At 32.9% G+C, this 72,089-nt stretch overlaps 1 protein-coding gene across 1 annotated transcript; it reads right to left on the bottom strand.

The window, feature by feature from the left end:
• Positions 1–24,044: 24,044 nt before the first annotated feature.
• On the bottom strand, positions 24,045–55,397 carry LOC129219028 (annexin A4-like). Its single transcript, XM_054853348.1, has 8 exons — positions 55,389–55,397; positions 52,835–52,910; positions 48,517–48,611; positions 44,093–44,206; positions 40,356–40,412; positions 32,159–32,339; positions 30,067–30,179; positions 24,045–24,167 (listed from the first exon to the last, which is right to left on the bottom strand). The coding sequence occupies exons 1-8, from the start codon at positions 55,395–55,397 to the stop codon at positions 24,045–24,047; spliced, it is 768 nt and encodes a 255-aa protein (XP_054709323.1).
• Positions 55,398–72,089: the final 16,692 nt, after the last annotated feature.

The following is a 72,089-nucleotide window of genomic DNA, read 5'->3' as shown; positions in this document are numbered from 1 at the left end:
AGGGCGCACCCTCTAAGTACCCGAAAGACCCCCAAACCGGGAGCCAAAAAAGAGAATACCCTGAGAAACACCCCTATAAATTTCAATGGCGCAGTCTGTGCCATGACTCCCTCCCCCCCCCCTCCATTGGTGGGCATCCCTGTCAATCCTAGTATTTTAACAAATAAATAGTGTAGAATTTACGACCAATATCCTTACAGAAGATTCTGTTTGATGCGCTAGTGTACAAAACTAATATTTACGATTTGCCGTCAGTAGCGTAACTAGGGGTTGGCAGGAGTGGCCCTCACCAGGGGCGGCATTTCAACTCATTTAAAAAAAAATTAAGAGTTTTTTTTTTTTTTTTTTTTTGATGCTTTAAAAAATGAAAAAAAAAAAAAAAAAAACTCGCAAGAAAAATAGCTAGAGTTATATACATAACATCTACTGAAAAGGAACATTGGGCATCATTGAAAACAATTCTAAAAATGAAAATAAGAAAAAAATTACAATGCTGCCTCCTATTTGTCGAATCAACTAATCCAAATGTTCCAAAAAAAAATTTTTTTTGGAGGTCATAATGACCCTGGTGACTTCCCATGCGGGCGACCCTAGGGGGGGGGGGGGCACAATTTCTTTAGTTTGCCAGGGGCGCTAGATCCCATAGTTACGCTACTGTTTGCCGTACAGTATATTTTAGGCAAGTTGAAGACAATATGGCGCAGGCGTAATTGATGTCAATTCAAGCAGACGAAGAAAAAATCTTTTCATAGTATCGTATTTTTTTTAATTTAACATACGTTAAAATTCAGAAAAAAATTGCGTAGGAGGCATGTTTTTGTATTTCTCGAAAATAATTCCAGGCCTGGAATACAGTACGCTAAAGTGTCAACCATTTCTTACTTACTAGTTTCAACTGCGTTATCTCCGGAACGGAGCCCGATATTTTGTTCGATTTTTCCCCCCTTTTTCTTGAAATATATAAAAAAAAAATCTCTTTAAAACTATATGCATCATTTGAAAATATGAGTTCAATTTTTCTTGCGACACCTTTTTGAGAAAGAAATTAAATCAATTTTTTATTTGTTTTCAAAACTGCCAATTTCAAAATTTTTGATTTATTTTTTTATTGTTGATCTATAAAAGCTTGTGACATAAGTGAAAGCTCTCCTTTCAGTACGTAGTATTCAGTGATACTGATTAACAGTGACAAAAGTCAAAATTTTTAAAGTTAGCAGTTTTTATTTCCTTTTTAAAAACTTTTGCAGGAAATATTGAACGCATATTTCTAAATGGTGCATATAGATTTAAAGAGAAAATCATTATCTTTAAAATTTAAAAAGCTCAGCAAAACATTCGGAGATAACGCAGTTTTAAAAAATTGTAGAAAATCTCAAGTGAGAAATAACGCTCGGTTGCTGTCTTTGGCGGGTTGTATCTCGAGCCAGAATTTTTTATTATTATTGTTGGTAAAACGAAATATGCTTTTACTTCTATTTTTTAGAACTATTAACATAAGTTAAATATAAAAAAACTTCCGAAACTACGAGGTTAACCTCTCTACCTGGATTGACAGTGATAGTATTTATTTTCTCCCCCCCCCCCCCTACCATTTATCTAAAATCCTTTGATTTGACTTCGACGTAATCGTAAATTCACTGAAAGGTTCTAATTCGGCGCAAGTGCAGAAATACACATCCGTTGGTGAAAGTGGTTGATCAAAAGCGCACAGTGTTTTAGCCAAAGTTAGTACTTAGAGTTTGTTTCTTGCGTTAGTATAAGTAATTCTCTTTCTCTTCTCTTTTTGATGATTCCTTCATAGTCATTCATATGTTTATGCGTTCAGCTATTGAAGAAAATGAAAAAAAGTTATAGCAACGCATGCTTACGTTTACAGTTCTAGAACATGGATATTTTCTGAAGTAAATATTGACTTTTATTACGTTTGTCGAATTGTGTTGATCTGCGATGAAAAGGGTTCATTGCACAGAATCACCATTGTAAATTTTAGACCGGGGGGGGGGGGTGATTTTAGAGACTTTTAGTCTCATTTTGGGGGGTTCCCTAGAGTTTGAAGTGCTATTGTCCTTGTGTTTGATAGGCACCTCTGCGTTTTTAACATCAATTTTTAAAATAGCGCTGAGTATTGTTTTCTTTCTATTACCTGCTTTCAATGTAGATTATTGCATATAAATGTCCATCAAACATAACTAAATATGTGAACACAGTATTTCTCTGAAACACATAATTGTGTAAAACCTATGTGAATTGTGAATTGAGTACCGTTCTAATATGCAATGCCATCTGCTGATTTAAAATTCAATTTTTTAGTGTATGATTTAAATGTATATTGAATCTGGAGCTCAGACATTATTATTTTACAATCGTTTCTTTACAACGCCGTATCATATTAATCATGTTTTCCCTTTGAACGGAGTATTCTATTTTTTAAGATGTGCCTTAGTGCGTCACCAGAGGACAAGGTACAGATGCGTAGATTGTACCTTTAAAAACAAAACAAAAAAAAATGTATTGTCCCAAGTTAGTAATGCCCCTCCCTAACTTGAGACACTTAACATTTTGATCTTCTTTATAGCAATAGATAATAGTTGGGACACTATCTATCATTTTAAAGAAGTTTATTTTACAACTCAATAAAGAAAACTTTTTCATTAGATAGAAATAATATCTTGTGAAAGTTCAAAGACTTTCAGAATGTATACTTGCCCCTGAAAGTATTGAATGTCTCCCAAGCCATCTTAATTCTTTTGAATGTAATGTTTCCGCGTTCCCCTCTAAATTTGGAAACATAAAAATAATTAATTGGTGAACCCAAATAATTCTTAATGCAGCTGATTTTTATCTTTCCATGTTCCCCATTTCACACCTTTTCACGTTCAATTTTTCCCTTCATAATATGTGAAATTCACAACAAATAAATTAGTCTCATCTATACGTTTGAGTTTCATTTTCATTAGTAGAACTAATATGTGATATTTTGACAAAACGTCATTTGCTCATCAATAGATTCCGATTTTTTTTAGCAATACGGTATCACACATTTGTTGTCATTAGAATAGTCATCATTTTTTTTTTTTTCATTTTGAATCTATACTTTTTGCTTCCTTTTACAAAAAAGGAAGTATTGTATTCGCTAAAAAATTTTCACTCAAAAATCGACCTTAATTTCCATTTTGCTCACCCCCGAATGAATGTTGAATTTTTTTTCGACTCGACCACACGTGAATAAGTGCCTAAGAACGTATAGACAAGCGAAATAACCATTTTGAGGATTCCCGAAAAAGAAACAACGAGTTTTCTCGAGACGTCTGTATGTACGTATGTATGTGCGAATGTATGTTACATAACTCAAGAACGGAATGTCCTAGAAAGTTGAAATTTGGTACGTAGAGTCCTAGTGGGGTCTAGTTGCGCACCTCCCTTTTTGGTTGCATTCGAATGCTCCAAAGGGGGTCTTTTGCCCCTTTTTGGGGGGAAATCATTGTTAATTTCGATGTAGACTCAAGTGGTGTTATAATTTGGCGGACACTTGGCGATATATCGCCAGTCTTTTGGTCGCCAAGTTTTGTCACCAACTTGGCGACAAATTTGGCATTTTTTTTTTAATTTATTTTTTTTCCTTTTTTTTAAAATCTGGTTTCAATTTGGCCACTGTTGTTTATATTTAGAGAGTAAACTATTGAATCACATTAAAACTGCCAATAATGAGAAAATGACATTAAATTGGACTAAAAGGAAGTCATCAGCTCGTTTTTAATACAACTATACACTTTACTCCTCAACATTCCGTATCGACACTTTTTATGACTTAGTACCCAAACTTGGAGCAGTGTAAAAAATTCGGAGCGCATTTGCAATTTCTCAAATTTATGAATAAATTAGTTAAATTGAATTACTCATGTAAAAATGAATTGGCCCAAATAAGGGCACAGGTACATAGCCGAGATGAAGTGTGAAACAAATTCAAATTAACACTGCTCAGTTAGCGCAAGTAACCAAAATTATTTCCATATTTAAAACACATATTTTTTCGAAATTTTCAAAATCATTAAACTACCCAATTGAGCAAAAACATCATTGTTTAGCTCACATAGCCTCAAAAGATAACTATTCCTTTATTATGTAACTGAATTTATTTCTTACTGGTGAAATACTGACACGTGTACTAGCCCTCGAAACTGAATTCTGCAAAATGTCCCAAGTATGGGGACTTGACTGTACCAATTAACGGTTGCAGTTCATTTTCCTAAAATTATATGTTCTAATGATACAAGCATTTTTTTTATGAGGAACAAATGTATTTATTGGATAATTCAAGAAACTTTAGCGAAAAATAGTATCATAATAATATCGCATAGTTTTTACAGGTTTATTTGAAACCTAGTGGTTAAACTTCCTAAAACCTACCAAATTTTCGGAATTTAAACTTATTACAATTTTTGTACTTAGAACATTTTAAAGTTTCTTTTATTTTAGGTATTATTAGAATTCATCTGAATTCATAAAAAATGAAAAAAAAGCTGATTTTAACGCAATCTTAAAGTCAAAAAGAATTTTCTGAGTTAAGTTTCAACATATAATTAGGCTCTTCAATTTTGCACTGATCTGTTCTTCGTAGGTAGTTAATAAATCAAATCTTAGCATCTACTCGGAGGAAAAAAAGATTACACACACACACACACACATATATATATATATATATATATATATATATATATATATATATATATATATATATATATATATAGAGAGAGAGAGAGAGAGGGGGGGGGGGCGGATTTTTGTGTGTTTATATGTTCGAGGTAATCTCTTGAACCCTTGCATGTTCCGTACTGATCTATTACGGGACCGGGGGCTTCCCGCCGGCAAGGAAACCAAACGTCAGCAGCCAACAAAAGCAAATCCGCCGCCAAAGACGAAAGAAAATAAAAGCGACCAAGAAACCAAGAATAGTTTACACGACAGAACAAGTTGGGAGTTTTCTGGGGTTTTCACACTTCTGTATCTCAGCCTCATGAAGACCTCCGGAGTTGATTTTTGGTACACTCAATCTCTAGTGGCCCCTGATGACCTAAACCAAAGTACAATCCCCTGAACCATCAGAGGGAGGAGGAATTTAAGTTATAAAATCGCTGTTTAAAAAAGTTTTCGCTTTCTTTGACAGGGCTACAGCCCAGACGAAAAAAGGAATCAAACTGAAATTTCGCACACACATTCCTTGTGCCCTACTGATGTGCCTTTTGTGCCATTTGACCCCCTCCCCTCCCCCCCCCTCGTTTTTACCCCACAAATCGTACCTTCCCGGGGTTCTGCAGCAGCCCCCCACGGGGCTATGGTAATGATTTTTTGTGTACATATTCTTGGGGGGCCATTGAGGACATATACAAAAATTTCAAACCCCAGGGCATCATGGACCGGAGTAATTAAAGTTTGAAAATTACTAATTTTCCCTAAATTTATATGTACTTATTCTTAGCTTATAGGGTTTGTTAATCTCTGACTGCAATTGCAAGGCTAGAACAGATCTAAGATCTAACGATTATTCAAAAGCTGTCTTTGGAAATGAAATTTAATCAAGACTAATAAAACAGATCCAACAGTTGTAACTAGACGTTAAAGCGCGGACATCACAAATTTGCCACAGCGACTGCGCATGCGCGCGGACTAGCTCATTGGGCTTTCTGTTTTAAAAATATATGTCGTTTGTTTATATTTAAGCAGAGAAACATTAATGAATAAGATTAGAATACACCCCCCCCCCCCCCCCCCGAGTTTCGCCGATACGAAATTTCTTCCTGTTTTTCAGTTTTGATATATTTAAGGGGGAAGGAATTTTAAATGTCGGCGAAACAGGGGTTAAACCATGAAAATATTTTGCTTCATGAAAATGTTGAATAATCCATCAAATAAAGAAACTGTAATAGAATTTATTGCGAACTTGTAAAATACTTGAAAGCAATATAATTTAAAATATAGTATTTTGTTATCCATGCAGTTTTCTTTGCAACAGAGAGGATACAAGGATTGCAATAAAATTTAAACGGCCCAATTCTCACCAAACGAACATAGAGTCTTACTGGTCAGAAAATAACATGACGTAAAGTTAAGCTTGCCATTATTGTTCCTTAAAAACACAAAACAACGTTGTTTCAATTGAATATTTATGACTTGAAATTCTCAATTCTAGAAATACAAACTAAGTAATAATATCAATCCTAAAAGATGTGATATCTCAGCAAAAACAACCCTGTTGTAAAAATTTCCCCGCCAAGAAAACCTTTAACTCTTCCCCACAAAAAAGAAAGCCTTCATCCTAAACCAAAAAAACCTCAGCCTTAAAAGGTCATGATATCTAGTTTGTCCGCCAAGTATATGCCAAACTTTCATCCTCCGTGTTATCCTCTTTCATCACACCTACTTCGGTTAGGTCCTCCTCCCACCTTCAACTCCTCGAAATATGTTGTATATCTCTTTAAATTGTTTATGTAGTTTGGCAGGAAGCCTTTTGCTCACCAAGCAACCACCTCAACTAGAAAAGCTTCCCGCCAAACAAGATAAACAATTTAAAGGATCTATCCATATTTCTGAGGAGTTGAAGGTGGGAGGAGGATCTAACGGAAGTAGGTGTGATGAAAGAGGAGAACAGGGAGGATGATAGTTTGGCAGATACTTGGCGGACAAACTAGATATCATGACTTTTTAAGGCTGAGGTTCTTTTTGGTTTAGGATGAAGGCTTTCTTTTTTCTGGAGAAGAGTTAAAGGTTTTCTTGGTGGGGAAATTTTCGCAACAGGGTTGTTTTTGCTGAGATTGTTATATACGTAAACAAAAGCGCTGATTGTCTCACACTTGCATTGGTAAAATAGTTCAAGGTTCCCTATGATCTGAATGCTATAGAATAAAAACAAGTAAAAAAAACGATGATGGCATAAGAACAAGAACCGCGATAACCCGCCATGTGTTTGAGGTTGCGGAGGATAAGGTACGTAGAATTCTAGCCTTGGATATTGCGAAACATTTAGACTCGCAGAATGTTAATGTATCAAAATTTATTCAATTGACTTATAACTAACTGGGATTCGCTTCAAGTAAATTAATTTTTGAATTTAAGTAGTGCAGATACAGGATATTAATCCGTGATTCTAAAAAATGTAATTCTGCATGCATTTCGGGCTACCCTGTGAGGTTTTTATCTATACTAATATTATAAAGAAAAATGTTTATTTTGCATGTTTATATGTTCCGGACAAGATTAATACATGATTGCAACCTACTGAATGAGTGTGTTTCCAATCAAGCAATTAAATTAGTAACCGATCAGCGACTTACTTATGATACCAGAACGCAAATTAATGTTTATCGGCATGCCCGGTGGAGTTGAAAAAAAAGTTTAATCGATCTAACCAAATTCAACAGGCAGACTGAGGATATGTTTGTAGTTATTTTTTTTTTACTTAGTTGCAGCAATTTTCCTTAGTGGTCGAAAAACTGACCACTACAGGTATAAACTACTTTGAATGGCGCCCTTCAGAAAGACTCCATACGTTTCATAAGAAAAGAAAAAAATGGGATAGCGTCTTTAAAAGGTCTGCCGCATAATGTATTACGGATGTTCGATGAGCCACTGTTTATATATAGAAGCCGCGGATTCTAAACGAACTAAAAGATTAAGACAACATTGAGAGAGGTGTCATCTTTATATTTGCTAGTGACACTTAAGAAATTATTTTTGTGGTTCCCTTGATAAACAGTGCAGATATACAGTAAGCCTGTTTAAAGTCGTCTCCTTTTAGGAACTCTGTACGATCTCTGTATCTTAAGAATACTTTTAAGAGTCCATATTCATTCTATTAAAAATAAGGGCGGTATTCCAATAATTTCGTTGCGAAACTTTAATTTGTCTTATGTATGCAATGGAACTGGACCCCCAGTAAAATCAATATGGACTAATATGATTTACCGTATTATTCTAACTGGATCAGCAGCAGGTCAGTCAGGAATATTTCCCGAAATAATATGGTCCTTGCATTTCCGCTTCTAATACAAGTAATTGAAATTTCCAATGAAAATTTTTTATGCCATCACCATCATCAAAACTGAAGGTCTTACGTACAACATTACAGGGTAAGTGCTCCAGTAGTTGGCCACAAGGACATAAAACTGCTTATAAATATTAAGTGTATGACTCAACATCAGATATGATGCATTCCCCCATTCCTTTACCTATCCCCAATTATCATCCTATATTAGTGAAATTGGATACTTTTTATTAAGTAGTAACGAGTCATTTTATTTTAAATGGTGTGACCATGCATCATCCTAGTTTACGGCTCTGTTTATTTATTTTTTTTTTTTTTTTGTTCTACTGTAAATTTGCTTTTATGTTTTAATGGATTGTATAACATAACGTTTCAATTAAAAAATAAGCTCTACCTTCGACTCAATTATTTTTAGAGGGGTGGGCGACCATTCGGTACTGAATTCTTCTGCATTTCCAATAGTCGGCCATGGCAGTTTGACAACAGGTTCTATATCAACTATACTGTTTGATTGATCTACACAGTAGTCAACTGCGTATTTACTATGGATCTTCTAATGTTCATCAAATAATAATAATAATAAAGTATTGACACAGCGGTTTTGAGTAAAAATTCCCTTTATGACGTTATTTCCTCAAAAGAAAATGTTTAAACTTTCTGCCTTAACTTTTTTTGACAAAAAAAAAAAAGAAAAATCATTTCGTCATTTTATTGCTTCTACTGTTGATTTGAATTTAGAATTCTCGAAAACAGGTGTTGTAAATACAGTCCATCGTTGTGTTTAGAATAAAAGTTCTATTACTCAACATGTCATTACCAAATGGTGATTAATCGTTTTCTTATCAAACCATCTAACGTTGGTGATTTGATTTTACTAAGGCTAATTATTTCAAATGTTGGTACCACTTCTTATTACTGCTTCTATAACCAAATATATAATTCCTTGGGCTTTATTTCTCTAGGAAATTAAAATTTATTTCCTGTTTAAAATAATGCTGACTTTGCTTCAAAATTTCATTACGTAGCTACAAATTCCATTTTAGTTTATTCATCGTTTACTAATATTCCTGTTGAAAGCTGTGTGATTATCTGCCTGACACCACTCCTCTTTCTCAATTTACCTACATACAAGCCTGTCATTTGGGCAATCAAGGGGGGGAGGCAATTGACCCCTCTGGATTTTCAAAACATCATGCAATTATGCATTTTGCTATTTTCCTTTAAAATTCATTGAATTCATACCCTGTGCCACCCCCCCCCTCCCTTTCCCCTGAAAAACTTTGAAAATACGGACGAGCCTATATAAATCATCTTACTCCAGTTCGTTCACAGAGAAGTGCCATTGTTTTTTATGATAAATTTTCTTTTAGATGTGACTTTGATTGCTAATCTTTTACGCAAACGGATTTTTACTTGCATTGTTTTGAGGTGAAATTAATTCAAAAACTGCAATTTTAATTTTATGTTCGGTAAGTTGAAGGCACGTTCTAATGAACATGGACCAGTCATGTGTCAATCATATCGATCAATAATTCGCTCTTTATCGGTCATGAATTCTATCAACTCTTTTGTTCAGTCTTTATATTAACATAGACAGTTAATACAGAAACATTTTTCGCTATGGGGGGGGGGGGGAGTATCCAAGATGAAAAGGATTAAATACAATTTTTTTGATGTAATTTGTGATCCAGTTGAGGTGGCGTGCACAATAGTTACTTTCACATCATTAAACAGAGAGGTGACACTGTTACTTTATATTCCCACGTGACCATAAAACCGAATGTCATTTTTTGTTTGAATTTGAATTTTATCTGATAGAACCTCACGCTCCCTTTGTTTCGCGACCCCATAGAGTCCTTCTCTGCCTCTCTCCTAGGTTCAGAACCGCTGATGTAGAAGATAAATAATAAACAAAATTATTACATGTTGCATTTGATGCATATCCAAATTGGTTGCAGTTTGGAAGATAATATAAATATAAACTTTAGGAAGACATCAAGAGGGTAGAATGCTTTTCTAATTACTGGAATAATTAGTTTTGTAAGTGCACTGCTGTGCTATAAGTTTTGCATTGAATTTTGTTTAAATTTATTCACTCACACCCCATAAGAGTAATGAAAATGAAACGGCCGACTACTGGGTGATGCATGACCGAGCAATGGATTTCCATATGGCCGACTACTGGAGAATTTACTCGTATTAGCAATAGCTTTGTTTTTAAAGTAAAAATGTTTTTATTCCAGAAATAAATTTGTGAATCATTATCAGAAAGGTATATCCTCAAGTCTTACAATGTTTTTATTGTTGTATTAATTGCTGAAACCTTTAGGTTAACAAAAACTTACAACCGATCTCAAATGGCCGACTACTGGAGCATTTACTCTATATGGGAGGATTATATTGTTCACGGGGAAGTAAAGGGGTCTCTCTTGATTAGGAAATGAAGAGAATCAATTTCTTTCGAAACCTCATAAAAACGAAACAAATAGCGTGTGTACGAGTATACCATGATAACATGTATACCATATTTTAAAACAAAAAAAATCTGAAGAATGGACAGATAATTTTTTCAACCCGAACAAGTTCGGGACGGGCCCCTAGTTTATTTATAATTTGCTATAGTCTTCATGATTTTTGCTGAATAATGCCTTTGCTAAAAATATTTAGCACTGAGTTATAAATTGAGTACCTTAGTTTTTCGGATGTCTTAGCAGCGGATGTTTTTTTTACTATTGGGCGGGGGTGGGAGTTAAAAGATAGATTTGGAAAAACAAGTGAAGAAGTGTTCTTTTGCTTGGTTTTGGATGAATGGTGCAAATGTTCTTGAAACCTTAAAATTTTTTAATTTTGTTTGCGCCCGCTCAAGTCCCGTTTTTTTATTTTTTCTGCAATATTTACTTTATTTTTTCTAAATGTAAAGAAATACAGCAGCTTCGTGAAATATTTCACTACTTTAGTTAATCTCAAGAAACCGAGGCCTATCGCCAAAGACTCTTTGGTACAGATGTCATCCCCCCCCCCCTTGACGAGATTTGAATTTTAGCACGTTACAAAAATCGCCAACGAGGCGATGATTTTTTTAAACATATAGGCAAATCTGGCAATACTAACCTACGTTTTGCAACATAGATCTGTTCAAACTTGTTAATCGTGTGAACATTTTTGAGTGGTTATTGTTATTTTTGTTTTGTGCAATGTACCTCATAGGAAAGTTTAATTTGTGTTCTACTCAGTAGTTGTGTTTTGATGTGTCAACATTAAAAAATGTCAGTTTCTTCAAACTAGATCGTGAATTAAACGGAGAATCAAACATGGGTGTATGTCTCTGTAAAGCGCCATTGCTCGATTGCATTATGTTGTGTTTTTGTTCTTGACATTAGTTCCTTATTCATTAGTTGTTTGAGGCTGATTGTGTGAATTTAGACAGTGAAAAGAGAAGTTCTTTTTTTTTTTAGAATTCAAAATAATAATAATAATAATCTCATTTTCGAAATTCTTGATATTTTTACAAAATCAATATAATTACAAAATCTTGAGGGTTTTTTGTAGTTTTTAACTTTATTTTAAGTGCAGAAAAATTTGTTTTACAAAAATACTATGACTGTTTTATTCTAAAAGTTAATACTGATCGATGTCAAGAATTATTCAGGAAAATTTCTCAAGTTTTTGCGATTGATTTAAGCATTTCAATGCATATTTTTAGAATGTAGTTTTAACGCATTTAATGGGAGTTAATACCCAAAAACTTTCTAAAATTAATTTTTCTTTTTTTATTTTCAAAATATTTAAATTAAGAGCTTTGAAACGACACCGAACTTATGTTTCTACATAAAAGTAGCTAAATTTAAATGTTACAAAAAATCAGATATCGTCACCTCAGAGCAACAGTGTTTCTTAATATAATTTCTGGGATTAGATATTATACTGTTGCTCTGGAGGCGAAGATATACGATCGGCGGATTAACAACAACATTTCAAACGCGGTTTTCTCAAAATGTCAAATTTAAAATCATTCATTTTTCTAGAAAACTACTTAACATAATGCTCCGATGTTTTCACCACATTTAATTTATATATTCATAATTGAACTGAAGTAAAAGTTCTACTTTAGGACTTTTTTTTTCTAAACAGCTGTTTTTATGGTAAAAACCATTCCTCTTTTCATTTAAAAATTGAATATTAATATAAAAAAAACTTAATAAACTTTAAAATAAGCAGAGTTCCCTTAAAATTTCACGTCAGTCAACTCTTACAGTGGCCCCAAAAGTGTTCGTACACCTACAACTTTCACTGAAATAGAACCCTCTCCCATTGGTTAGAATTGATATTTCGAAACAGGTATTTAATTATAAGATCTATGATCAATTTTCAACAAAACTACATGGTTTTTTTTAAAAAGATATTGAAAATTAATTTTTTAAAAACCAAAAAGTGCCGGAAATTTTATCTCACAAAAGTAGTCGTACACTTTAAAAAATGTCTATATATTATTGAATGATATAATTTTTTATTAAGTTATTATTTAGTAGAATATCATGCAGTATCAACAACACTTTTTAAACGTTTGGGAATAGATTTCCTTCTTTTTTTTGCGTAATTTCTTAGTAAGTGTTCAACCACACTTCGAGAGTCTTACTGTTTCTAGTTTTATTTTCGTTTCAAAGCCGTATTTTCTTAATCTAGCCTCCAGATATCTCTAAATATGTTACATTAAGTTCAAATCTGGAGATTAAGGAGTATTTTCTAAAATTTAGGACAATGTTTGAAGCACTAGTTGCAACCGTTGAAAACAGTGTGCTTCTTACCGCTATCTTGATTTAAAAAAAAAAAAGTTTCCGATTACCAAATTTTTGACTGAGAGTTTAAAATTGTGGTGTTTTAAATATTTAAATGAACTGCATGATTCATTATTTCATCAAATAATTCCAAAATAGCAAGTCCTGATGCTGATACACACCCTCATACAAGAGTACCTTGTCCTGATTAACTGGTCCAACTAAGCTCTTAAGATTAAGTTAAGTAATTTTTTCTCCTACTTACAATTATACAACAATTTAACCAAAACTGTTAAATTCATTTTTATCTCTAAGTAAGACGTAATTTCAAAACGTTTTGATCTTATTTATCATTGATTTTGCGACGAAAAGCGTAAGCTTTCTGTTTTTCGCATGGCCAAGAAAATTTCTGCGGGAAAAGGACCCATTTAATCCAGCTAATCAGAGAACTTAGCGAACAATTTTAGATGAAAATTAAATATAAAAATTTTCATTTAATTCTGCTGAAACATTTACAGCACTCAAATGTATATTTTTCATAAATTTTTTAACTGTAAATCTCTGATCACGCTTTGTCAACTTTGCCGGTTGACCATTTCTTACCTTGTTTTCGGTCTGAGTCTTTTCTTTAAAGCATTTTATCAAGCACTTTACTATAGAATGGAATAAATTAACTAATTTAGAGACATTTCAAACCAATTTACTGCTACTGTGAGGAAAAAAGTCAAATTTCAAATGGTGTTTGTGGTTTTTTACACGAAATACCAGCCATTTTAAAGTAATAAGCACAATATTAAGGATTAAATAAACAAAAAAATAAAGCCAAATGACTTTTAAGGGTCAACACAATGCAAAAGTAATAAAAAAAATATAATTTTAATCATGAATTTATTCGAAAATATTTGAGTGTACGATAACTTTTGTGGCATATTATTTCTCTGTCTCTTCGTTTTTTGATCCATTTCAAAAAGAAGATCCGTCAATATTTTGAAAAAAACAACAGGGTTTTATTTAGAATGACATATGAATCATGTTAAAAAAATATTGGACTTCATATTCGAATTCAGTTTCGCGTTATTTTGGTTTTACTAAAAAATTTCAAAGTGTACGAACACTTTTGGGAGCCACTGCATCTATTTCTTGAAACTTTGTAAAAATTGTAAGTTTCTGTCTTTAAACTTTTTGAGAAAAACGTACATGAATTATAGCAATTAATATTACGTGTATATAAGGAACTGACTCTCCTTAAGTCTAACATGACAATGAAAGGTAAGGCGCTTAAGTATATGATATCAGCTTCAGTGATTGAAACCAGCTCACATTAATGAGACTCAGCTGTTTGATGATGATGATCCAAATGATAAGCTTAAAATCGAATAGATATACAATCAGAAATATGCTCTTTTGCAGACCATTTGGGATACATAACAAAACGTGGTTTCGCTCTATTCCATATGTGGTTCAATGTGTAGAAAATGATTTTATAAAAACTCATGCATAGGTCATACACATGTGCAGATGTAATAACAACCCGCACAACTACCCTACGAGTACATATGGCTTTTATCGTACTTAAATAGTGTATCTAAACTTGAGCGCAATTACCCTATCAATGTCTGGCATCATCGCTCACTGTACGGTGTAACTAAATAAACGATTAAGAAAGTTCCGAAAACTTTTCTGCAAATCAGTTGATTGCAAATTGTTCCTTAAGCTTTGGAGTTATACTTTGTTGTAAAGATTTTTTGTGCTAATTAGACTAATTATTTATATTTTACTTTAAGTGAGCGTCAATACTCTACTTTACCCTAAAGTATTCAAATGTTTCTACAGTATCCGACGAAATTTCATGATTTTGATGAGTATATCAACCGTTAGAGTAATAGTAGGGGAGCCCAATGGATTTGCGGGGATTTACTCGAGCGTGTCAGATGAACATATTGGAGATACCTTACACCCTGTCGAGTACTTACACCAAATGTTGGCCCTTTTTTTTTGGTGGATGCGTATAGGACAGTCGGTTACATTGATAAAAAAAATGATCATCAGATTTACTGAAAATAGTCAGATCAAGATAAGGTGGGTTAATTTCTGGCTAAGATGTGTATATTTAGAAAATCTGACGATTTGAGCGTGACGTAAAGGTGTGGGAGGGTTAATTAGTTGCAAAAAAAAAAATGTTGTCTTGACACATTATCGATCGCAGTTTTTTTTTTTTTTTTAAAGAAAAAATACAATAATCGCGAAAAAAAATATAGTCTGTGGATTTGTACAAGCCGAAGTAATAAAAGTTCAGAGCGTGCACATGCGCAGTAAGCGACTACAGCTATTAACAAAGCTTCGGTGCTGTTAAAGCTTGGATCACGGAGAGGAGTACTTCATTGGTTAGCAGGTATGACGCGTGATATTTTTTTTCTTGCGGTTCAATCAATAATATCTCTCTAAATAATCGTCAGATTTTAAGTTACCATGACTGAAACATCAAGGTGAACTTTCTGTATAAAAATCTGATACGCTCGAGTATTTCAGTATGACTTTTTCTTTTTGCATTTGACGATTTCAAAATTCACTACGAACCTGCGTCACTTTCAAAACGTCAGTCTTTTGAATGGTGGAATTTTTAAAGTTCATTTAACATCTCCTCTGAATGTCTGACGGGCTCAAAAAATTTTTTTTTTCTATTTTCTACTCCTTCAGATAGCCACCCCTCCACCACGCAAATCGGCAAATTAACATACCTTAGGTTCACAGGCAAGTTGGAGCATCAAAACTATCAATATCTGGCACGCCCGAGTATGTCCATGCAACTTTTTACATTTATGAATATCAGTAGACACTTTCCCTACCACTAAAGGTGTACATTATATAACATTTTCTTCTTCTTTTAACCTAAGCTACAAAATCTAATAGGTCCCCACGAGGCTGGAATAAATCCTGGTTTAGCGTCTTGGGGCTTCCATACTGTAAAGAAAGCGGATAACGAATTTTGAACTTGAGGAAGGATTTTCTTGTAACTAGCATAATGGATTACATTGTTACAGGAAAATTTTCCGGTTGTAAAATGTTTTCCAGAAAATGAAAAGTGAAGCTTAATTATTATTATCCTTAATTATTAACTACGTGAAAAATAATGACAAACAAATCTACTTCAAAATAAATTGCAATATTTATTACAAAACGTACAATGTATCAATTCAAAAATAATTTTCTAACGGCAGAATTAGTGGACGTAATGCCACATTTTTACACACAAACATTAAAAGATAAAACATGTGAGATTTGAGCAATGTAGTCAGTGCAGATATTCCAGCATAGACAACTGCGAATTTCTTGGCGTTTCTTGTAAAAAACATATGATAAGTGAACCTGTGATCAGCCAATACTCTGAAATCAGTCACGATGGCATAAAACTACGTAAAAATAATACAAGGTGTTTATCAAATGGATGGTCTTATGCCAAAGTAAACTATGTGGTTTTTAAGTTCCGACTTTATTATGTAAACATACTGCAAATGTTGTTTTTTGTCTCAAATTAATTGAAAATAAACATGTCAAGTATAACTTAGTAGCACTGCTTTCCTAGTTTATGAAATACAAATATGCCATATGTTTTATGTGTATTTCTCTATATTTTTCGAACTTTGAATTTTCGCATTGAAAAATAAACATCATTGATGATGTTTCACTCTGGCATAAGACCATTCAAATCATACACTGTTTTAATTTAAAAAAAAAAAAACATTTTTAAAAAAAGATTTCAGATTCTTACATAATCTCGTTTATTTTACTTTGATCCTTACCTCAAAAAGTTTTTTATCGCCTAGTTTTACCTGTGAGCACAGTCTTAGCACATTGGTCCTCAATTATGAAGCATTAAAGTTAAAAAAAAAATGGATGCGATATTATCGAAAACAAATTTAGTAATACCTGTCGCCAGAAGCGCAGCGATGGTGTTTTGGGGGTCAATCCCGAGATCTATTGATTTAACACATATTGTAACTTAATTAATACAGCAGTTTATATACATGCAAAGACTTGACCGAACACCCATCCTCCAGAAGATAAATTCTGGTTGTTCTAGTGCCTGTCGTAAAGTGAATGTCATCTAGATTTTCTCAACAGGATATCATACGATAGCGCAATAAAGAGAAAAAAAATTTAATTATTGCATTTGAAAGATCATAGCAAAACATATTTCTGAATGCATAAGTTATTGGTCCCCGTTTTATAAAAGTCTTAAGTCTGACGAAATTTTAAGAAAAATCATCAAATTTAGCGGGTGGGTAATGGAACCCATCTTTCACACGTTTTTGCAGATAGAGGTCCTACCAAATGCAGACGGTAAAACGGTCAGCCAGCAATTGGTATTTTCAGCTTCACGGGAAATCCTTGAATTTAGCCCTTTTCTTAAATTTTCTGCGGAATTGAAGACCTTATATTTCAATAAAGGGGGCACGAGGGCAAAAACTTTTTTTTTTTTGCTAAAAAATGTCTCAATGTGCTTTTTGGTTGCTACCTATTTCAACTTTTTTTCCGTATTACGCTATTCCTGTTGTGCTTAGGTCAGAACTACAAAACGTGCACATGTAGAAATGTTTTAACTCTGTGGAAAAAAGCTTTCAGATAAGGATCAGCATTAAAAAAAAAAACACTATAATGCTGAATTCTTTTTTTTTTTAATTTCGTAATCTATGTAAGACTGGATGAACACCTTTGTAGATCTAGTTTAAAATGTAACAACACGCATTTGTGTGGTCACTTAGCTTCGCATCATCTACCACTTAAAGCAAGATATACAGGGTGTTCCGTTTTAACCTGCAAGACCTTTATTTTCGCAACCGTTAATTCTAGATGTATACTTCCAATTACAAAATGTTCAAAATCAGATGCAGAGTTAAAATATTAAAAGTTTGAAGTGAAAATAAAAATAAGTCAAAAAATAGAAAATTTAACTTTTTATACGGGCCCCAGGTCCCCTAACTTATATTTAGGGAAAGAATCTCCAGAAAGCGTAAGTGGCAGAACAGTAAACAATGAAAGCGCACTGGTTGAAGTATTTTCTTAAACATTAAACTTAAACAAATTATTTAAAAAATGATCAGAACATATGTTTTTAAGCATGCTCTTTCAGAAAAAAAAATACTTTTAAAATTTTGGAAACGACCCCATTATGTACACAGGGATAAAATTACAAAAAATGTCTAAATTAGTATTTGCGGGTTCGATAAACTGATCCTTGACAGCATTTGGGGAGAGGGGGAGTTCTTTTTTTTTTTTTCTGAAAATGCATCTGCCTACTTTTCTAGACCAGATACATTCTGCTGATCCTTAAATTTTATTTCAAGCAATTTTTTACTTTTGGCTCTTATTTTTTCTGCACATTTCTTTTTTATAAATATCCATACAGCACATCTAAAATAGCATCTTTATCATATTTCAAAGAAAAAAAAAAGAAATATTTTATTCAACAGTGCTGAAGTGATTTTTTGAACAAAGCACACCATGATAAATGCAATTGGTTAGCTTAAAGAAGCAGTAAATAATCTAGACAGTTTAAATATTATCTGTATTTCGGCATTTTGAGACATTATTTAAAAGCACTGAATCCGAAGTTTTCGTTGGTTAAGACCCAGTTTTTTTAAGGATCAGGCAAGCTGGATAGTTGGCATTTTTGATTTTGCTGAAATTTTCAGGATATGTCCCTCATTTAAAACAATTAAACAAGTTTTTTTTTATTTTTACAAAAAAAAAAAAAAAATCTTTAAGTTTTTAGAGGTCAAAGTTATACTTAGTTCGATTTTTCAAGAAAAACATGCCAATTTACATAGGCCAATACTTTTTACTTTAATAGTGAACCGTGACACTGGCAATTATTTTGTGCTCTACTCTATCCTTGATATCTGTTAGTACTTATTTAATTGTGGTTGACTCCTTACGCAAAGGTCAGGGGTCACACAAAATTGTACGAAAAATATTTTTTTTTTCTGCAACTTTGACCGTCGAAATCTCCTTGCGCCAACAATGAGCCACAGTAGTATATATTCCAGTAAATACATTCCAACGAGTAGTATCCAAAAAGAGAAAGATTTGTGTGGCTGACATTTGGCGTACTGAAATATTTGACTCTGAAATTGCAGAAATCACAAAATTGTATGACTTCTAAGGTCATTAATTTCTTGCGCCAAGAGTCAGCAGATATGAAACTACTTGGAGAAGAAGTCTTTCATGTCATAGAAACACAATCAGTTAACAAACCTATGGCTATTGTTTCAACTTTTACATAATTTGGCTTCAAACTTTGCTCAACGAGTTTTTTTTGGCGCTTGTAAAAAATGCCAATTACCTGCTTTTAAGTATTTATTACTATTATTTGCAACAATAATTGTCATAACCTAACTAAAATGGTAGCAAAAGACAGCATATACTTGGAATCAGATTAAAAATTGTCTCAAAACAAATCTTCACTTATTCAATTGTGCTCTCTAACTCAATGTCGTTAACGTCATCAAAAATTTCCAGGCATGCAAAAAAAAAAAAAAAAAAAAACATGGAGGCTTTAATGTACCGTCCTTTTTTGTATCTGTAAAGAGGCTTCTGATTTGTGAAGAAATCAATTAGGAAAGTTGAAATATTTTTTTCCATTATGATCTATCTGTTCTCTCATGTCTTTTGATGTGCTTTCAGGAGATGAATTTACACCAGTTTCCTCACCTTTCCTGAAAGTATTATAATCGTGCGTCTTTTATTTACATGAGAAGCGCGTTTTTTGCGCGCGCACCTCTTTGAAATACGTTAAAATTCGTGGCACATTTTAAAAGGGTTTTGGTTCAATTTGTAATTTCCTGAACCTGAACAAGTTACCGATAGAAAAGGGAAGACGAGGTATTACAAGGTATTACGAGATAATACCTCGTCTGGAGTAAGCAATGAAACACTAAATATTTTCACCCCTAGTTTCTTGCGAACCGAAGCAAAAAAACGTTTGACACAGATTTATTTCCCCATTATTGGTAATTTTAAAGTGATTTAGTGGTTAACTCTTTAAATACCACCAACATTTTCCAAATTAAAACCAGATTTTAAATTTAAAAAAAAACGCCATATTTTTCGCCAAGCTGGTGACAAAACTTGGCAGCCAAAAAATTGGCGATATATCGCTAAGTGTTTGACAACTTATAACACCACTTGAGTTAGCATTGAAATTAGCTATGATTTCCCCCCAAAAAGGTGCAAAAGACCCCTTTAGGAACATCCGAATGCAACCAAAAGGGAAGGTGCACAACTAAAACCCACTGGGAGTTACGTACCAAATATCAACTTTCTAGGGCTACAGTTTTTGAGTTATGAAAGATACATACGTACATACACACATACGCACATACGTACATACAGACGTCACGAGAAAACTCGTTGTAATTAACTCGTTAATCGTCAAAATGTGTATTTCGGGTGTCTGTACGTTCCTAGGCATATATCCAAGTGTGATCGGGTCGAAAAAAAAACTCAACATTCATTCGTATACAATACTTCCTTTTTTGTAAAAGGAAGTAAAAACGAACTAAGTCCAACTTTGACCTCCAAAAACTTATTTTTATTTTTTTTTTGCAAAAATAAAAAAACACATGTTTAATTGTTTTAAATAAGGGACATATCCTGAAAATTTCAGCAAAATCAAAAACGTGAAATCTCCAGCCTGCCTGATTCTTTAGAAAACTGGCTCTTAATAGTATGTATAGTTTTATGAGAATAAATCATAAAACTTGGCATTTGCGTGGACACATTTTTTTTTCTGCATCTTCATTCCGAGCGTGAGTCTAAATCATAGTATTACCGAAAAGTTCAAAAGAGACAAATCGACCCATTATCTTCTAAAAAGAACGTGATTTGGAGATTTTTCAAATAAAAATTCATGGATTTCTTAAAGCAATCCAACCGTCAGTGCATTAAGAAAGTATTCAATGCAATTGATTGTAAGAACTTCAAATAAATCTAATTTTGGAAATAATTTTTTCTTTTCTGTTTCTCTTATTTTAACGCATCAAGCTCAATTGAAACACAAAAAAAAAAAAAAGTTCAACAATAAACAACGAATCAAAATAAATCCAATGAAATTCAAAAGACGAGAAAAGCAAGCAAAGTCTGAGTGTTCACTCCAAGCACACTTCATATTTCTGCATACAGCCAGTGTGCTGTAGGCATAAAAGAAAAGCTAGTGCATTGATGTCGTAATAACTCAGTTTCATTCTAATATACAGCCTACAATAATCTCTTGAGTTATCAAACTAATATTTATTTCCATCAAGAACTGTTCCAGAGGCGAGAGATCCAGAGAAATTACAAATATCTCACACAAATACATCACTACATTTTATTGCAATGAGCTTAACTGTTCTGTTACGCACACACATCGATACATTAAAGTAAAAACTATTCACTGGAAGAAAATAAAATCCAAACACCAACAAAGAATGCTTGGTGATTGACACAAAGGAAGTTGCACATTTGAAAAAAAGACAGCTATTCAAATTTCGCGATTAACGAACAATGGTCACTTTTGGTTATGAGCAAATTCATATCATATTTGCTTTAAATACTGATGGTGTTAACTTCTTAAATGCCTTTTATTTTCCGTATTTGTCGTTGTAATTTAGATTTCATTCAAGAATGCATTGAAACAGACAAAAGAAGACATAATCACTAACTTGCGTTTTTTGAACGAAGCCGTGTAAAGCCTCACTACGGAAATATGGTTGGTGAATGGGAAGCGAAAACGGACCGCTTCATTTTGTAATAGGTAGAATCCGTGAGAACGTCAGATCTTGCGTTTTCGCAGTTCCTATAGATTACAAACTGAAGTGGTCCGTCTTCTCTTCGAGTTCATGCGCCATCTCTTCGTGGTCAAGCTTAAATAGTGCTAGAAGGAGGGAGATTTTCTGATTGGCAGCATGGATGATGGAAAGATGTTTCAAAAAAAAAAAAAAAAAACAGTCAGTTCACCCAGGGCACTTCTTAAAGCAACAGAAGAAAACACTTATTCACCAAATAATGTTGTGCTACGTCACATAGTTCTGTATTTTTGTCTGAGAGTAGAGCTTATCTTTGCACTAGAACGAACTGAAACAAATATCTTTTTTTATACCACTAACTCCAATCCTTGTCTTATGCAAATTTAGTGCTGTCGAACCAGAGCTCACTAAAAGGCGAAATAGGTCGGTGACCTATTGCTTTCTCGGACGAGAGGTTCCTATCTTGTGTTGATAAGGGAACTTATGTCCTGGGGCTAAATTAGCTTAGGTCTGAAGGGGGGAGGGGGTATGGGCAGAGTTATGGTTTGGAGAGCTGTTTCTGATGACAACCGAAGAACTCTCGCAACTATTTCATGAAATTTGACAGAAAATTGGTTAATTAGATTGGCAATTAGAGCGATTGTGATGCCATTCTTGATCCGTAATTCAGTGAAATTTTTCAACAGGATAGTGTCTCTGTACTGCAGCTGTTAACCCTTAGTGTTCTCTGACATGTTTCCTGGATATGCGATACCACTAGATGATCTTTCGATGGAGGAGGACAAATTCATCATCATTTACAGCTTGCGGGATCGTTGTGGTTTGTCTGACCAAGTACAACAGGTATGAAACTCCTTTTCTCAAAATGTCTTATGGTATTTGTAGTACACAATGCATGCAGATTTGCATGCTTTCATTCATAATGACGGTTATAGAGCGGTTATTAATGTACCACCATTTCATAATCGGGAGACTTCTTGTGCATCTTTTAATTCGTGACTTCAAAACTTAAATCAATTGTGCTATCTAGATAAATGCTTCCACTTAATCTCATTTTTTCGAAACATTTGTTTTCTTGGTGTTAGTGTTCAACTTTTTAGTAAGTAATGTATAGGAAATATAGAATTTTTTTGAGGCTAAATAATACTCATAAAAATGTAAGAGAGATGACAGATTTTTTTAGTTGTATTATCGTCATGTATTATTGAAATTCCATAAGAATGTATGGTTACGAATTTCACTTAAGTAAAATGTTTTCCCTTGTGAAGAAAAAATACTAATAACTAAAGCTGCATTTTAGTTAGCATATTAACCATTAAATTCCTTCATAGATTGCTCGTGCAAATCAAGTGCGAAAGTGCCAAAAAATCCTCCTGGTGTATTATTAGACAGTAATCCACAACGTACAAATAACGAAGCTTTTCTTTATATTTGAATAGAAACATTTTTCTCAGTAGAGATTTACTCAAAGGTTCACACACAGGCCATTTTTGCACCTTTTAAGGGGCTGTTAGTTATTCGAGTTTCGACTATTTCCTACTCAGTCAAATTTATCGCTTCATAAATGTAAACATCGAAATTTTCAACGAGACGCTGTTCTCTCAAGCAACTTCAATGATACACAAGTTAACAAAGTAAATATGTTATCCTGTAAAGATTGAAACAAGCGCATTTTCAAAATGCAAACCTTTAGTAAAATTGTGTACGAAAGCTAGAAATGTATTTTTTCATTATTTTGCAGTCAACAGATAATGTGCTTCTAATTTCATTCAGAAAAACATAATGTAGTAAAAACATCTTTTAGACCAATTTTTCCATGAAGAAAAGCTACCACTATGGAAGCATCTAAGTCGAGTTTGTTCTCTTGCACCTTATGATCAGTAGCTATACACTGGGCGGTCATTCCAAGCTCGTCAGCTTGCGAGATCGAGATTCTCGCTCACGTCATTAGTAGTGACGTAGACATGTCGCAAAGTAGTATTATAATCTACTCGAACCTAGCCGCAAGCTACGTTCGAGTAGATTAAAATGCTACTTGTGACGTTTCTACGTCACAACCAATCACGTGAGCGAAAATCTCGATCTCGCAAGCTGACGAACTTAAAATGACCGCCCTGGTTTGGACTGCAAATCGAAACTAGATGACTACTAACGTAATAGTGCATTGGAACATAAGTAAATGTTATTTTAGCTTACATTGTGTACATAGTAATGTTTACTCACGATTGTCATCGCCAAAATCTCATACTGTTTTGATGCCGATTCATTCAGCGCTTTCGTTTGTATGTTTACGTACTATAAATGCGTCCTTAACATTTGTTTCATAATGTAAATGGGTATAAAAAAGTTTCTTTTTTGCAATGAACTGTGAAAATTTTTTTGTTTCCGTACTTTAAACAGTGCAGAGTCATGTTTGTTGAACAAATACTTTCTATAAATACAAAATTATGGATTCAAAATTTTCATAAGAATTTTCCTGTAGTCTCCGCTGGTATCGGCATAAATTGCTTCACTCAAATCCACATCGTACTTCATATGATACCATTCATAAATATCGGCTAGATCTACCTGTTTAAAGGCACAAACAATGATTAATATCGAGTGTTAAAAATTACTTAAAAGTCAAAGAAACAATGAAAAACGCAGATAAATATTTCTGTACAATAACAACCAAGGTCAAAAATATCAGTTTTGTTAAAAGTAATCGTATTGCTGCAAAAATATCAAACATGATGTAAAAACACCCGATGTAAACATTCATAATTTGTTAGGTAGAAAATTACTGGACTCGATAACTCACGAACTACAGTCAGTTGATGAAAACAAATGAAAACATCTTATGTGGACGCTCACCGCACTAACCACTGATGTTAGTGCGCCGCGGTAAATTCGGAGATAGAAAAAGGAAAAATTACTTTTAAATAAAAAAAACCGCCTTCAAAAAATACCCAGGAACTAAAAAGCAAAAAATAACTAATTACACTTACATTCTATTTCCTACCCAAACATAGAAAAGAAATTTATTTTACGATTCCAGTACAAAAATCAAACTAAACACCGAATTATAAAATAAACACTGATTTAAATTACTATATGATGAATTATTTTAAATACCTAACTAATTATATACGATCTCTTAATTTTTAATAACCTTTTGAAGTCTGGGCCTCCTATAAACAACCACATAACGTAACTGACAACTCACCGAATCCTGAATTAAACACTAATTTAACTATACGCGAAATTAGTCTTTAAAACTAAACCTACTCAGTTACGTTAGGTAGTAGTTTATAGGAAGCCTCGACTTCAAAAGGTTATTAAAAATTAAGAGATCGTATATAATTAGTTGAGTATTTAAAATAATTCATCGTATAGTAATTTAAATCAGTGTTTATTTTATAATTCGGTGTTTAGTTTAGTTGATTTTTGTACTGGAATTGTAAAATGAATTTCATTTCTATGTTTGGGTAGGAAATAAAATGTAAGTGTATTCAGTTATTTTTTGCTTTTTAGTTCCTGGATGTTTTTTGAAGGAGGTTTTTTTTATTTAAAAGTAATTTATTTTTTGCTTTTTAGTGGTGTAAATAACACGGTGAGCGTCTCGGAGACTTCCGATGACTGTGAAGAAAGGCTTTTTCAAATGCGTAACTATGTACAAAAAAAAAATTGTCTTCATCATTTGTTCAACTTTATCAAAGTTTGCTTTCCAAAAGCAAATGCACGAGTCACTAAAAAAAAAAACTGAAATCGCTTTAAGTTTAAATTTGTAATATTGTAAATTTTAGAATTGTAATATTGTAAATTGTAATTTATGTTTCGCAATTAGTGTCATGTAACTCGTGATAAAAGTCGCATGTTTCTTCACATGGCCCCACTATTGATGAAGATTAAAAATTCCACTAGAATGAATTTTATTTTTGTTTCAGAGAATCCTTAATTCAAAATTTTCATTATCATTACCCTTTATAATATATATTTTTAGTACACTTTCTTTAACTATAGGTAAAGAAAGTATAAACCTTTGTTTTATGGCCTTTGTTTATCAATGGGTTTTATATTTAATCGTTTGTGAGGGAAATTGCATGAAATTGATTGTTTTACCCTTAACTTTTTCCTAAAGAACAAATAGGGTAAGTCAAAGATTTGGAACTAAGTTAGACCACCCCTAAACAAAACCACCACTAAACAAAAAAAAAGCATAAAAACCGGTTCACTAAGTGAGACGATATACAAAGTTAATAAAGTACAAATCGATTCAAATGTGAGTATGATATTTGAAGAATTTCCTCAATTTCATCAAACCTGAACTTGATTAACATTAGACCGCCGAGGAAATATGCTGTTTCAAACAAAAAAAGACTTTTCCTTATCGGTACAGGCAGGGGCGTGCACAGAAATTTTGGAGCTCATCACAAATGACTTTTCCGAGCCCCTCTCCATATTGTTTACCCCTATATTTCACCGTTAGTTACAAAAATATCGGGCCCCGGCCAATAGGTGTCCCTCCCCGCTCCCTGTGCACGCCCCTGGGTACAGGTGTCTTCGAGTATTTATGGAACATTGTACAAAGGAAAAACTGCTAATTAATCTAACCCTAATTTCAAATTGAAGTGGCGGCATCGTGAAATAGTAAATCCAGAATATTGGTCAAACTTCAGAAATCATACACAGTTATAATGCATATTATTAAAGAATATAAATTAAATCGTGGGGGAGGGGTGTTTTGTATTCAATTCCCCCTCAATTGAACACTAAATATATTTAAAAATTAGAATATTAAATAAAGAACTTTATATTTTAGTGCCTAAATAAAGTTATCTTAATATTTTATTTACTAATAAATAATTGATTCAACTATTTAAGTAGCAAAATATATTTAATTTACTGCTTTGCTACGCAGTAATAAATACATTAGCAACACCTATAATAAAAAATTACCATGCGGCGCAGCGTTGAAAAAATTAATCATCCATCTGCCGCGAGAATTAAATATCGTTCAAGAGAAAGCCAAAAGCTTAGGTGTGAAAATACACCGATCACAGCAACAACACATGTCCATGACGTATGAAATTTAAAGTTTCTTGGATTTCTCCGGGACCCCTTATCAGATCCAGACCAAATTACAACGGGACCATCTGAGAAATATACCCTTCCAAACAAAAACAAAAAAAAAAAAAAAAAAAAATTCAAATCGATCCAGTAGTGTTGGAATAATTCGAAAACACACATAAAAAGCCGCAATACGAAATCATTTTTGAAGTCGGTTAAAAACAGAAATGTATTTTACCTGCGCAAGAGATAAGATATAATGTTGCTGTTTCAATTAATTGTCTAATGACATTGAAAATTGCACAGCTTTTGCAGGTGAAAAATTTATTTTTCCAGTGTGAAAAGAAATCGTACGGGGTCCGATAGGTAGTGATGCAATGTATAAGGTGGCCAGAGTGCCAATTCCAGACGATGCTACCAGGCAACGAGTTAATGACGCAATGGGTGACATTAGAAAAACATTGGTTGATAAACTACAAATAGCTGGAAAATTTTTAGTTTGAGCTGATGAATCAACAGACATAAAAAATACACCATTCTTACTAAATAGACCGACCTTCAAAATAATTATATTTTCTGCAAAGGACTTTCTCAGCTTGCAACTCGCGATGAATTATTTCGTGTTGCAGAAAAATAAATAAAAAGCAACGGGATCCAGTATTACAACTTCAAATGCGCTTGTAGAGATGGAGCAGTTGCAATTATGGGAAATGTCGAAGAGTTTATATTGAATGCGAAAAATCTAAATCCAAGTGTTCCAATCAGTTTTCCCCATCCTGAACCTATCCTGTCAAAGAATATGCCAGATTAGCTGAAGCCAGCCGTGGTTGAAGCCGTAAAAATCCTCATCATACAATCAAGATCACTTAATTCTCATATTTTTATTGCTCTTTCTGAAGAGTGGAGCGCATTACTATACTCCCTACTTCTTCACACGAGAGTTCGCAGTTTTTTGAGAAACAAGGTCCAGCCAAGAGTTTTAGAGTTGAGTGACGAAGTACTAATTTCTGATGTTTCACTACGAAACGAAACCTACTAATTGTTACAAGACAAATATTGTCTGTTAAAACAAGCGTAAATGGCTGATAATTTTGATAATCTTGGCAAACTGAATCAAAGAATCCAGGGACGCGGAAAGATTCTGTTTACATGCATGGATAGGCTAAAATCGTTAAAATAAAAAATTCAGCTGTGGAGGGAGGAATTGGAACGTGGCTTACTGGGTATGTTCAAACGGACCAGCTAAACATATCATGAAAGAAAATTTATTGAATGTGGTGACAGAATATTTGGCCATGATTCTGAACAAAGCACAACGTTTAGTTGACTGGCATCGAAGAATACGACTGGGCTCGTGATCCGAAGACATATCAGCAAGGAGCTTTCTTTGACTGCAAGAGCAAAATATTTAGACATCAGGAGCGACCACTTCTTAAAACTGGAGTGCAGAAAAGTGCCTTTGAACACCTATTGGCAGTTAGTAAAAAAAGTACTCTAAGAACATATATTTGTGACGTGGACGTGGGATTATTAGCATAGACCAACAAAAATATCTTTTCTAGATTAGATACTCGATTTAAAAACTTCCTGCAGCTCCTCCCAATATAAAGATAAACAAAAACAGCCACTGTCCTTTAAGACAGGCACAAGTGTCTCAGTCGTGTTAAGTAAAAGTTTGGGACTTGCTGGCCGTAATAAGCACTAAAATTCAAGGTGAACTTGATTTTAATTTCTAAAGAAACTGAAATATTTAAAAGATTAATTTAGGCAGTGAGAAGCAAAGGGATGTGAGTGGACATTTTAAAGTTTTGAGTAAAACGCGTTTAAAGATAGCGTCCTAGGTAGGCTGACATTGACCTTTTTTTTCTAAATCATGCTATACAGCAGCACATACCAGACTATACCTTGTCAAAAGACATAGGAGGGGTTCACCTACCATTTGTACTGGTTGTCTCCAAATTTTTAATTTTGCCACTTACATCCCTTTGCTTCACACTGTCTTAATAGATATATCCATATGTAAGTGTTGGTTTTTTTATCTTCCTTAATTTGACTAGTGAATAAGCTTAATTTGACTAGTGAATAAGGAAAATGCTGTCCATACTGACATAAGAAATCTGGTTCATTGTCCCGCTACTATCTAGCCAACTATCAAGTGTGCCGTAAAGTCAAAAAGGTTGAGAAGTACTGGAATCGACGACGAGTCGTGAGGGATCGTTCTTAAAAATTCTGTTCCTATTATGACTTACACAGAACAATTGCAAGCAAATGTTGCAAACTTGAGAACGACCCCTCACGACTCATTGCCTACCCAAGAATAGTTGAAATTCGGCTCATTAGATCGCTGATAACTTTCTTAATTTTTAAGATATTGAACTGGAATTTTATTATGAGTTGAAGAATCTAGTTGGGTTTTAGATTGTGAACGTTATAAATTGCTATCTTTCGCGCATGCGCAGTGAGAAATTAATTGCTTTAAATGTCCATATTTTATCAAACTTTCAACATTTTAAGTTCAAATTTTAGTATCACGCTTCTCTTGTATGCTGTCAAGTTTTCTGAAAGTTTGGTTAGCTTTCATGAAAAACTTTGCGTGTTATGAGCCAAAAACCTTCAAATAAAATTCGTAGTATTGAAAGAAATGCTTATATCTTCGTGAATATCCGCGATACTTGCTCAAAAATATGTAAAATATTTGTACATAGTCAGCTAACTTATTTCTGAAATTTACAGCTTATTCTCAGCTTTTTACGATGTATGATGATCAAAAATCATTTTTGTTTACCTCAATATGTTACTGATCCCCTAAAGTGAAGAGAAATGTAACTTTTATTGAAAAATGACTGCTGGATCATTCCTTTTACGTGACAAAAGTTACAATGTTATTGGTCTTCTATTTTTTGAGAAGTTCTTCAAAATGTGAATTTTTGAAAGTGTCCTAATACTTTTGGTCGTATAGTGTACCTCATAAGAATCGTAATAAGCAGGGTCCGACGACTCCCGGTCACTTTGGCGACTAAAAGAATAACTTGGTGACTAGCTCTATCAAAAGAAAAATCTTTCAGTTGCCATATTTACATTGAAGTTTGTCAATGAGAAATGATTCATCTGGCGTCTGAATGTTATTCATGGCTCCCAAGATTTTACAATTTTTTGGCGGTCTCTGATTGAGACACATGCGTCCCTAAGTTTATTATTTTTTGTATGTTAATGAGTCATGAGAATCTTAATATTAGTAGAAAAATATACGGAATTTCACGCAGATTTTTTTTTGAAAACACCATAGATTTTCATATTCAACCGCAGAGTTTGCGGTTCTTAAACGGCAAAATGCTTCGTAGCTAAGCGCAAATGTTTTTATCAGTGTAAATATATTGCTTCAAAACGCATTTCATATTGCATTCGTATTTATACTAACTTCAGATCTTGAAACAAGAATCCTTATTATTGTTTTATCATCTGTTCCTGGACCGTTCAAAGCTTGATGTAGCTGTTTGGCAAAAAATGCTGGCCGATTATCTATACATTCCACTGAAAAAAAAAACATTGTATTTCGTGCACATTTTTTACAATACAAAGAATAAAAAATGCACAGCACAATGAATCAATACAGTCAAGTGCCCATACTTGGGACAGTTTTGAACTTTTACCTTTAGTAGCATTTTAATCATATGTTTAACATTCGAACGAAGTACTCTATTTTTAGAATGTGCCTTAGTACTACATCTCAAGACAAAGTATAATCGGTAGATATGTCCCTTTAAAAACAAAACAAAACAATGTTCATTGTCCCAACTTAGGGATCCCCCACCTCTCTAACTTGAGACTCTTATTAATTCGATCTTTTTTTCATGTATTCAGCACTTATTATTAGTTTGGGACACCAACTATCACTTTAAAGAAGTTTATTTTACCACCAAATAAAGAAAAAAATATCTTTCGAAAGAAATAATATAATCTTGTAAATTTTCAATGATTTCAGAATGTACACTTGCCCTGAAAACATTCCTAATTAATTTGAATGTAATATTTCTGCTTTCCCTTCTATAACTAGAAGCATAAAAGCAATTGGTGAACCCAAACAATATTTAATACAGGTATTTTTTAGCTCTCCATAATCCTTTTTTCACATATTTTCACATTCATTTTCATTCCTTCATAATACGTGAAATTCGGTACAACTAAATTGGTCTCATCAATACTTTGAGACTAATTTTCATTAGTAGAGCTAATATACGTAATATTTTGGCAAAACGTCTTTCGCTCATCAATAGATTCAAATTTTTTTAACAATGACAACTGTTCTGTCCTGTTATGGTAAGACACATTTATTGTCATCGAAATAGCCTTTAATTTATAAAATTTTGTATCGATACGTTTTTGTTGGTACAATTACACACTTTGTTTCCTCAATATTCCTTATCGACACTTTTTATGCCTTAGTATCCTAACTTGGAACAGTGTCCCAAGTTTGAAGCGCATTTGCTATTTCTCAAATTTATGAGTAAATAATTTCAACTGAATTTGTTGGATGGAAATGAACTTGCCCTAATAAGGCACAGAGAGGTACATAGCCGAGATGAATTGTGAAACAAATTCAAACTAATGATGCTCAGCTAGCGTAAGCAATCAAAGTTATGTCCATGCTCAAAAATCGCATATTTTCTCGAAATTTTCAAAATCATAAAAATAACCCATAAAACTGATGCATCAAAGTTCATCTCACATAGCCTCATAAGATAACTATTCATTTATTCTGTAACACCATTTATTTCTTACTGGTGAAATACCAACAGGTGTACCAGCCCTCAAAACTAAATTCGGCCAAATGTCCCAAGTTGGTACAGTCCCAAGTATGGGCACTTGACTGTAACAAGTTATATTGAAATAATGCAGAAGATATATACTTACGTTGACCTACCCTCATCGTGTTTCCTAATAAGTTGTGTATGAAAATTTAGATTAAATATTACAAAAACTATGGTATAGAGTTGGCTAAGCAAAAGTGTCTCAACCATAGGGTTGTCAATATTAAAAATTTCTACAATTCAGTAAATCTGTAGATTTTCTGGAGGTATCTTAAAACTAAAGAAGAAATTTGCAAAATATCTTCAAATTTCTTGCAGAATGGTCTGAAGGCATCATATAATCTTTCTCCTGCGAAAATATCGAGTTTTGGGCCGAATAAGCGTCACTTGCGGGAAATTTGGAACTACTTCTAATTTAAAAGATCTGTAGAAAATTTGCATATTCCTACAAAGGACTTACTTTATTGCATCTAAGCAGAAGCTATATTTTAAAATTTAGCACATGACAGGAGATTAAATTGATGGTCCTGGAAAAATTTCATGGAAATACTTCATTTAAAATTCTGATTTAATATTGAAAAAAAAGAAAAAACTACTCGCAATATGACAGGTGAAAAATCAATGCAAACAGATTATAGTTTCAAATTATGATTATTTTTTAATGTATTTCGACATTCAACATTTCAGAATTCATCTTCATACCTATAGCTAAAAGAGCGTGTCTAATGTTCCCACCAAATTCAGACTTGATCGTTTCTTCCAACAAATGTCCTGATACTCTTTCATACGCAGCAATTGTTGCCTGAAGCTGCATTTTACTTCTTGTCGCTAAAACCGTTATAAAAAGATCTTCGTCTGTTCCCCAACTTTTTGATAATCCAGCCTGAAATGTATAGAAAAATAGAATAGGGATGGCAAACTTTTAAAACTAAACGTCACAATTTTCATTTGTAAATGTTCTCAACACACAAATTATTATCGACTCTTGAAAGTCATCTACTTTCATTACACCAAAGCAAGAGATATTTTAAAACATTGTGATTCTAATTCTTCCTTTCCTTTCTAATATAAAAAGTTAAGACTTATGGTTCCTTGAAGCAAATAAAGAATTTTATTTTAAGCAACTATTTTATCCATATGGTCTTAAATGCACCTCCACTCTACATTTTAAGCAACTTTTGAAAAAATGTGCATCTCCTACCCAGCTAAAAATAATCTTCAGAAAATCTGCAGAAAAAAATTTTTTTTGAAGTATTTTTCAAGATTTCTGCAGATTTTTAGACGACAAGCAAAATTTGCTTTTTGTCTTCAAAATAATCTGCAGAAAATCCACACAAAAAAGTTTTCTTTTTAGTCTTCTTTTAATATTCTGCAGATTTTTTAAAGGTAAAAAAAAATCTGCAAATTTTCTTCAATTAGATCTACAGAAAATCTACACAAAAAATTCTCTTACAGTTTTCTCTAAATAGTTCGCACGTTTGTAGATATTTTATGGTCACCAAAAAGAAATCTGTATTTCAATTCAAATTATTTCTTAAAGTTTTATTACAGCATAAAAGTTTTTCACACTTTAAATTTTTTTATATTTTTTTTTCAGTTTTTTGAAAATTAAGCACATTTCTTTGTTTCTCTTATTAAAATCAGTAATAAATTACTTAAACTTTTCCCCCAAGAACTTTGATTAATATTTTGATAACTTAAATTGAAATTTAAAAGAATTTCAACACGTTTGAAACATTTACCAAATAAAAAATGTCTGTTTATTGTATTATACAAATAATATGACATGAAAATCAATTTTAATGAAAGTGCATGATTCAAATCAAATAAAAGTGAAATTACAATACATCATTTTTTTTTTTTTTTTGAAAAGAAAACGATATTGAATAACGCAAATTATTACATGGTTTGAAAGGGCTTTCAAAAATGTCATTTTCAAGAAGGATACGGATTAGAACAGTGTCAAATTTGTCTCACTTGGAGAAAAATTCAGGAAATTGAAATTAAATAAGAACAAATATGACTTGAAATAATGTTCTCGAACGGCGCGCCGTTCGAGTACAAACGCACCGAACGCCAAGCCTCTTACCGTCCACGGAGGCCTCGGTCCGTCCCGCAATATTCGGGTGCCACAAGCACAAGGCTACGAGAGTAGATTACCCCTCGACCAGGTGACGCGTATTGTTTTTTTGCTCCGTCACGGAAAGAAATAATTAGGGAAATTTTAAGTTCCATCATTGGAAACCCATAAAAACATATTGGATTCATGCCTCGGTTCACAAAAAGGTAAGACACTTTAAAATTCACCAATTATTATTTGATTAAATTAACTTTTATTTAATAAGTGTGTAGTATATTAGGGTTAGTTTGAAATGTTATGCCTAATTGGAGGTTTTTAATTTTTGAAATTTTTTCTTTTTCACCGATTGACTTAAAATTTTGAGCGAACATTTACGTTGTCAATATCTATTAATTAAAAAAAAAATGTGTTACGATGTCTCAATAATAACCAGCCTAATTAACTTAATTACTTTCCACCACGTGGTCGATTTGGAGGAATTTTTCGAAATTTTTAATTTTTACAAACTGTTCTATTTATTATTTCGTCTTGAAACTTTATACTAATTTTACAATCATAGCGATGTATTTTTGTGACAAATTTGGTTTAATTATTTCAATTTGCATAAGCTTCAATTCAATAAAATTAAAAATTTCATTTTGGTTGCGTAGTTCAAGTTTTAATTATATGTTTTGTTAAACGAACATGAAACACCACTCTGCAGTGAATTTACTCATTTTTATTAAAGAAATGTCGAAACTTAAAATTAAAAATGTTTTCGGATTTTTATTGCATTAATTTCATTTGTTATTAATTGTTATCTACTATTTTTAATTTGCTGGGTACATTTTTTGCAGTTTATCTACAGATTTCCTGCAGAATATTTAAGTATATTTGAAACATGCTTTCTTCACAAAATCTGCAGAAAAAACTCCGTAGAAAAAATCTGCAGAAAATTTGAGCATATTTGGAACACGCTTTCTGCAAAAAATCTACAGATAAAATCTGCAGATTTTCTTTAGAAAGCATGTTCCAAATATGCTTAAATTTTCTGCAGATTTTTTTAAAAGATTTTCTGCAGATTTTTTTTAGCTGGGTATATATATGTATACAGTCTGCGTAAAAACTTTAAGGCCTACTTCTATTTTTCTGGTAATTGCACACATTAAAAAAACTTAACTGTTGCGTTATTTCTTACAAATGAACATTAATAATTAATAATTCAATAATATTAAAATCTCTTTAATTTCATTTTCCCGTTTTCTCAATTTTTTTTTACCGGCCTTAAAGAATTTGCTCAGGCTGTCAGGCTATATATATATATATATATATATTATTTTCCTATGAACTCTGAGAAATAATTTGCCTGATGTCTAAGATTTTAGTTCTTGTTGGACCCTGTATATACAAGGTGTTTCATGAAAGTACAGAGGAATTCGCTTAATTGGACCACCAGTTAATCGGATCAGTCACTTATTCGGACCAAATACTGAAGAACGAAAACATTTTCCATAAGCCTAATATTACTCGCTTTTTGGGACAACAATTTCGTTTTATCAAAGAACATAAGAAGAAATAAGCGGGGAAAAAAAAAAAAAAAAAAAACAGAAATCATCACCGTAGAGCGAATTTTAAGCGATTCAGCGAACTTAAAAAAAAACTGCATTAAACATTAACGGTTCCGGAAACTTTCAATGAAATCTAGCAATATTTAAAGGAAATTGTTTACAATTGATCAATCCATTTGCAGAAATGAGACATTTTTACGCATATATTTTTACTTTGTTTCCGGAATTTTAAAGTTTGTGATACCTTAGAATATAAGGAATCATAAAAGGAACTATAAATTTTCTATAATGCTTGCTTGTTTAAGTAAATAAAGTTTTCTTGGACAGCTGATACTTCATATTAGATACACATGGGCTCCTTATTTTCGAATATATCAGAATTAAAAAGCTTAAATTTTTAAATTCCGGGAATAAATTTAAAATGTATACATGAAAATGCCACACTAGTGCAAGTAGAATGAACAAAATATTAATTGGATATTTAAAATTATTCTATTTAAAATATGTGTTGCTTATAACAATTTTGTACAGGAAATTGTGTAAGGAATATTTAATTCACTCCGCGATAAACTGAAGGACTTGGTGGAAAAAGGTGACAGATTTCGTGTTTGAAGGTATGTAGAAAAATTATTATTTTTCATTATTTTCAAGAATGAGATGTCTCCAAATTTTCACTAAGGCATTTTAAAAAAGAGCTGTAACAGAACGTTTAAGAAGAAAATGAAGAAAAACGTTATCTATTTTGTTTTATCATGTTCAAACTAAAGGGTTTTTTATTACAAGATTTGCATTGTGTTCTATTAGAGAACCAAATGTTATTTGAATTACTATTAAAAATCCAAAAATTATTTAAATTGTAAGAAATCCAAAATTTATTTGGATTATTATATGTATTTGAAGTAAGAATGGGACACAGCTCCAATACGTAACAATTAATAGGTTGCATTAAATTTCGTTAAAATGATGTTGCATTTGGTTTCATAGACGTGTATTCTAACATAATATTTAATACTAGAGGGCTACGCCATGCTCGCGTCGCTAGTCAACCCCCCCGCTCGCAGCCTGCGGAGAGTGGCAATTGATAATTTTAATGGTAATTTTATCAATTCATATCCTCGTTTAGAGGATTGAAACAGGGCGGAATGGCTTCCTCCGGCTGTCTTGTATCCATCAGTACCAGTATTGACCTGGTAGACAGTGACAGTCCAGAGGAGATAGGGATACAGACAGATGCGCACAAATTTTAGAAGTATAGGAAAAATAAAAAAAATCTTTAAAAACGAATTTTATGACATTTTTTCTGATTCCTCAAAGTATTCAAAAGTGGAGTTGTCCCTTCTTGTGTCGATAATTATAAAAACTATGATTTTCATCAACAGAATTTCATTAGAACACAAAATTACGCAATAACCGACTTACATCATAAAGGTGATGTGCTTCGAGGACGGCTAATTGATGATCTACTTCAGCATAGTATTCCCGCTCATGTGACGTTAGAGCTGATACCAGTTTTTTGATGTCACCCCGCAAACTACTGCTTAAAAAATCTCCTAGGTCATGACTGTACTCTAGGAAAGCAGAAATATAAAGGGTGTTAATAAAGTCTTGCACTGATAAAGAAAAGTCATTAAAGTATTAATAAAACTACTTCAGATTTAAGCATAATTATTTTTTAAAAAATCCTTGTCTCAAAACGTTTCGTTCACAACCGTAATACACTTCTGTGTGAGCACATTTCGTAGTTCTATGAACATTTACACGGTTATCAACTTCGTGCCAACCACTGGCGCAGTCTGAATGTACCATCTGGGGATGAGGGTTTGGTTATAACACAGTCCTTATATGGATATAGTATATCATATTAGTGTTGGCACTATGTGTTAAAACCAAAGGTTCTAAGGGGTTGCCCCTCAAAACCCCGTCGTGCCGCTCCTGTGAGTTTTTTCTTTCATAGACGCAATTTTCAGTTCTCGATGCTAGCGCCACCTGCATGCCTTTAGTTAATATTGTAACAATGTAGGGGAGTGGGAATTTTGATAGAATCAAAGTAGAGCAAGAATAACAAATTAATCTTAAATAGTTTATTTTAAATTAATTTTCCTTTTCAGTGAAAGAGTTAATAAACACCCAGTATCTTAGGATGTATAAATCAAAAACTATTTTGCAATAATGGAAGACATTCTTACTTTCCTTGAAGATGGATTTAATGTAGCGCAGTTCCTGGGAGGTAATGCAAAAGAAAAAAAACACACACACACATTATTAAAATGGTTGTACGAACTACAGTGGACGCCGGTTAATTGAACCAACCGCTTTAATGAATCAAATTGTTACAAACAGAATAAAATCCAGCTTTATTGAATCAGCCGCTTTATGGAATCAAAACTGTTTAGAACAAACGCGATTCATATAAACGGCGGCCACTGTAATAGAACCACACAAATTGCATTGTTATTTTAAAGGACAAGTATTCTTAAACTTTGCAGAAAGAAAATATGCATTCAAGAAAAGTTTACAAATGGCTTAGACTCTATTAAACCAGCCAATTCTATGATAGATAACTCTTCAGGAGGCAATAAAAACGTGTTAGATTTATTGTTGCTTTGCCCGGCGTTGCACGGTCTACCTCAAAAATAAAAGTTGTGTCTAGTGAAGCATGTTCAACAATCTGGTTTAGATAAGAAATAAAAATAAAAGCGTAAAATTTTCCGTTAACGTGTATGTAGAAAAGAGCAACTTTATGACTCCAAATTTAAATTTAGACCACCTCTTTGGATTTTTTTTTTTAATTCCATAAATTTAGTCAATGTCATTAATGGGCGTGAACATTCCGTTTCATGGATTTTCTGGCAAAAAACTGCTATGGAAGGCAGTCCCCCCCCCCCCCCCCATTGAGGGAAAAGAAACCTTTATGCAAGTTCCTGAGCATCAAAGGACCTCTTTGCCAGATTTAGAAAAAATCCGACGAAAACTTTGTATTAGTATAAGGAAAATGCCCTCAAACAAACACAAAAAACAGCCATTTTTTACCAATTAAGATTGTGTACTTAGCGGTTGCTAATTCAACAAATTTCTCTATTTGTAAGCAACTTTTGACGTTAAACATTTTTGCTACTGATGCAACTTGAAATTAAAACCAAATTAAGAAAAAAAAACTTATTTTTGGCAATATGCGGAGTTATCTGGTTTATAGTCTAAGACAGTGGTACCAAACCTACGGCCCGCGAAGCTTATGTATGTAGACCGTTATAATGTTCAATGTTACGAAACGAAAACAACCAATCATTTTTTATTCGGTATTAAGACTGAGTGTAGCAATTTAGAGCCAAATGGACAGAAGTTGGTCCCCAAAAGACAAATGGAAATTTCATGTTACTAAAATTAGTATGTAGTCAGACAATAACAATTGATTTGTAATTTTCTTTCCTTTTCCGCGTCATCCCATGTTGTCCCAGAAAAAGAAATCAAATATATTTAAATTTCATGTGTTCTGGCCCCTGGTCTTAATTTTAATATGGAGTATGGCCCTTGGGGGAAAAAAGGATGGCCATTGCTATATTCGTCTCAAATTTAAATACATGCACTATTTTGATCGATTGAATTGATTTGTCACTGTAATATAATCGTACTTAGTGAAAGTATTCGTTTGTGAGAAATCATAGAAAATTACTTTGATTAATCACAAAATCCATGAAGAAAAAACGAGCTGATGTGTGCATCACATAACTTCCTTTTACTCCAATTTAAAGATAATAGTTTATCGGAGTGAGCAAAGAAACACTTTAAATATTTTCACAGCAAGTTTGTTGCGAACCGAAGCAAAAAAAAAAAGTTTTATAGATAAATTTTCCCAATATTGGCAGTTTTAATATGATTCAATGGTTAACTCTCTAAATATGGCCAAATTAAAACCAGATTTAAAATTAAAAAAAAAAAACGCCAAATTCGTTGCCAAGTTGGTGACAAAACTTGGCGATTGAAAGCTTGGTGATATATTGCCAAGTATTTGCCAAATTATAGCACTGCTTGTTTACATTGAAATTAACAATGTTTTGACCTCAAAAAGGTGTAAAAGACCCCGTTTGGAACATCCGAATGCAACCAAAAAAGAAGGTGCACAACTAGACCCCACTTGGAGTCTATGTAACAACTTTCAACTTTCTAGGACATACCGTTCTTAAGTTATACGATATACATACATACGTACATACGGACGTCACGAGAAAACTTCTTGTAATTAACTCGAGGATTGTCAAAATGGATATTTCAGGCGTGTATACGTTCTTATAGGTATGTATCTACGTGTGGTCGGGTTGAAAAAAAAAATCAATATTCGTTCGGGGGTGAGCAAAATGGAAATTAAGGCCGATTTTTTAGTGAAAATTTTTTCGCGAATACAATACTTCCTTTTTTGTAAAAGGAAGTAAAAATGTGGTGTAGGTATTATGTCATGTATATTGTATATACATTTTATTTATATGTTATGTTGTTTCATTTACTTTCAGAAAATACCTTTTTTTTTAAACCTAGTCGAACAAAAATCTCTGAGGACAGGTAAACTTTTTCTGCGGACCGATGCCGGTTCGCCGGACCATAGGTTGAGAATCGCTGTTCTAGACGATATTTGAAGAGTAACAGTATAGTTTTTTAATGGTTTTAATTATGGATTTAAGCAATTCGTATCCATGACAACGGAACCAAGGGAATAATTTTGAACTGTAAAAAAAAGCATTCATCCCTCTCATTAATCATTTTTCACTGATTTTAATCCTTTGCTTTATTTTGAGATGAATCTTAGATTTTGCGTTGTAAAAAATAATAATTGCAAAAGCTCATATCATTGCACGAACTTAAGAGGTAGTTTCATTTTATGCAGTTTTATACAATTGTGTAATGGTTAAAAAAGTTATCGGTTTACAAACTAGTTTCCCTGGCGATCCACAATTCGATTGAAGTGTTTTTCAAGATGAAACAAAAAAAAACAGAATTTCAGAAAAAAATTTCTAAGGTCTAATCTTTTCATACTCTGATACAATTACATTCCAAGTTTCATGGAATGGTCTTGGTCCTAAAAGTCATATAGCCATACTAACTTTGACACTATTGTTACATTTAAAAGTGCAACATTTAAGTATCGACTGTTTTCAATTAAAATAATCTTCAACATACATTTGTTTACAGTTGTGGATATAACACAAAACAATATTTTAGAGTAATCCATCAATATATGAGAATTATGAACGAAATAAAGCAATCGTTCTATCGTACTTACCAAATATTCTAAAGACACAAGAATTTCTATTATGCACTTATCATCTGGTTTGTACCCCTGAAAAAGAATTACTATTACATAGACTTTACAGGTTCCAATTCATGGTAATTTTCTGTTTTATATCAGAAAGGTTAATTCTTAATTTGATGAAGATTCATTTAATTCTTTTTATAAGTTACTACAGATACTTGAAATTTAGGCCGATATTTGAGTGAGATTTTTTTCATGAGTACAATACTTCCTTTACTATGTAAAAGGAAATATGAAAAATGGGGAAGAGAATATCGTCTGCGCATGCTGAATAAAAACTTCATTCTTTTAAATTCTTATATTTTACGAAATAGTCACTATTTTTACTTTTAATTTCAGCATAGTTTCTCATGATGTATGCTGCCAACTTTTCTGTAAGTGCGTTGAACTTTCATAGGAAACTCTAACAAGCCTATCACAAGCTTTCTGCTGAAACTTGTTACAAGCCCCGAAATTGTAAATTTAATTCGCTTTTTTTGAAAGAAATACATATATCTTCGGTTTACGTCGGATCTTCACCACTTAGGTGTTACTTAGGTACCAATGTAAAAACTTCCTATTTAGCTGAAGTTTAGGTTTTGAACCAAAACATTGCTCTTTCTATGCAAAGAAATTGCCGTCTCGTTTGAAACCATTGGAAAGCCCTTAAGACAACTTCCCAACCTTTGGGTCGCGACTTCAAATATGGTCATGAGGATGCATTTCTTTTGGGGTTGCGACATTATTCCGACGTCTAAATAGATATTATTACTTGGTTTGAAAACCATTACATAAAAAATAGTCATTTTTATTTTCCTTTGCAGCGAAGTTAGTTGCGGTTAATTTTATTGATAAAAGTGTGCTGCCTTATTTTTATCCAAAACGTTGTCATAGTGTTCTTATTGGAATGATTGTTAATTATGTTACTTTCCGTGAATTCTTAAAAAATGATATCCGTTGGCTCGCATTTACCATAAGTCCATGGTAAATCGGGAAATCGATTGAGTGCAGATATTTTGAATGTGTCCAAAGACACGTGTTAATTAACATTCTATTTTTCTTGATTTTCCCAATGACTGTGTTGCACACGTTATTGCGTATAAAATAAAATTTCTCGTTTCGTTCAGTTACATGTAAAACAGGCACAATATTTTACATAAGAGGGTAGGGGATACCCATATGAGGTCGTGGGTTATTTGACCAGCCCAAAACTGGTCGTGGCGTGCAAAAGGTTGGAAACCACTGCCCTAAGACTATCCCCGTTGAGTTTTTAACCGACTTCAAAAAGGAGGCGGCAAACTGGTAGCTAATAATTAGCTACCAGTTTGTTTCGCACTCTTGGCTTCCTTAAGAGGTTTTCCATCTCCAGCTCAGTCACTTTCCTATGCCGGGCTGATGAGTGCTAATAAGCACGAAACTGCAGTCCTCGGCTGGAAATGACTGAGCTGGCGGTGTATTTCACGTATTTCTGCTTTAGCCCTGGCTAATGGGCGGTAATTTACTGAATATACCATCGATAATACTTTTAAACATAATTTTTGAAGTTGTCGCAAAAACGATAGATAAGATCATTCACAGCCATAACTCAATTACAACCATAAATTTAACCAGGCCTAGTTTCTTCACTACCACATACATTATGCATTGATAACAGCATATTTGAGTAATGATATAAATGTTTCGTTCCTAACCTAGGATAATTTTCTGAAAAAAAAATATAAACGAAGCATCGTTACACTGGATTTTACTTTTTGTTTTTGCGCCAACTTCAAAAATTATATTTAAAAGTATTATCGATGGTGTTTAAAGAATAAAATTATTTTTCACTTTTTAGAGCAATTTTGAAGTCGGTTCTATTTTTTTTTTTTTTTTTCAAAAATTTTTTATGCTCATCGTGTCGAAAATCGAAGCTACTTAATTAGAAAAAAGTGAGCTGTAAAAAACGTTTTAAGTTAAAAGACTTTTATTTTTGCCGTTCAGCTGTTTTTTTTTTAAATTTAGTTTTATTTATTTTTTATTTATTAATCGCCTGTACAAGTTTTAGTCGAACGGAAACTTTCAAGAGAATTGTGCAAGTTTTTGTTTTCTTGCCATACGACACCTTTTTCTGTTACAGACGTATCCCACTGCAACCAATATGTTTATTTGTTCCTTGAGAGCTCGTTTGAATTTGCTTCGTGATTCTTCAAAATTAGTGGTTTCGAAGAACCTACTCTGCCCATTACGGGAGAAAGATATGACCGTTTAAGTACGAATTTATAGAATGGGCTCGAGGTATAACCAAGAAACCCTGCGATAATATATTTTTTAAAAAATCAATAAACAACAATCGAAAAAGCATAGTAAAGCATAATGAATAAATACCTTTGTGCTGAAAATTAGAACAGTTAGTAATCCAACGTTGTGAAGCACAAAAATTGCAAAATTATTGCAAATTATGCAATAATATTTATGCAATAATTTTGCAATTTTTGTGCTTCACAACGTTGGATTACTAACTGTTCCATAGTAAAACATTGTTTGTCCTCGTCTTCCCGTTATCCGAATATGCGGTCTTTAAATCTGTCAAAATTTTGCGGAAAATCACCAAATTTCGCGAAAAACTTGAAAATCTGATTTTTACATTCAGTATTGTAAATTTGAATTGTTCATTATTTTGTGTAACGTAATTAGTAAATATACATATCCTTATTGTTTTATAGAATTTAATTGGAGTCAGACTGAAGGTTTTTTAAAGAGATGAAAAAAAGAAATTTATGAAGAAATATTGACCATTTATTCAGATACAAATCCATAATTATTTGAAGGGTGTTTGGTTAAAATACACTAAGAAAAATAACTAAAAACAAACTTGTGCGATAAGAAATAAAAAACACTTTTGCGCAAAAAAAGTAAAAGAATATATTACAACGTTAAAATCGGGCGAAAATTGCAGAGAACCGCATGCACAAGTGTCGGGGTTACAAGCAGCGCCTTTAATGCAAAGTTGGCTTTGACTATTCCCCCACTCATTAATTTTCAATACACATGTGAAAATTCACATTTTTACAAAGTTCTCGAGAAATAAGAAACCAATTATTCTGTAACCTTTTGTCGCATAAAAAGCATGCTTCTGATGTCATTTTCCAATAAGATTTATATCACTTATGCATTTGGGGGATTAACTACAACTTGAGGAAACCAAAATCTTTTTTTGATTGTCCTTTTAGTAAATAGCAGGGAATGAGCTGTACATTTCAGAAATTAGTTCACATACAATGAACAAAAATTTATGGATTTTCGTGAAAGTATCACCTATATTTACGAAGAAATGTGCATTTCTTTCAAAATTATCAATTTTGTTTGCATGTTTTTGGCTCATAACACACAAAGTTTTCCGACTTGGCTTACCCAACTTTTCAAAAACGTGTTAGAATACAAGAGAAACATTATACTACAATTTGAAAAATAAATTTTGAAATTTTGTTGAAACATTTAAAACAGTTCAGTTCTTACTGGGAAAGAAATAAATTTTTACTTATTATTTAGAATTTCTAACTTCAACTCTCACGTTTTTTTCTTGATTTATTATTATTATTTTGCCACATCGCCCATTACTTGATATTCCTCTACAGAACAATGAGGTTACTTATATTTAGCCAATTTTAAAGAATAAGCTGGCAAAGAAAATATGTCTTAATTCAGTTAGAAGAAAATCTATATTTAAATCAAAAATAATTAAATAATACCTTTAATGCGTAGTAGAGACAATCAACTAAATATTCCGCTAAAGGTGTTAGAAGAGCTAAGCAGACATCCTCAAAGTGACCTCCAAGTTCAGCTTTTATATCATCAGCCAGTACCTACCCAATTTAATGTTAGAATATTACTATTATTGTCTAGAAAAACAATGTGGGTCTGCTTCAACTGCTGTGGGAAACATTAACTAAAATATAGTAAAACGTAAACAATTATTTGTTCTTGATTTAGTAAATGAGCGACTATTTTCGTTTAGAAGTTGATTCGTAAGCCGTATCGCGCCAATTCCTTGCCATAAAAAATCCGCTGGTATTGAGTTCTTCATGGCTCCTGCCCCTTTTCTCAAACAGATAGCGAATTTTTAAAATATAGAATGACATAAAAATCTGTACATCATTTAAGGCAAGCCCAGACTTTAAGAAAACTTGGGACCCAGAGTGTGGATGTACAACGAAAAGCAATAACAATTAAAACAACAGTTAACTCATTCCTCCCAGGCCTTACTCCTCTCAAATTATGAAACTCTAAGTTTTTAGGACATTTGTCTGTGGCTTCAAGACAAACGTACTAATAAAGGCATGTAACTGATCAGCAACATGAGTAATATTCCAGGAAGGACTTAACCATCATCCCATCCAGTTTTAAATGTGCTCCAATGAACATAAATCAAATGAGAATAAATGTTCACTGCCGAATATCACTTTCTGATTGAAAAGGTATGTTCGGGATAAGCGTAACATGTAGCCAAAGGTCATCCACTTATAACAGCACTGTAAATGAACCAACAATTAACAATTGGGTACTACAGCTCTCAAAATAAATATTACACCTGTCCATGACGCTCAAAGTTGGCCATGTGTAGCATTGCGATAAAATAAACAAGTCTCTCACGCTTCTCTGTACCAAAGCCCTATATCTCGGCTTAAGTATTGACACGTTCGCCATATTGTGTCTAAACGCCGCTTTCTTCCTATGTCTACTACGATGAGTTCTTACTACTGACTAATGTACCGTAGTATACCGATGAATACTACTGACGAATGTTTCTTGATTGTGGTTTCTTCTTTCTTGTTAACTCCATTTTAATCCACAATCAAAAAGCAAAACAGGCTAGTTTACCATAATACATACTAAGGAAGCGGAGATTAGGTAGCGAGATGTCCGCCATCTTGGATCTAATTTTCGATCTAATGCTTTACTCTGTACCATTCAAGACATGTCTTCTGTGATCCTCAGCTTGGTGTTGTAAACAAGACAAGACTCATCTTTAAATATAATGTCTACAGATAAAGCACTTTTACATAGATTGAACAAAGAACCACTGAACAATTGGCTGGACGGTATGCGGCAGGGATGTTCACATCCTTTCAGCTTACCTGGTCCTTATTTGAAGAAGTGCTGTTTTGTAGTATTGGGCTACGAAAAATATATCAAACATCAATGTTTCATGAGTCGAAAAAAAAAGCAATAAGAACTGTTATCACAAAAAAATCGTTAACACATTTAAAATCCTAAAGTTAATTAATGTAAGGTTTGTTATTATAAAACACGGAATTAGTTAATTATTTGATGTTTATGTATTTAATTTTATACATAATTTTTTTTTTACAGTTATGAATGTTATTTGTAAGTATGAATAGAAACCAGTTATGTAATATTTGACGCTGAACTTGAGCAACTAATACATCAGTACCTAGTTTGATTGAAATGGTTGTTACGGTGTTTCTCAATGTTTTCGTTTTATATTTAAGCCCTAACTCTGAGTGTAATGAAATGACCAGTTTGAGCTATGTTCGTTTAAAGTTAGAATTCCTCAAAACCTATATCTTACGTTTCTTCCAAATCAGTGGTGTCCAACCTGTGGCCAATGTGGCTAACCTGTGTGGTCTGTTGCTCTGTTCAATGTTACAAATTAAAAACCAGGATTAGTCTCTTATTAATGTCACAAACTTGGAGCCAAATATTCGGAAATTGGTTTCTGGAAAACACGCACCAACTTCGCTTTAATGAAATGATAAGCCTCGGGTTTTGATTAGAACAGTTCTTGGTTTGTAGTTGCCTTTTATTTTCCATATTGCCTAGAAATATGTAAAATATTTTTACTTTATATATGTTTTGACCTGCGAGAGTGAACTTTATGCGAAGTCCTCTGGTGGAAAAAAATTGGACAACACTGTTCTCAGGACCTGGACCTGATTACTGAATAGGTCCACTAGGCCATGGTCTAGCGACCGTGATTTTTAGGGGAACCCTAATTACTACAATTGTTTTAGGAATAGGCTAACATTGCCAGATTTAACAACAGGGGCTCCCGAAAAAGGATTTTGCCTTATAACCTCCCAATAGTTTAATCGGGCCTTTACTCTTATAGATTATTGATACATTTTGTGAAAATGGTGAATACCATGTACGACACATGGAGCGACATAGGGCGGAACTCATCGTCATCTTAAAATTCCCAAAAGCAGACATTCAACAAGAAAATGAACCAACGAGGAGAGCAATTGACATATCTTTGGCTCTAACTCGTTTCTCGTGTCACACTCCTGTTTGATTTCGCCGCTTGTGGCTCGCGGTCTTTTGGTTGGACACAGCTGTACACAGACCATTGAGCTATAACATTGAGAGAGAACTTCCCATTCTTCTACACTGAGGCTCACGGTCTGAATTTCGAGCGAGTATGGCAAAACCAATTTTATTATAAAACATCTTGTTTAATGGCAAAATACCGCTACTTTTGCCACAACGATTTGAACATATTAAGGATTTGAAAAATGCATGGCAAAAGGCTTTACATGATAAAACTTGAGTTTAAATGTTAAAAGTGCGATTCTTTTGCCATACTCGCTTGGGCAAAAAACGTACCGATTAGTTCGCTCTCCTCTTAGTGTTACAGCTCAATGATACAGACACGAGACCACTAGAGGTTAGTGGAGTAACGGTTAAATAATCTGCCAGCCACTGCGTTTTCGTTATGCTGTAGTTTTAAGTCGATCCTTGTATCCCAACGCTAAAACCTGCCATATTGATCCAATCTTTCTAGCATAATCTAATCATCACAGCGTTTCTATGCAGGTATCTAGAGATTCTTCACTTTTCCAAACCAATCTCTTTTAACAGGTAGCAGCAACTTCAAAATTTAGATGCATACTCATAATTAGTTCATATCCTTTAGCCAGATATAGTTATAGTAAGAGCTGGATGTATGCAATAAAATACAACGAAGTTATTACATTTTCTATCCAAACAACTGTTTGTGCACATTTATTGAAAGGCACATTCCTGATGCACTTGAGCTATTTCTCTTTTCATTAAGTTTTTAACATTTACACGTTCCAAAGCTACTTTGCACACAAATGTTAAATACAATTGGATTCTTTCTGTAGATGAATCGAATATTTTGCTATACGCATAGTTTTAACTTTTGATGAATGTTTTTCATCTTTAAAAAAGCATGCTCTAAAAATAAATAAATAACGTTATTCAAAAGTTTGACCATGAAAACTGATCACGAAACTACGACTTGACCATGAAAGCCGATCATGCGGTAAGTTTTCTGTCCTGTAATTTAAGCACGGCTGACCAGTTTTTGCCTGAATGAGTAATGTTCGGTACGATCTTTCCCATTTTATTATTTGCTCTCTATCCCTGCATTAAACATGTTTCAAATAAATCTTAATGATTCAAGTAACTTCAAGCAACAGGATCATTCGTGTTAGATGAATGAAAATGACGTCTATTTTCTCGTTTACTTGTTCAGTTACATTTAGTTAAGAATTCAGAGGAAACGGGTTATTTATGTTTAGAATTTTTTTAATGCTAAAGACTGCTTAAGGAGATCCTGATCAAAATGAACCTCCACAAGCAACAAAAGAATTCTTGTAAGTTACTTACTAAAATTGCGATTAAAGAGGGTGGGTCTGAAATTGATTGAAGGATTCTTTGCAGGTTCTTATCTTTTACATTAATATTGAGATAGAATGCATGATCTTTTGCAAAATAGTTGATCAAACATTTTTAAAAGTAATATGAATCTTGATTCACATCCAAAAAATACATTATAATGCCTGTTACAGATTATGTAAGAAACTAACATGCTGGATAACATTTTAAATCTCACACTGTAACAGTTCATTGTAAGACATCATTCAGATAAAATAACTACTCGAAGAAAAAAATTCTTAATTATTTTTTAACTTATTGAAAATTTGGAAAAAAATTATTAAACATGAATGAAAAACATAGTGGATTTATTCATTTTTCTATCAAGAAAATTTTTTTTTACTATTGACAAGCAGGAAATGTAATACTTAAATTATAAAACAAAACATCAAAAATTCAACTTTTAAAATTTTATGTGGCAAATTTAAAGGTACTATTATCGGTAAACTTTACACATCATTATTGTCCTTACCCTTCCATAGATTGTCTTATATTTTTTCTTTATAATTTGCCTTTGAGAATTGTTATGCCCTGTAAAGACATCGATGATCACTTTCTCATCCGTGCCTAAAAAGAAATCGTGTCATAAGTAAATTAGTGAACATGTAATACTAAGCACAAAATGCTTCCGATTAAAAAAAAAAAAGGTTCTTCACCAGTAAGACTTGGTAATCGCACAACATTGTTACTGGGGGAAAAAAGCTGTCACCAGGATTACGAAAGGCTAATGTTCAAACAGTTTTTGTCAGTTCTTATTCCCCGGAAATATATCTACAGTAGACCCTCGTTTTACGCGGGGGTTACGTTCTACGGAAATACCGCGTAAATCAAATTCGCGTAAATTGAGACCTAATACTAGTGTTAAAATAGGGGTTTGGTTCCGCAGATAAAAAAGTACTTCATTTTAGTGATGACTAATTGTGTAATAAGTTTAATGTGTAATTATATCGACTTTTATGCACAACATGCATAAAGAAAACATAAATTAATTTCGGGTTCTGTTTATAGAGGAGCTGACTATGATAGTCTTTTGGCAGTCATTAAGAATTTTTCTCTGTAATTCTTTGCAGAGCATTAACGCATCCATGATCACTTGCGTCATGTCCATGATAGAATCTTCCTTCACCAACAAATCAGAAAGATCATTTCTATTGTCTAGGAATGGCTCAAAATTTTCAATGTGAACGTTTTTAGTTGTGCGTGACCGACGTCGGTATCCTCGTTGGTTTTGGCCTCCTTTGTCACTCCTAAAAGCTCTTCTTCCAGTGAGTTCTGGAACTGTGTGAGTTTAATAACTTTATTTCTGGAAAGAGCTCTGGAACCAATTGCATAAAATGTCTCCAGTGGCCCAAGCTCGATTATTAGCACGCCAAAATGCAGTTTGTTACGCGTAATCTGCAATCTTTAGGAGTTTGGATTTTGAAAGAGGGGAAAACTTTATCTGTTTGCATTGCCGCATCCGCGTAAAACCGAAACTCATCCGCGTAAAATAAAATGAAGGTGTCAAATCTTAAACCGCGTATAATCGAAACCACGTAAAATAAACCCGCGTAAAACGAGGGTCTACTGTACTTTAAAACGCAAATCCTGCAGAAGCTGTAAATACACAATCTATTCTTCAGAAAACTTTCTCGTAATTTTAAAAACTAATATTGAATTCAAACTGCATGTGTCAAATAGATGAATTTCTTTTGGTTTTGAGGATGCTTTTATTAATGTATTGGTCGTTTGTGTTTCTGCTTAATTTAACTTTCATCTTTATATCTTTATATAACTTTTTCATGTTCTTACATCTGTAAGTGACGAGTAATACTTTCGCGGTACACGAGTAGGATTTTGTCACCTTCAATTCAAAAATAAACTTAAGTAAACTCGATCATGTAGATTTATAGTGTGCCTCTGATAAGCTGAGGCTCAACAATGACAATGCTTACTCCTTTTTGGTGTGAAAAAGAAGGTTGGTTAGTACTGATTTGCGTTGGGTGACTTTCGTAGTAATTTTGCAAAAGTATTCCAATTCAAATTCGTGCCAGTAATACCTCTTTTTTTCACTGAACTCTCCTAAAAGAAACAAACATTGTTAGGGTCATGCCTCAACTTATCAGAGCCACATTATAATTCCCCAATATCGACAAAACAGTCAGCCCGTGACTGGGTGGTAAGTTGCCTCTAAGAAAAAAGCTAATCGGCGCGCCGGTGGCGCAAGAGAAATTTGGGTACATCGCAATAACTTGCTTATTACGCTATTGTTGTTTTAACTTTCGAGTAACTTGTTGGAACTTTTAAGTTTTATAATATAAATATATATATATATATATATATATATATATATATATATATATATATACATTAGGGTGGCCCTTAGCTATAGGGCATTTTTCGAAAGTTAAAATTTCATTGCTCCCACCTTCTTATCTTGTTTCACTGAACAAAAGAACAGACTGTGCAAAATTTCCCTTCAATCGGACAATTTCTAGGGGTGCCTCAAATGCCTAGAAGTTCAGTCAGTCCTAGAAATCTAGTAAAAATTTTTTTAAAAAAATTGCATTTTTCATTAACATCGCAACAATTTCTAAAGACTAAATAAATTATATTAGGACAAATAAGTTCTATACAATCAAAAGATAGTTGAATAAGTCAATATTGAACATTATTTTTCCATACTTGAGGATTTAGTATCCGTAGGGCAGTTTTTACCATCTTTAGCAACGATGTGTGAAACGGTTTTTTTTTCTTCCTTTCATCTTTTGTGAGAATATTGTATTCCTGAATTAATTTCACATCTCTTTCTGTAGCATCATTCACAACAATTGTTTAGTCGGGTTTTTCCTTTCCGCTTATATAACTAGATTCATCCTTCTAAGTTGAAGTCTTTCTTGAAAAATCGGCAACTGATAGAGTATGGGGTAAAGAAATATTTTCTAACAGGTATTACAAATGATGAGTACTCCTTGTTTCTAAACACCGAAAATTATATTGGTATAGAAGGTATCTCTTTTATTGGTATTATTAATTTATTCATCTCTATCCTTCTATCATAATTTGAGTCATAATTCTCTTAACCGTGGTTGAAACAATATCATCAAGTAAGGAAAGAGCCATCGTTTCGGGAGCCAAACATCAGATATGGTTTGCAAACTTTTGGAGGCAACCTTACTGATTTCTGGATCAATATCCTGATAATTGATCAGTTGACGCATAAATAGAAAATCCTGATAGGGAGCTTCAACAGCATCCGGGAAGAGAAAGCAGGCTAGAATGTAGACTTGAGCACAAGAAAAATACATAATATTCTTAAAGAGTTCCTTTCCCTTTTAGATAACTGAAACTGAATCTAAAGTACTTAAATCTTGACTGCATAAAGAGCCTTTGACATCCACCTGGCATGACTTACAACTCCAGACTTTCAAAACGATATCCCATTTTTAGGAATCCCGGCAAGAATATTTTAGCCGATTCTAACTAATCTCGATGATCATTACCCTGTTGTATCTGAATAGAAAGGTGTTGATCAAGTAATCCGAGCATGGTTGAGAATATATCATCAAGTACGTCCATCGTTACCAGATATACATCTTTTTTTATCGAGTTTTTTCTTGATTCTTTGTCACTGTCGCCGATACCTTCACTGCTTTGGTTGTTTGAAGCTAGAAGCTAAATCATAATTGGTTGATGCGACAAATTGTCATTCCATTTCTTCATAAGTTATTTTTTTTTTAAGAACGCCCCCTCCCTCTTTTTTGCATTTTTTATTTCTCCTCTTTTAGTGCTGGGTTTTTGTCAGCACCAACCATAGAGCCCGGACGTTCTGAGGTCGTTCCTCGGGCACTGAAGAATTAAGAATTTCCAATCCTATTCATTTTAAATTTCTTTCAAAGCATCTGCGTGCGAAAAGTCGGACGGGTGGTCCATAATTTCAAGTCTCTCCCCTCAAAAAGATCTCTTCTTCCCCTTTTCTTCACCTGAAATTCTAGAAAAAAAAAATCTACAATTGTTTCATGCATCATGGAGTTAGACTAATTTATCAATTCAGTGGTTCGTTCTTCTGGTAGGAATTCGTGATTTTTGCCAGAAAACAGAAATTCTTGAACCACTAATGCTGTGTTTTCTTTAGAAGATTATGTGTAAAAATATCTTCTGAACTTGCGTGAACAGCTACCAGAAGACGTTGGTGCCATGTTGAAGCCTAGTTTAATCGTCACAAAAGTCAGGCAAGAGTTACCAGCAGCACAAACCGCTCTTAAGTAAACATTAATGATAAAAGACAATGTTATACTTGGTTAGAAATTAAATAAACGATACACATTTCATAAAAATATAGTTACAAATTAAGCTTATATACTCATAGGAAAAAATGGAATGGATATTTTTCGTAATATAAATAATACACTTCCTTTCACAATCCAAACGGGTAATATGAAGTGTTTTCTCACATTCATTCAACAAAGCAAATGCGTGTTATAGAAAATTCTGCATAACAAAGTTAATAAAAGTCAAATGAAATATTTTCTAATTAATTTTATATACACTCATAAATTTTTGTGTTCTTACAAAAATAACTCGGCTAAAAACGAACAAACTGCAGCAACATGAAAACGGCAATATATATATATGTATATATATATATATACTATTCTTTAAAAAATATAGTATGTATTAAGCAGGAGCTAAAGGTTATACGCATTATCGTAGGAAAATAATACCCTCTTTTAGGACCCTCTTTTGCATCGCCACTGTTCCGTATTCCATTTGAAAAGAATAAAAGAATTCAAAACTGGATTTTGACTTACCAATACCTCTCATGGCTTTTCTTAACTTCGTTGCAATTTTTTCAGCATTAAAATTAGAGGCAGGTCCGATGGTCCCCTGTATAAAATTAATAAAAGTTAATGCGTATCTACTAAGATTGCATATAATAAACGTGCACTTGCAGTTATTAGGTTTGAAGAAGCAAGCCATAAAGTCGCATCTTGTTTGGGGGGATAGGGTTTTGCAGTTTCAAAAAAGTGATGTTTTCTTTTATATTTCGTCTAGTAGTTAAACATTTTAAAAATATGTTCCCAAAATCTCAAGACGTTTCGAGCAAAATTCTCAAAGTTATCAAGTATTTAGTCTCCGCTTCTTCAAGCTGTAGCCCCGACAGCTGACGAAGAATGCAGCAGTTCTGACAGCTGCTGAAGAATGCAGTAGTTCTGACAGTTGCAGATGCTCAGAATGTCAGTGCTGCTTGCTTTGGGTTAGTTAAATGCACTATAAATAAATAATGAAAACGGATGAGGCTGAGAAGGTCGAATCTGCCACAGGGACTTTATGGAGCTGGAATTGATGCCTTTTAACTTAAAACTTAAAGCGAGTTTTTCTCAAAACCACTTTTTCAAGGTCTGTGTTCACTTCCGTTCTAAAACCAATAGACCAATGCATTTCAAATTTAGTACACACATCCTGCATATAAAAAAACCATCCCCCAACGTTGAGTTTTTTTTAATGGGTTTTTTACTAACAAAATAGCGGAATTATTTAGCGAAAAAAAGCACTTTTAACTTTAAATGACCGCCAAAAGTTTTAAAGACAAACAAAAAAGATCTGAGAACGTAGAGGGGAGGATTAGTTAATATTTTGACTGAATTCAAATAGAATTTGATTTCAGATAAATGTCAGCTGAGATACAGTGAACACCGCAAATCATCTTTCTCCAAAGGTGCTCTGGGAAAAAATCTGTCACCGGCTTGTCTGTGGATATGTTTTGATCAAAAATTTATAGAACATTCTTTAAACTATACAGAATAATGTACAAAAGGTTTTAATAAATATAATCAAACCATTTTCTGAAAAACAAGTAAACAAGTCGGAAAAAAGGGAATTTTTTGACGCTGAAACCCCCCCCCCTCCCCATTTAAATGAACGCTGCGCTGCATACATTATGGTTGCGTAAATCGAGTATTGTGTCATGCTCGTTAGTTCTAAGATTTCTAAATTCAACTAAAATTTAAAGTAATGAAGCTAAAAAAAGTTGAAAATCGGGTGTGCATATGCTATAAATTTTCCTTCTGAGTGAAACAAGTCAGAAATAAATTATCACATTTCGCCTCAGAATAAAAGTAGCTAATTAAAGAAAGGAATGCTAAGAAAAGTTATTAAATATTGTACACGTTCTACGATGTGCAGGATTTCAAAGAATGGTTTACGTGTTCTGAAAAAAAAAAAAAGTTTCTACGATCAAAAATAAATGCTATTTTTGTATTGACATTTTAAAATACATTTAGAAATCTCATAAATTAACCAAATTGAATGTCAATAGTTTTTAACTCAGTAAAATCATGCAATATTTGTTTTGACGTTGAAAACATTAATTGTATGACATATTTTTGTTTCTTAGCAACTGCTATCGTTTAAGCTAAATCAATTTCACTTGTGCATTTATTACTTGATAATTTACTAAATAATCAATTTTATGATCATCTTTGGCATTTCGAAAGGGAAAATTTGGCAAGGCACACTTTCTAGCAATTACACTAAAAGCTTTGACTTGTATGGAACCTAAAATAAAATTAAAAAGAACGGAATTACTTATTAGAGTCCTATTTGCCACAAAGGCATATTTCTGTCATTTAAACATTTTAAGAACTGCACTTTCTTTAGCAAAGTACTTCGACTAGCGTGTTGGAATCAATGCAGCTTTTTTCTTAAGTACAAACTTAAAACTTATATTCTTAGTGTAAAAACAGTTAAAAGAAACCAATCCATCGTGAAAAACATCCATAAACAAACGTTTAAACCTTTTAGAACGAAAGAAACCATTACCATTAATCATATGTGTCACGAGCAATAAGGGTCTGACTCTCGTTTTTAAATTGTTATAACCATTTAAACTTTTGTTTTTAATGAAACTACTTGAATTTTGATAGTAAATTTAAGAATGTCATGTCCTGCGTTTAAAAATTTATAACAACAATAATTATTTTTAAAAAAGAGAAAGAAAGCAGCATATTCAACCGTAACGTTTGATTCGCAGGCCTTGAAAAAAAAAAAAAAGGACTCTGTTGCAGTTTTTTGAAATTATTGTTGAGATATGAACATTTTTTATTATTTGTTCTTAAAGATAGCGTAACTTTTACAGAATTAAGTGAGGTAAAATCAAGTCTACGAAAAACCAGGCAGTAACTGACAACCTTATTGTTTTATTGGCTTGCTGATTTTTTCAGGATATTTCAATCATAAGCAAGTCTACACTAATGGGTGCTAATTATATCGAATTTTATTGCAGTTATGTTGAATTGACATTGACTACAAAAATCAGTTACATATTGCTTTGTTCCACGTTTTCTTAAGAATTACATTTCTCACCTTTTTCATAGTAATAAACAGTTTAAATAATCTATTAATTCGAACAAAACGTGATTGAAATGATTCTGCAACTGTATTTCAAAGAAACAAAATCACCATTACATAACACATTCACTTGAAAACCATTATTTGCACACTCGCTCTCTTTTTCGCGAGACTTTTTTTTTTTTGTCTGCCAAGGTATATATATATATATATATATATATATATATATATATATATATATATATACATATATATATATATATATATATATGTACACACTATTAAGGGCTGAAGGTTAAAAATTTGTTGACCAAGTGAAAAACCTTTATTTGTGTGGTTTGTTAAGCAAAACAATTATTACCTAAATCTTTTTTAATTGTTTTTTTTAAATGAAGTTCACCTATCACGTGCATGACACACTTTTGGATATCAGTTTCAGACTTCCTAATCAAATTATCGTTCAAATTAATTATTGCAGTTTTTTGTAGGGGAAACTTTGCTTTTCAACAAATTATTTTTAATGCTTAAAAATGAAACTAACAATTTTTTTTCATGTATGTGACAACTTTATATTCTACTTCAAAAATTGAGTGAACGATATATGTTTTTGTCAGTCCGTCTTCAGCCATCATAAATAAGCTCGATGGTTTGCTCACGCGAGAACATGCCACTTATAATTGTCCGTGTGAAAAACACGGTGTGTCCAAACCTAAGCCGCAAACACACATACCGTTTATCCTTGCGACTTATTGATTGTCATTGCATATGCCAACTTAATGAAGGCGTTTGAATTCAATTGTCACGTTTGTGGGAATCATTGGAATTCGTGGCAGCAAAACATTTTCGGCTCGGAATTCAAGATTCAAAATATTGGCTTCGATAACGTTTTTCATCATTTTTAAGTGACCGACCGCGTGCCATTGCACAGCCGTGGTAGGTTCAAATTTCGAAGTAAAATAACCGGAGATCCAACTTATAGTTGTAGAAGGTGGCGGAACATGCTTGATAAATTCAGTGAGTACAAAAACTCTGTTGTATAATTTACAGCTTCGTCAGCATCGCAAACTGCATCGATCAATTTGTATGATACCAAGTCGCCAGGCAATGACTTTTGTATCTTGAAGTTTAAATCTTCGACGTCCACATTTTTTGCTGTTAAAATGATTCTTCTGCCAGCCACTACTACTTTATGTATTGTGTGCGTACATTGGGAAATAAGCGGTCAATGAGAGCATTTTGAGAATCAACGATACTGCAGAAATTAGTGGGCAATTTTATGCATCCAGTATTTTCATAGACAGCAACTTTTAGATCTTGTAGCATTTGGACACAAATGTTTATTCCTAGCAGAACTTTTCCACGTTATGATATAGTGGCAATGATTTCAAGCAAGCGTTGATCTGGTCAGGGTACGTTGAACATGGAATGAAGGAAAGAATTTGTCTGAAATCGCCTGAAAGGATTAACAGAACGCCGCTAAATAGATTGTCGCTGTTTTTATATCTTTTAGTGTTCTGTTCAGTGTTCTTCAAGAGAATGTTTTTGTGCTATAGTGCATTCATCGCAGGTGATAATTATGCATTCTTTCAGTACCGTGGCCATGGACGATTGTTTTCTTCTGTTGCACATTGCGTCTGGTTTTGAATATTAAGTACCATGCCAGGTTAAACGCTGCATGAATAGTTCTACCGCCATAGAATAAAGTTGCTGCAATGCCAAAGATGCTCGAGAATTTGCGAAATGTTCCACCTGGGGTGCATTAAAAAAAAAAAAGAATCCGCTTTGTCTCGCCGAATATGCCAGGGGTTCAATTACGATGTCTCTATCCATTTTTTTTTTCTTTCTTTTTCTTACATTAACCTCTTTTTTATTTGGTATCCGCAAATTTTTACCCTCCTATCCACACTCTTCTATGTTTTAATCGTGAATTTCCCTGACATTGAAACTGAAAATCACTGTAAAAGCATTGCTTAAATTAATTAAATACATTTGTTTTGTTAACAAATAGAGGATGGCAACAAATAAAAGTTTTAAAGCACTGAGGGTTTTCATTGTTTTACCAGAGGTCATTTTGACATTTAGAATCCAAACAAATTTCGGATAGGGACACGCTAACTACCTAGCACTATGAAATATATTTTGCTACCTATTCTCATACCTACTAAAAATTTCATGAAAATCGGTCGAGCCGTTTGGGAGGAGTTCAAACACAAACACTGTGACATGAGATTTTATACATTAGATTTAAAAACTTTTGTTGCCATCTTGGGTTTGTCTATAAATGAAATGTTTGTAATTAATTTAACCAATGCTTTTACATTGATTTTCAACAATCGTTTTTACAATGATTTTCAAGAATGGTTTCTACAATGATTTTCAACAATGGTTCAACAATGGTTTTTACAATGATTTTCAAAAAAAAATTCTGGATAGGGACACCCTGATTACTTAGCGGTATGAAATATACTTTATGTCCTATTCTCATTCCTAAAAAATACACCTTAAAAATTTCATGAAAATCTGTAGAGCCGTTTCGGAGGAGTTCAATAACTAACACCATAACGGGAGATTTGTATATATTAGAATATTGTTCCTTCTTTATGAACCGTAAATTTTAGAAAAAAAAATTCAATTTGTTTATGCTGAAAAAAGTAAGTGACCTTAACCATCTCATTTTGCCCCACATTTCCCTACTATTTTTTAAACCAAGAGAATATTATTGTTATTGAATTAAATGAAATTTCTGAGATGTGTATGTTTAGTTACTAATTTGGCATCTTTGCAGAATTTGATACAAATAAAAAAAATGCATCTGGTTATTATATAAAGGTCTAAGTTTTGCTCCATACCAGGTCAAAAATATAAAACGCATAAAGTTGTGAACGTACGTTCTTCTTTTCAACCATATCGTGACCTTAACATATTTATAAGAAATTTACTTCAAGGCCCTGCTTGACGTCGCCCTTCAAATCTTTTTCTTTATAGACTAAGAGCAACTATTTCATTTTTCTTGTTAATAATTAAATATGAAAGAGAAATTGCTATCAAATGCCTATCTAAAGAGAGGAGCTATATGTATATCATCAGAAAAAACCTACATCTGAACTCGGAGACTACATCTATTTTGTGGATTGTGGAACTTGTACAAGAAGATTAAACAAGAGATTTCTTAAACAAAGATATATCTTCAGTCCAACTCCAATACTCAGCTTTACCTTTACGATGCAGTAACGGAAGAAAGACATGGAAAAATCGTGTAGATAAAATTAATACGTTTTATAGGATCAGTTGTTAGTCTAATAACTTTCAAAAGGACTCTTTTCTTCTTTACTCAACGCAATTTATAAATTTAAATGTTTCTAGAACATTTTAAAAAGCCGAATTTTTGCGGCATTGTCTCTAAAAAGTTTTTTTTTCTCTTGAGTGTGGGAAAACAACGTTGGTAAAGCACAAAATTGCTGGATAAAATGTTTGAAAAACATCTATGACGATGTCCACTGAAAGTCTATTTCCGGAAAAAAAGTAAATTTCATAGAGTAATTATTTTTAGCGTGAATGTAATTTTCGTGAAAAGGCTCACGTTTGAGTCAACAAGACTCGGAAAGATCATGTCTTCCAGAAAACAAGAATCAAGTCCGCAAGAGAAAATCCATTTTAATTAATTCATGCAATCACGGAAAGTAATGGGATAGTTTCCTAAATTATCAGACTGCTATTTACAGTCAAATCTTCACATGTTATAGTTATCATTAATTTGTGTTTATTTCTTCCCTTAACGGTTGCACAGTGCGCACAATTTTGAATCAGCCTGTTTGACTTTGAAACAAACTAGACATGTCAAAACTAGCAAAACGTGCTTCTGACTCAATACACATAACTTTTCAAACAATAATTTTGTGCTAGAAACGGTTTCATTTTTTTTCAATGTGTTTCTTTCTTTTTTTACTTTCTTCGTGTATTAGGGTTAATTTCTGTTCAAAAAGCTTTTATGCTTGTTATGATTTTTAACGACACTCTTTTTAAACTAATTCTAATGCTCCTAAGAAAGTGACGTTTAGATATCAATGAGGCAAATCATTCCGAAGAATCGTGGCTGTAATACGTAAAATAATTGCTCTCAACGAGAAAAAAAACATTTTGTATTCATTAAGAAAGAAATTTCTTGCCAAAAAGCTAAAATATGCTTTTTCAGATTTTTGGTTATTTGAGTCGAGCACTAAAAAGAGAAATTCCTGAACCTTGAAACAGTTGCTTGCTTCCATGAAACAGTTTTTATGTTTGCATCATTTGCATTGTTTTTGCCTCGTGCTCAACATTTTCTTGCCAAGTGTTAGTAAATATGTATCTCTCAGTCCCATAATATGTCTTCAAAAGTAACTCCTGAAAGGAATTTTCACTTGGTTTGATTAATTTCTTCTGTGAAGTTCTCTCAATCATCTGTGAATACTTCACAATCGGCAAAACTTATCGTAAAATTTACAAATAATATGGTTTAATGCATATGCTAAGAACTGGGGGATCACAATTTTTTTCTTAACAATGAATTACCGTCGACAAAATTGTGAACAGATTAAGGAAAACGTGAAGTGACTTATTCATTCAGAAATGTTTCGGGAAAAGAACAAGCTATTATGTTTCGCACTATATTTTCAGCTGAGCTTTTGACGTAATTTAAACAACATTTTTCAATTTATCACATTTCTAATGCATTTTCTTTTTCATCTTTGTTTATCAAAAATTATAATCGATTCAAATCTTACCCCTACTAGCTTTGGGCATAACCAAGCCAAACCGGCTGGTTTTTCATTTGTTTGTCAATGTTTCAAAAATTTAAGAAAAGAAGAAGAAAAAAAGAAAGGAGTTAAAATCGCAATATAAAATCAAAAAACAATCAAAAATCTGAGGCAAAACTGGTGAATGGATGATTTTACAACATGATTGAAAACGCATTGCATGCAGATAAAAAAATTTCTTACGCGTAAGGGTTTTGAATAAGGCGAAATTGTTGAGATCCATTAGCGAATTTTGGTCAAAGTTTCAGACAGTTTGTCCGGCTCATGAAAGTTATAACAGTTCTGTTTTTCTTTCTTTTGTGCCTTAACTGAAAATGGCAGCAACGCATAATAAGCGGAATATACAAATTGGTTTCTCTTAAAAGTAAAATAGCAGAAGAAGCAATTAATTTCACCCAGGAAACCAAGTCCCTCAGTATAGTTAACCGTGAAATGTGGATAACTTTATTTTCATGAAGTTAACTATTTTTTTAAAAGTCATAAAAACTTTGGATGCATGAAAATAAAGTCAAAATGAAATTTCGGATGAAAAAAGAAAAGAAGTGAAGAAGAAATTTGCAGATAAATATAGAACAAAGCTTCAGAATTAACATAGCCTTTTCATTGGATTTTAAAGAAAATAAAAAGAAGTTAGCATAATATTTGAGTACGCCTTTGCTCTAAGCGTAGAGGAGGGTAGCCCAAAGTGGATAGGTCACCCAAAGTGGGTAGACCGTCGTATGTGCCCCCCTCCCTGATGTGTAAGTGTCGATGCATACGTATGTCGTGATTACATGAACACCCCCGAGTTTTTATCAGTCCCAGCGAAGCAGCAGTGAAGCGGTATGGCGCGACCACGCTTAAAATTAAAAAAAAAATGACACATTTCTTTAAAAAATGAAGTTTTGTAACTTATGATTAGTTGAAGACCAGCTTATTTTTTGACTGTCAATAATATTACGTTATTCTGACACCATCCACCTACAAACTACGATAGTCATTTCGTTTGTTTCTTTCTTAAATTTAAGTTTATAATTACTGCAATAAAAAACGTGCCTTTGGGCAAAGCGGGTATAGGATTTAATTATATATTTATTTATAATTTCTTGACTCATGTGCTGACTTAGATTTTCTAATTCAATGGGATAAGTATAACTTTAAAAAGTTACTTTTTAGGATGGCCAAGTGAGAAATTCTATTTGTCCTTCTTCGTAGCCCCCTACCGACTCCATAAACCAAAAATGAACAAGATTTTTTTTTTCTTTGCGTAAATTTCAAGGCTGAAAAAAATCGCTTCTTTTTGAAAGCTAAGCAGAACTTTAGTGAAATAGACAAGGGGCAAAAAAAAAAGGACTAAAAATAAGCGCTTGTATTTTCAGTGTTCAAAACTCAAAACATAGGCAAACGGAGCAGTTCGAAGAAAAGTTTTTAAAATATGCATTGATTTGAGTTATAAGTTCCGTGATACAAACTAAAACTAATACGGTGTTGTTTCTGGAGTAAAAACGGTCGCCCAATGGGGAACATTTTGAAAGAAGCATTTCTCATCAACGTGCATAGAACGTCCTTACATGTCTAAACGGGGCACTGATATGTCACTGTATTGATTAGAATCAGTGCTGAATTTGCCCATAAACTTAGTATATATAGGTCCCCCGCTTCTTTGAGGGCACCAACTCTCGAAAAATTGCATGATTCGATCCTAAATAAAGGAAAAATACTTTTAGAATAAATTTTATTTTCACATGCTTGAAAACCTTGAAAATTTTAAACTTTTTTTAAATGGGGGAGCGGTGGAAATAACAAAATGTGTGCCAAATTCAGCTGCTTGCTACATCCTGCATCAAAAGTTCAAAAAGCATGGTTATCACGTTTCTGTAATATTGCTTAATTGAGATATATTTTTGCGTGACTCGCTCGCTCACATTTTGCTATTTTATTAAACACGAATTCCATAATTTGGAAGTTATTTTGTTATTGGCTTGCTTTTTTATTACTTCTACTGCATACTATCAATCTGTTTAGAACGAGAAAAAATTATTACTACCTTTATTCCTTTTCGTTTTCTGCACTTAGTTGTTATTCAAAAATACAAGTAGACAACAGAGTAATAGGTGTTTCGTAATAAGTTAGAAAAATCCTATAAAACTATACAATCAAGTACTAAAGTGTCCGAGATGGGAAAGTACAAATGAAGTTCTTTGAATCATTTCAATTGTTCTAGAGGCCTTGAAAATAATTAAAAAAGTTTCTGAAACTACTTAAAAAGTGCTTCAATTTTATTTCTTACCAAGAGTGTAAAGTATGAGTTGTCCGAATAGTTAGGGTGTTACTTTCTCATAACATATTTTACGTATTTCCACCATTTCTTTTAAAACATTTTAAACATTTTTCAATCTTGATCAATTTTCAGTTAACTCAGTGTTGTGCTTGTCGGTGGGTTGAAGGGATGATCAAAAACTAACTATATATATATATATATATATATATACCGAAAGTCGATGTAAGTAAGTGACAATGCGTCATCGTTTCTCCTCCCCCGCCTTCTCACTGGCGATTAATATCAACTATTTGTCGAACCAAGAGCAATATTTATTTTGTATTGCCTTAATTTCGCAAAAGAGTGTATAAGTTAAAAAAAGTTTTTGTTATCCTATTTTTTCCTGATGTTATTGTATTTCATATGACCTCGTATAAAGCCTCAATATGCAGAAATTTTTAATGTATTTTTCAAAAATTTTCCAGGGAAAGAAACCCCGGACTCCCTAAAAATGGAAGTATTCTACCCTAAACTCAAGGAAGTTTCCTGCATCACTCTCCTGATACCCCTCTTTCTAAAAGGTTAAACTAAAAAAATAGGGAGAGGAATATTTTTTTTAAAACATACACATGGACGAAAAAACACATAGTGGAAGAGCAAAAACTTTAAAAATTACATATGTTGGTGTTGGCATAAAGTTGTCCGGGCTACAAGAAGGGTCCCCCATACCTAAAATAACTTAGGGCCCTGATAAGTCTAAATCCTGCCCGGTATACAAAAGTATTTTTTCAAGATTATTTCAAAGTTTTGATTAAGAAACATCGCAAATCATTTTTTATTGCGAAAAATACTTTCAGTATAAAATAATTCTTTTCAGTAGATTCACTGACAATATTTAGGATCTTTATGTGAAAACGGAGCCTAGAAAGATGACATAGAAAGTTAAAGTAAAAAATTAGGGGTCCTGAAGAAAATTGTATAGGGGCCCTTAAATCCTATCGACGGCCCTACATATTTGATTGGCAAATGTACCAAACCACAATTAGTTAAGCTTACCCGCTTTGGGCTCCCTCGTAGGGTAAAGCAGGTTTTTCAAATGTTTGTAAAAATTCATAATAAATGAATATTAGGTTTGAAATCATACAAAAATTACTTTTTATTTTGAAGTTCAAGAACCCTGTTAGGAAATAAAACCGAAATTGTTACGATAAAAATCTAAAAACTACAATTTTCGAGCGTTCTTCAAAAACCTACCCGCTTTGGGCTACCCTCCCCTGTATGATAAAGTCACTGGGGATCAGCTTATTTTTACTGCGAAGATGGAAATAAGGGTCAATTACTTTACCTGTAGCAAATTAATCAACAGCTCGAGTAAGGGCACTTACTTTTGCAATAGTTTCAGTTTAGCGTACATTTTTAATACAAAAATAAAAAATAACGTTTGATCAAAAAATAGACCTCCGTAACTAGTTGAGAATTATGTAAAGAAAAAGACTAATGGATAGCAACGCAAGGATTATATGACTACACACCATATGAGATTGTTGCAACCTAAAGAGAAAAAACAGTATTGTGACCTCAGCATTGTGTGATTATCGTAAAATACAAATCAAGAAGCTTTACGAATTTAAATACAGCACTATTGATTACACTGTCAAAACTACGGGTGCCTTTGACTAACTATTTGACTCCCAGGGGTGAAAACACGGGCCCTCAAGGTGCAATAGAGGCTAGGAAATGTGATCAAGGTGAATGACGCTAATAAATGTGAAAACGGACCTCCTAAAGCATGGGTGAAACGCTGGCGCATGCGCTCTCCGCTCTGACATAATTCAACCACAATCAATGGCAGACGCAAGAATAACTACGCACATGCACTTTCCCATTGAATAAAGTACGAAATTGGATTAAAACTCATAAGTTTCTGCGATTTACTCTTCAAAGTTTCGCGCAAGTACAGGCATTTGATCATAGTGTAGCTTTTAAGGCTTTCGAACATATTTAAAAGTGTTTCAAAGGTACGTTGATTCTTCAGTTAGCCGGTATGTACATTTGCTATTTCTATCATTCATAAATTTTACTTAAAAATAGCTATCAGCACCGAAGAAAAAGAAATTTCTTCTCCGTCTCGATTTTTTTTTATTTATTATCTCGTGTCTAAGTTAACTAGCTTTCCTCGGCGTTATTGCTTAAAGCGAATGATTGAGTTTTTTTCGTCACTCTAGTAATAGTAAGAATGAATAACTCGTTAGAATTTGTTTTGGCTTTTAATTTATCGAAAGACTTGTGCTCTTTTATATTCTATACGGATATTCAAATGTCGAATCATATACGTACGTACTAATATGGTGCTCTTGATTAAAATTGCGAACGTGATGAAACGATTTTATTTTTCCATGATTGCAATATAATTGAATATTTATTGTTCGTGTAAATGATTTACAAATAGTACCTACGCTCTTCATTTTCGGTACGATCGTGCTGCAGTAAATGTCAATAACATATTAAAATTACTGAGCAATCCAAGTGGATGTACGAAAATTAGTGCACGGCAGTCAAATTTAAGTCATGAACACTTCTAGACTATGTTCGAAAGTTGAAATGTGATCAAATGCCATAAAGTACAAGTTTTAATCATTTTCAGAACTATTCAATGTGGAAAATGTACCAAGACTTAGTTTTTTATAACTCAAAATAATAAATAATAATGTATACAATTGTTTACGGATATGCACAGGGGGGGGGGCTCAGCAACAGGAAACAGAGGGTGCCAATGTTCTGCCATAGGGTTCCGTTTTTCACCGCGGTGCACGCTGGGTGAAGGGTGCCGGTTTTTCGCCCGTGTTAAGGGTGCAATTTCGGCACCGTAAAGAGTGCCGCTGGTGAACAAGCTTTTCACCCTTGAAAAGTGCCAAATGCAACCTGTAGTTTTAACAGTGTACTCTTAATTGCATATATGGTGCACAGAAACTCTTCCGGTCTAGCGTTATTGATCAACGTCTGTCATAGCTGAGGGTGTCACAACTTTCTTTTGTTGCATGAAATCCAATCTTCTTTCTTAAAATCATCTTCAAGACTTCAAGTTTCTCCACTACTTGCATTATCCTTTACATTGTCGACTTCACTCCTTTTCAAAAGAACTTTCCACTATTCTTCTTTTTGCAGATACTAGTTTGCTCATTCTTTCCTATTCCTTCATTCTAATCATAAATTCTAATGAAGTTAAGTAGCTAAAAGTAGGAAATTTTTGGTAGAATTCTTCAGCATATGCTAGTGTCTTTTGCTCATCGATGATCTTTCATCATTTAAACCTTAAGAGGGGTTAAGGTAAGGTAAAGAACTTAAAGGTGCCTAAAGGGGGCCCTTTATGGCGGTAACTTACTACAAAATACCTTAGCTTTGCCATCAATCTTTGAGTTGAACTGCACCATTGTTGCGGTCGCTCATCTGGATTGCTAATTTTGCATTAGCTACCAGTTTGTTTGGCTCTCTTGGCTCCCTTGGCTCCCTTAAGAGATTTTTCGCCTCCAGTTCATGTGATTCCTATTCCGGGCTGATGAGTGTTAAAAAGCACGAAACTGCAGTCCTCGGATGGAATAACTGAGCTGGCGGTGTATTTTAAGTATTTCTGCCTTAACCCTGGCTTTAGGGCGGTAACTTACTACTAAATGCTTTGTGTTTAAAAAAATTTACTGTATTTTTTTTTCTTATGGATAAAAAAATAAAGCGAATCGAATTGCTCCATTTTTTTTCATTGACAAGCATAAAAGAGTTACTTTTAAACTTTGTGGAGTAAAAGTTTTATTTTTACAAAATTCATCTTAAGAGTCATTTATATGCAATAAAATCAGCTGTGCTTTTATTTAACTTTACTTCACATTCACTCAACCAATCATGAAATGGCGTCAATTTTAAATCTACGGGATACATCATTTCTGTTTTTTATTATCTCTATTTCGGAAAAAAAAAATCCTCAGTTTTCTATGCAAATGTCTACACTTTTTAGATAGATTTTTTAATTACAAGTGGTTTTTAAATTTATGCTATAAACACCAACGTTAAAATTTTTTGAATCGTTCAAAATTACCTTCGAAACAACAAAAATTAAAATATTTTTTTATGAACATATTCTACGTCAAAAGATCTTTCCAATAAAGTTTGTCTGCAGCAAACCCGCCTTTCAGCAGATTCTAAAACTGTTCAAAATTGAACGAAAACTTGTTTTCATAAAAAAAATGAAATACCAAAATAAAGTAATCCAGCCAAGATCTTTCAAATAGAAAAAAAAAGTTAGTTTGAATCGGATAGTTATCTCAAAAGTTATTGGGCGTGAGGGAGGCAGATAGACGAACAGATTTTCCCCATCTCAATTACCCTACTTCCAATTTTTTTACTTTTCAGAATTTGTTTTACTTTATTTGTTCATTACTTATTTTACCATACTTTATTAGTTTTTTTATTTCCCCTTTTCAGTGATTTTTTTATAATACATAAAAATCCTTCTTTCCTTACTATTTTATTTTCCTTTTTTACTTTCATGACAAAGTAGGCCAAGAAAGGGCAAAACTTTACTCTTAAATCAGGCTGACGCAGAACAAAAAGAAAAAAAACGCTGCGTTTTGTTCACCTTTTCTTTATACTTAATCGGAACAAATGTTGACAATTATTTTACAAAACAAAATATTGTTTTGAGCTTAGTTTTATTTTTAGTTGAAACTCAAAGTATGTTGAATAACTTTAAGAAGATGTTACGGAAATGAAACAAACGATGAGAGTAAGCCAAACTTGAATAAAGCGTTACTGATTGCAAAAATGTGATTGCAAGTACTTACACTTTATACAGTTATTTCATATTTAAAAAAGAGATTATATTACTCTTTTCCATGTTATTTTTTAATTTATAAGCTCATTGCGCTTAATAGATTTGATTTTCTTTTTGAATAAAACATAGGACCCTAAAAAGTACTAAACTTTTACTTTAAACAAAGTTGTTCATTTTTGCACGATAATGTTTTTAAAACGACACCGTATTTTCCCCCGAAAAAATTACATAAAATGCATTTATAATTGTAATAATTATGCATACAAAATATCTGTCCTTGCAAAACAATAAACAAATTCCGTATTACAGTTGTAATCTATACAGCGTAGTTGTTATCGTGAAAGACCGAAAGTGAAAATGTCGACTTTCACCGGTGATTCACCAAAAATATTAAATCCTTCGCCGAACGTCTTGGTATGTAAATGATGATATTCACCGCAAAATGTCGACATTTACCAGATTTTGGACTTTCAGAGTAACATATAACACTATATTTGGCATATGAGTAAATATGTATCCTACCTAATATATTTGAATAGCATTTTGTCTACATCTCATTTTTATCATTTAGCGCAAAAACGTAATGTTCCATTATTTGAATTTCGTGAACTTGCTGATAGTTAATGCGCAACAAGTAGTGTATAATTAACTATTAAATGTCAGTTTAAAAATATAATATAGTGTAACAAAAACTTTTCAAATTTTATTTAGTTTGAAAAGCTTGTTGTTTCACAATTATTTATAGCAAGTGAAAAACGATGCTTCGTTTTTTGAAAATATTACGCAAATAAGATTCATTTTTATTTTCAGATGTGTACAAAATAGGTGAGAACAAAATTTTCAAGTTAGCTTTAAAAAAATAAATGCATAAAGTATATTGAAAAAAAGAATCAATCTTTTGTATGTTTACGTTTTTATAAATCGATTAGTTTCACCTGTTGCCGACTTTAGTTATGACTTTTTAACAAAATACAAAGCACAATTCACACTGAATACTGTATTTAACCATTTGTTTACAAAAATTAAACATGCATCAAAGAAAAACAAAGGGAAAAGTGACAATTCGCAGTCATAAACGTGCTATAACTAAAATAAAAAGTACCTACCCTGCCTTTTGTTTCTGCCATGGTTTCGCGCGAACTGCTTGTCTCTTGCAACACTAGCCCTCGCTTATATTCAGGTGTTGCCAGGGTAACCCCACGCATATTTAACATTGCTGCTGAAGAATCGTTTTTAATCTTACAACAAGGTCTCGAAAGCATTCACTGTGTCTAATGAAACAGAAACTGACCGCTTTATTTAGCTGTTTTCAGGGACGGATTTGTTATTGAAGCTCCGTTATGTTTAACAGAATCGATTTTTATATTAAGTAAATGGACATTCAATAACATTAAAAGCCTCGATTTTTCTAGCTTTTATCCTCAAAATGTTTCCTAAAAGCTCTGTTGTCAACAGGCAGTCGGTATCAAAGTTAGTAATAGACTCGCCCTTTGTTGAAGTTAACTTTATGCTCCAAATAATTACCGAGCAGTTTTATAGTGAATAAAATAAAGGGTTAATTAAAAACGATCATTTTTATCGTGAGAAGTTCTTGAAATTCAACCTTAAAACAAAAATAGAAATTAAAATTTGGAAAGTATTATTAAAAGACTCTGTCCTCAAAAAAAAAAAAAAAGAAAAAGAAAGAAAGAAAAAACGAAAAATATAAATCGGTTTAGTTTCATGTAAAAATAAAATTGACCAGCTGACCCGTGCGAAAAACGCAATTGTAGCCCATCTTTGATAAAGTTAAGGAAAGGGGTTGGATTTGGGGACCCGAAAAATGTTTGGAAATTTGAGTTGCAAAACGTTTCAGACGACCTTCGATTATATTAGTATGATAAGGCTAGCGGAAACTCCCTCGGAATTTTTAAAAACGCATTTAGACGCTTTTCCATTGCGTTAGGGGGGGGGAGGGTTCGGGGACTTCCTCTCTTCCATTTCTCTTGTTGCAGCGAGCAGCTGGTTCGCCTTTCTATGCAAGCAGCCGCCTACGCGGCTGTTTGGCTTACTTGTCGTTCACCTTTTCACGCTAAGATTGCCGCCTTCCGCGGCTGCTTAAATAAATTTGACGGCGGTATTAATCTATCTATGTCTATATCAATATTAATTTGCAAAAAATATTTTCTTTATCTATCTCCAGTACCGTTGTTTGACATTTTTCCGGAGGATTGGGGGGGGGGGGGGGGCAAAAGGTGTACTCTCAAAGCCCTTTTTGCGGGAAAATAACAAAGCACGTCCACTTTTATGTGAATGAATTATTTTTTCAAAGTCGTGGGGGGGGGGCATTGACCTCCCGTTGAAGTTCCTTAAATGACGGACCTCTTACTAACCATCTACCTATATGGACCTCAAAAGTTATCTATCTATCTATCAATACAATATTTTCTTAATCCATCTCTATTTATTTTAACCTAACCACCAATCCCCAACAAAAACAAAAATCATGCTAAGAACCGCGGGCTTTATTTATTTAATTAAAATAGCACCAAAAAAAAAAAAAGAAAAAAGCTCTATGTTCCCCGTAGTGTGCAAAAGCTTTTAAAAAAAAGCTCACTGTATTTATTGAATTCAATGCACACAAATATGTAACGTTAAATAAACACAGCAAAACGTCCGGGCGGAGGGGGGGGAGAAAGGAATAAAACCCTTAAAAGAAGAAAACATTAAGCAAAAGCAAGCGCTGCAGTTAGATCACGTGACCGTGACGTCATTCTTAATTGAAGATCGCAAAACTTCGGCTATGTTTGGGTACTTTGCATTAAAAAAATTGTTTAAAAAAAAAACTATTCCGTATTTTTGAAAACTTTTTTCTCCGAAGAGGATGAAATATTTTTACTATTACATAGTCAAATTTTTTGAAAAGAGGCCTTTATACTTTTCGTGGGATCAGTTCAGAAAAAATTAAACCCATGAAAAATGCAAAATAAAGGTTTTTTTCAAAATTCATCAAAAATACAAAAATTACTCTATCTGTAAAAAGTTTTTCCATCATACCTAAAATTAAGTTTCCTACATTTTAGTACAATATATATATATATACAGTAAAACCTGTAAAGTTGACCACCTTTGTAAGTTGACCACCTGTCTATGTTGACAGCTTTTGTCAGGAACGGAATTAGTCCTATCTTATATAATGAAGGAAAACCTCTGTAACTTGACCACCTCTCTATCTTGACCACCTGTCTATCTTGACCACTAATGAACACCAAGTTTGGATTGGAGTATTGTAAAAAACCCTTTGTAAGTCGACCACTTGGTTTATTTTTTAAAATTTTATTTAGCAAATTATTTTATTATTATTATTTTTTTTTAAAGCTTTCCAAGAATATTTCTGATGCCAGACCAGCATTTTACCAACTAAATGAAACAGCAGCATAACTAAACCTCCTTTTGAGTTTAACCACATGGGAAAACTACTAAGAACCCTTTTATTCTCCAAACTTGTTTTTCTTCTGTTGTTAAGTGAAAAATTTGTAATTTTTGATTAGCTATAAATTTTTAGGAACTATTAATATAAAATGAGTAACTTTTCATAAATAATAAGCCTTTTTTTTATCAATTTACTGAAATTTTAAATTTGCACGACACATTATACGTCATTCTGGGAAAATAATCTCTAAAAATATTTGAATAACATCTTAAGTTATTGTTTCAAAGTAATGCTAAACAATGAAAGTGAGTTAAACAGAAAGAGTAGGTGTCAATTGCAAGAATTACAAAAGGTGTCATGGTGCAAGAATTGCAAAAAAAAAAAAAAAAAAAATCATTACCCCCTTTATAAGTTGACCACCAAAATACTGCACCGCAAGTGGTCAACTTACACAGGTTTCACTGTATATATATATATATATATATATATATATATATATATATATATATATATATATATATATATATATATATATATATATATATATATTGGTGCAATTGGCTCAGAGTCGGTGGTGTAAAAAGTACTGAAAAAACTGCTAAAAATCTTATAAAACAGTAAATAACATTTATAACATTAAAAGTTTTTTAGAAATAAATTATAGCCTATGTTACTTCCTGATAATGTAGCTTTCTATAGTGAAAAAATGGTTAAAATCAGTCCAGTAGTTTTGGAGCCTATTCAATACAAACAAACAAATCTTCCCTCTTTATAGTATTTACTAGCTGACCCAGCCACGCGTTACTGTGGCTGAGAATGGAAATATTTTTTTACTTATACAGTGAAACCTGTGTAAGTTGACCACTTGCGGTGCAGTATTTTGGTGGTCAACTTAGACAGGTGGTCAACTTATAAAGGGGGTAATGATTTTTTTTTTTTTTTTTTTGGAATTCTTGCACCATGACACCTTTTGTAATTCTTGCAATTGACACCTACTCTTTCTGTTTAACTCACTTTCATTGTTTAGCATTACTTTGAAACAATAACTTAAGATGTTATTCAAATATTTTTAGAGATTATTTTCCCAGAATGACGTATAATGTGTCGTGCAAATTTAAAATTTCAGTAAATTGATCAAAAAAAAGGCTTATTATTTATGAAAAGTTACTCATTTTATATTAATAGTTCCTAAAAATTTATAGCTAATCAAAAATTACAAATTTTTCACTTAACAACAGAAGAAAAACAAGTTTGGAGAATAAAAGGGTTCTTAGTAGTTTTCCCATGTGGTTAAACTCAAAAGGAGGTTTAGTTATGCTGCTGTTTCATTTAGTTGGTAAAATGCTGGTCTGGCATCAGAAATATTCTTGGAAAGCTTTAAAAAAAAATAATAATAATAAAAAAATAATTTGCTAAATAAAATTTTAAAAAATAAACCAAGTGGTCGACT

Source organism: Uloborus diversus, chromosome 3 (assembly GCF_026930045.1).
Source record: "Uloborus diversus isolate 005 chromosome 3, Udiv.v.3.1, whole genome shotgun sequence".
Taxonomy (NCBI): Eukaryota; Metazoa; Arthropoda; class Arachnida; order Araneae; family Uloboridae; genus Uloborus; species Uloborus diversus.
The sequence above is the reverse complement of the archived record's forward strand: the minus strand, read 5'-3'. Positions and strand labels throughout refer to the sequence as shown.

Coding starts and splice junctions, on each gene's coding strand:
- LOC129219028 (XM_054853348.1), bottom strand. Junction 48,612..52,834: donor AAAAGCCATGAGAGGTATTG/GTAAGTCAAAAT, acceptor ATTTCTTTTTAG/GCACGGATGAGAAAGTGATC. Junction 30,180..32,158: donor ACACGCTCTTTTAGCTATAG/GTATGAAGATGA, acceptor TTTTTTTTTCAG/TGGAATGTATAGATAATCGG.